The sequence below is a fragment of the Medicago sativa genome, chromosome 1 (genome assembly GCF_051527215.1).
Source record: "Medicago sativa cultivar Bolivia chromosome 1, Bolivia_mono, whole genome shotgun sequence".
NCBI lineage: Eukaryota > Viridiplantae > Streptophyta > Magnoliopsida > Fabales > Fabaceae > Medicago > Medicago sativa.
In genome coordinates this window covers 30,041,702-30,103,589 of record NC_140749.1, presented here as the reverse complement: position 1 = coordinate 30,103,589, position 61,888 = coordinate 30,041,702, and the positions used below count along the sequence as shown (strand labels likewise).

The 61,888-nt window shown below is 32.9% G+C and overlaps 3 protein-coding genes and 2 pseudogenes across 44 annotated transcripts; 4 read left to right on the top strand and 1 right to left on the bottom strand.

Moving 5' to 3' along the window:
• Positions 1–14,076: 14,076 nt before the first annotated feature.
• LOC146954160 (zinc finger protein 11-like) lies at positions 14,077–14,837 on the top strand. Its single transcript, XM_085752396.1, has one exon. It carries the CDS (start codon positions 14,183–14,185, stop codon positions 14,666–14,668), a length of 486 nt encoding a protein of 161 aa, XP_085608522.1. The 5' UTR covers positions 14,077–14,182; the 3' UTR covers positions 14,669–14,837.
• Positions 14,838–23,942: 9,105 nt separating this feature from the next.
• LOC146954159 (uncharacterized) lies at positions 23,943–29,589 on the bottom strand. Of its 40 annotated transcripts, none has more exons than XR_015012173.1 (12): positions 29,285–29,589; positions 28,612–28,828; positions 27,745–27,880; positions 27,445–27,561; positions 26,837–26,923; positions 26,626–26,738; positions 26,074–26,190; positions 25,897–25,993; positions 25,492–25,718; positions 25,044–25,208; positions 24,715–24,923; positions 23,943–24,442 (listed from the first exon to the last, which is right to left on the bottom strand). XR_015012173.1 is itself a non-coding variant. In XM_085714743.1 (12 exons), the coding sequence occupies exons 2-3, from the start codon at positions 28,832–28,834 to the stop codon at positions 27,750–27,752; spliced, it is 354 nt and encodes a 117-aa protein (XP_085570869.1). In that variant the 5' UTR covers positions 28,835–29,021; positions 29,285–29,589; the 3' UTR covers positions 23,943–24,442; positions 24,715–24,923; positions 25,044–25,208; positions 25,492–25,718; positions 25,897–26,008; positions 26,074–26,190; positions 26,626–26,738; positions 26,837–26,923; positions 27,445–27,561; positions 27,745–27,749. The 40 variants fall into 40 exon arrangements, 35 of the variants coding, with proteins under 35 accessions (XP_085570869.1, XP_085570929.1, XP_085570866.1 ...); XR_015012172.1 differs by having other exon boundaries at positions 25,897–26,008; positions 27,486–27,561; XR_015012167.1 differs by having other exon boundaries at positions 27,486–27,561.
• Positions 29,590–31,727: 2,138 nt separating this feature from the next.
• LOC146954158 (ethylene receptor 2-like) lies at positions 31,728–36,279 on the top strand. 3 transcript variants are annotated; one of them, XM_085714693.1, is made up of 4 exons: positions 31,728–31,789; positions 32,282–32,385; positions 33,305–35,077; positions 35,582–36,279. In XM_085714693.1, exons 3-4 carry the CDS (start codon positions 33,329–33,331, stop codon positions 36,113–36,115), a joined length of 2,283 nt encoding a protein of 760 aa, XP_085570819.1. In that variant the 5' UTR covers positions 31,728–31,789; positions 32,282–32,385; positions 33,305–33,328; the 3' UTR covers positions 36,116–36,279. The 3 variants fall into 3 exon arrangements, with proteins under 3 accessions (XP_085570819.1, XP_085570811.1, XP_085570827.1); XM_085714685.1 differs by having other exon boundaries at positions 31,779–32,111; XM_085714701.1 differs by lacking the exons at positions 31,728–31,789; positions 32,282–32,385 and adding an exon at positions 32,447–32,660.
• A 21,101-nt stretch (positions 36,280–57,380) lies between these two features.
• On the top strand, positions 57,381–58,710 carry LOC146954157 (glutathione S-transferase T2-like; annotated as a pseudogene).
• Positions 58,711–58,930: 220 nt separating this feature from the next.
• LOC146954156 (uncharacterized) lies at positions 58,931–60,989 on the top strand (annotated as a pseudogene).
• Positions 60,990–61,888: the final 899 nt, after the last annotated feature.

The window sequence follows — 61,888 nt, the reverse complement described above, 5'->3', positions numbered from 1 at the left end:
TTGATTATTTCATTGATTATGCTATTTGTAAACTCGATTATGAGTAGCTAAATCTCTTAGAGATTAGATCCGAGATGAATCTTTGTAACCCTAATTGACACATGTTGCTGTGAAACTCTATTTTGTTTATGAATTCAATTCTAGTTTATTCAATTCAATTGTTCTTAATGCTTTTTATATCTTGATCACATATAACTTGATTTTGTGAGAATGAATGACCACTGACCATGGCTTTCAACTTAGACCTAATTGAATTGTTCTAATAAACAGGGTTAGTCTAGGAATAGATAATCGTTTGTTAGTGATAATAGGTTAACGTTCGGTAAAACCTTCAAGAATTATTAGACCACCTAAGGAATTAGAGGCTGTAGTTTAAGAAGAGGGTCCTAACTCAAGGGATTGATTAGGGCTAATTTGTTAATCATCGTAAACTAGAAGAGGGTTCATAACAAATAGGTGCAGTAGACCAATTAGGGGAACTTAGAGGATTCGACGGATCTGATCTCATCTTTCTCTCATATTTTCTTAATCAAATCTAATTTCTTTTATTTGATTTCATAAAATCAAACCAAATCTTCTGCCTAGTGGCAAAACAAAATAAACTTTACACATCCTAATTATATAACGAAATTGAATTATTGAAGTTAAAAACAGTCCTCGTAGGATCGATATTTTTACTACTTCGATAGTATTTGGTGCACTTGCCAAACGTCTATCAAGTTTTTGGCGCCGTTGCCGGGGACTGTTGATTTATTTCAACAAGGCAATTACGTTATAATTTAGGATTTCTGTCATTTATATTTTTGTATATATATTTATAAAAAAAAAAGAAAAAAAAATATTATGCTCTTTGTTTTCTTCTCATTGTACTGTGCTACTGAAAAGTTTATCCAAGTTTTGCAGCTATGATAGACAGGGTACTCCTCTATGACACAGAAGAGATTGCTAAGTTGCAGTATGAAAAATATATGCTATCTTTTAAGATCAAAATTTTGGACAACAAAATCTCGAGTTGTGGTCATTATGAGGCGAATCAACCAGGTAGTGATGGTGAAGGGAAGAAAGAGGTGATCAACATCGATTACAATACTCAACTTCAGAATATTTTAGATGACTTCTTGGTGTCAAATCAAGTTTCATTTGAGAAGTTTGATGTTCAGTGCGGTGATCTTGTTGAGAAAGCACATGAGTCTCAGAGGAAGCTAGTTCAGATGGAGACTGAGTGTCACAAGGTTGTGGTGGAAGAAAATCCCAAAGTAAGGAGTGTTGATATTTTCTCAAAGTCTGAACCAACAGGTGTTAAAGAAATCACTCGTGTGCAAATGGATGTATGTCCTTCTCTAAGGTGGGAGAGCTTAAATTCCAAAGGTTTAACTGTGAGTGCATGGGAGCATCTACTTCTTTGTTACACATTCATGGAATTCCTACCAAACAAGAGGAAGAAGAAGGATGATGTGTTCTTTCTGACATATTTGCCACCCTAATAGTGGTTGAAGCGTCAAGCTCAATGACGTAAAAGAAAGCGCTTGGTGGGAGGCAACCCATTATTTATTTTTCAGGTATGATTTTATTGCTTTCAAATACAAAAACACAAAAATATTTTTCTTTTCTTTTTAATATGAGGCAGGAAAGTTTTAAAAAAATTGTTCAAGTATACCTCCTGCCAAGAAAATCATGCAAGGTACTGATGTCTTGCATGATTCTCTCCTCAAAAGTTTTTCAGAAATTAAAGGAACTCAGACATTTTTCAAGAAAACAAAAATTTTGGCCTGAGGAAGCAAAACATGCTCCCTGTTTGACCGAAATTGCGCCGCGCCTGTATATGGCCGCAGCGCGATTTTCACAAGCAAAGAACCAAACTCCCTGTTTTGAGGAAATCGCGGCACGCCTGATATTAGCCGCGGCGCGATTTTCCTCCTCAGCCTATAAAAACCTCACTGTTCATCATCATTTTTCATTCCATTCTTAGTACTTTTCTCTACCAAAACTTTCCCTAGACTTCCCATTCACGAATTTCTTCCATCTTCATCTACTTTATCACTTCCTAAACATTATCAAACCACAATCCAACCACAAATTCATCAATCTTAACCATTATCATTCACAGTCCTTCACAATTTTCCCAAACTTCACAAAACTTTCCTTTCACCATCTTCCTTAACCACAAATGGCCTCCAACCCACGAAACACCCGCTCAAAGAAAGCCACCAACCCCAAGCCATCCACAAGCAAATCCAAACGCCCTCATACCGCATCCGAACCACCCGAAAACGCCATTCATTTCATCAATGACCAAGCCCAAGAGTTCCACCAATCCATGAAAAGTTTTGAAGTTGTGGGGGAGAGAAAGTTTGACTTCACAAGGCTTGTTAAGTATCCGTTCTTTGAGGCTGAATTACGAAGGAGAGGGTGGACGAAGTTGAATGAGATGATCGGTGAAGCGAACAACAAAACCGTGATCGTCGAATTCTTTGCAAATGCACGGGTTTCCGATACACCCTTTCAATCTTTTGTTCGAGAAAAGATAATTGATTTCAGCCCTGAAGCCCTTAATGAATGGTTGAATGTTCAACCGCCGGAGGAGTGTTGGGTTGAGAAACTGATGAGGGAGAGATTTGGTATGACGGAGACTTCGGACCAGCTGTGGGTGAACCGTCCTAGGTTCTCAGCTGCGTTTGCTGCGGAGGCTCAATTGAATATGGGTCCGATTAGTGGGTCCTATGAGAGGTTTGGAGGCTCCCGTGAGCGCATGGAGCAATATTTTACACATCAGGAAGAGTATGGGCTGCGCATGAGGAGGGAAATCACTGATGATTTCAATATCACCGAGCAAGATCAAGGGGATGGCATCTTTGAAGGATTGAGGACACCGGGGGCTGGACACTCGGATGATGATGTGAACATGGGCTGATCTACTGATGGATTAGCATTTTCTGGTTTGTATTTTATTTTCAGTCATTTTTCTTTTGATGTATTTTCTTTATTTTCTTTTTAATGTAGAAGTCCATTGAACTTATTTCCCTATTGTAATTGCTCCTGCACTTGTTTAATTAATGAATTTGTTTTGTTTCATGTGACCTATTCCAGTTTAGTAACAGTTGTTTGATGAAACGGTATTCCAAAAGTTCTAAAGGAGGGGTGACTTGATTCAAAGGCGAAGTGTACGGCGTTGCGAGGTAGTCACATACTCCCAGAAATCTCAGCCATAAGGTTCATTGCCAAATTTTGTTTTTCAATTTACTTATATTTAGATTAGTTTTCCATGCAACTACATTTCTAGAACTTGCATTGTTTCTCTATTATTAATTGGTCTTTGTCAATTACACACTGAGGCAAAAGTGCTTGGTCCTGTGAGCCTTTGTGAAGCCTACCCTGTTTTAAATTGTTAAATTTATCCTTTCTTAACCAATTGTGAGCCGGTAGGATTAGAACTTTTTGTTCGGTGACAAACTACATTACAAGCCTAGAGACTTTTAGGACTTGTCCCTTAATGTATTTTCTGAGTTAAGGCATTGTAGAATGTTGCTAAAGATTAAGTTTGGGGTTGCTATTGGAATTTGCAACCAACTAAGTTTGGGGTGGGGGTACTAGAGAATAAGAGAACAAAAATGAAAGAAATATGAAATTGACATGCAAAATACACACAAAAATGGTGTATCAAAAAAAAAAAGAACATGAATGATGAAAAAGGGACAAAACATTTAAAATCCGAGTAACTTCAAACTCGATTATCCCTAAATGTTAAAAATGTTCTCTAGTACCTTTGCATTGATTGTATTTCCACAAGGTGAATGATTAGAGGATTGAATTTTGTGCTTTAACTTCCGTAGGAATGCCTAACTCAAGTTTTGTGTAGCCTACTTATCCAAATATATCCCACCTTTCACCTAAGCTCCGTTATAACCCTAAAGACCTCAAAAGTGTGTAATGATATTGACTTTGATTGATGTTTAGAAACTTTTCAAGCGTATGGTAATATGTAGACCTGCATGTCGACTGGTAGAACCCTATTTCATATTGATGCGTGGAGTTGTGAATTGGTGGATGCGAACAAGTCAAACTAGCTCATCTTTAGCTAGAAGGAGAATGAACTTTTGGGTACTATCGTTTTGTCAGGTAACTGTTATTTTACTGTCGTTTGTCACTGTTGCAAGCAAATTCCTTGAGGACAAGGAATGGTTTAAGTTTGGGGTTGTGATGACATCCTGTCATTACGTAATATTAGGGACTTATTGTGACATTTTGATAGAGTTCTCATGCAATTTATACTGTTCTGGAGTGCAAAAAGCTTAAAATTTGAAGTCTGTTCGAAGGAAATCGCGCCACGCCAATTTCAAGCCGTGCTGCGATTTTTGAAGCAAAATTACACACTTCCTGTAAAGAGGAAATCGCGGCACGCCATTATACAAGGCGCGGCGCGATTTTGATGGGTCAGGCCCATGACTTCTATAAATACTGCACTCAATCTGAAGAACAAGGGTTACGATTTTGGAGAGCAAAGTGCGATTTTGAGACATCGGAGACGGCTAGAAGGGCGATTTCTTCAACCTTTTACCAATTCATGTATGTTTTGATTATTTCATTGATTATGCTATTTGTAAACTCGATTATGAGTAGCTAAATCTCTTAGAGATTAGATCCGAGATGAATCTTTGTAACCCTAATTGACACATGTTGCTGTGAAACTCTATTTTGTTTATGAATTCAATTCTAGTTTATTCAATTCAATTGTTCTTAATGCTTTTTATATCTTGATCACATATAACTTGATTTTGTGAGAATGAATGACCACTGACCATGGCTTTCAACTTAGACCTAATTGAATTGTTCTAATAAACAGGGTTAGTCTAGGAATAGATAATCGTTTGTTAGTGATAATAGGTTAACGTTCGGTAAAACCTTCAAGAATTATTAGACCACCTAAGGAATTAGGGGCTGTAGTTTAAGAAGAGGGTCCTAACTCAAGGGATTGATTAGGGCTAATTTGTTAATCATCGTAAACTAGAAGAGGGTTCATAACAAATAGGTGCAGCAGACCAATTAGGGGAACTTAGAGGATTCGACGGATCTGATCTCATCTTTCTCTCATATTTTCTTAATCAAATCTAATTTCTTTTATTTGATTTCATAAAATCAAACCAAATCTTCTGCCTAGTGGCAAAACAAAATAAACTTTACACATCCTAATTATATAACGAAATTGAATTATTGAAGTTAAAAACAGTCCTCGTGGGATCGATATTTTTACTACTTCGATAGTATTTGGTGCACTTGCCAAACGTCTATCAATGGTAAATCCTCCGCTCCACCTACAACACTAGTCATTACATTGCGCAAGGTCCTATCAAAAGCCTCAAATTGGCCATCTATTGATCATGTGAGCTTCGTCCCATACAATCAAACTCGTCATAATCAACAAAAGTGTCTTTTTACCTTTTTTTATCAATCTGACAACATGACTCTTCAGATAAATCCAATGAAATGGAAAACTAAGAGTGAGCAGTTCTACCACAAGGAAGAAGTAACGATGCAATTACACTCTAAGCAACGCTAAGCACAACTTTACCCTCTGATCGAAAATGGAATGAAAGTGCATACCAAAAATAAGTTTTGTCAGTTCCACCATAACCATTGACAAAAGACAGAACCCAAATCACCATCAATCACACAAAGGATTTGTTGAAAAACAGGGAGTTGTTCTTGATTCAAAGTACTAAAATTGTGATCATGTTTGAGCAACATATCTACACAATCGTAAGATAATTCATTGATCAACAACAAATTATCATAAGAAACTGATGAGACAATCTAGGGCATACAATCAAAGTTAACTAAGCATTTTCCATTTGGAAGAAAAAATTCATCAATCTCCTTCAAGCAAATTTGCTTCAATTCTTGTGGGAAAATTATCAACTCGAAAAAAAAATCACAAAAACGTTCAAATATCAAAATCAAAATATCAAACAATTTAAAAACATAAAAAATACATAAACATTCATAACCGCCAACAAACCTGGAAAATTCATACATTGACGTCTAGCATACAAAATGCAATAAACCAATATTTCCCAAATATGTTCCCATACTCTCACGAGGTTACTCATGGACATATAAATTAACAAATTTGAAAAAACCTTACGAAGAGTACGACCAGAAGCAAAACATAAACTTCCTTGATAACATCAATAAGTTCACGATCATCAGCAAATAACCCTAAAGCACCACATGCCTTATGAAAGGTATCGAAGACACAACCATCAACAATTTGAATATCTGCATAGCTCGTACACCCAACTTTAACATTAAGCAACAATCTCATATAATACAATTCTCAGGCACTTGGAGGCACAAAGGTTTACCTCCCAACAGACTAAGCTCTCTGTTGTGGATGCCACCGACGTTCATTTAAATCATACATGAACATGCTTGGAAACTGAATATACGTAAAATAATGACCAAGATGAAAATTTCGGTTTTCTTCCATCCAAGAAAGAAACATAGTATTCTTCTCTCTATTCCAAAACAACACAGAGTGTAAATCTGCATCATCATTGAAAACCACCCGTTCATCACCCTCTAAATGAAAATTCAATCGCTGAACAAAAGGTTGGTGATGATGGATATCAATGGCAAAAATCCTCCAAACAGACACGGAAGGAGATAAATATTGACAATCATAATATTGTTGCATCTCATCAACACACTCATCATCTCTCTGCTGAAAATAGCAGTGACCCTGTCAACACCTTAATGATATACTTGAATAAATACTTAATGCAGATTGACATGTTGTAGCACTCACTATTCACATGAGCCTGATACTTCATGATTAAAGCAGGATAATACGGAACAACACTCCCGTTATCCAACTCAACGTCATTTTTCAAGACAGTAAACCCAAGATATTGACATCGATACACATGGTAGCCACTCTCATCAAAGGCAGTCTAATTAATAAATTTCTTATGGTAAAATTTGGAGAATCTCTGATCCTTCATGCATGGGGAAATAGGCCTCGCAAACCCACAAGGATTATGGATCATAAAACTTGTTACAATATAATATAGCTTCGAAAATATTCTCTTATCAGGTATTTCACAACATATTACATAATTTATAGACTTAGTTGTATCAAGCATATCATGTGGGTCCAACCAAAGAAGTATATGAGCATGCGACAAATCTCTTTTCTCAAATTTAATAGTATATAAACCTGATAAAACAAACATCAGTTTAGCAATAAACCTTAGATTACACAAAACAAACATCACATCAAGCAAACACTCAAATACTTTGAAACTAATATCTGGCCTATACGCAACATGATTCCCACTTATAGATAAATGACGTTGAATCTCATGCCAATTGGGATTATATGTAACAGTTAAAAAAAGATCAGGGTATCCATTTTTCTTACATATTGTCATTGCATGCTGACAATTATTAAACATATACCTCTTACCACCAGTTAACAAAGATGGAAGTACAACACATGCCCCATTAGTAAACAACGAGGACCTTGAGTGTTTGAAGAAATATAGAGAAATAAACATTTTCAAATGTGCCAAAACTCTGATAAAATTCTAGCGCAAAAAACACTTAATTTTTCTTTTACAAACTCTCATCTTAGAATTTCTTAAGTGTGGTAGGAAAAAAACTCCTTAGATACAAAATCATTTGTATTGTGCTTAAATTAGTTTACCACTCTTTGAGTTTAAAGTGTTAACAAACAACATATTATTGTAAGCACTTAATTCTGTTGGATTATAGGAAGTCCTCTAGGAGTGGCAGAATATCTTAAGATTTGGTGTCCTCTAGGTTTATTATAGTGGAATAATCTCTTAAGTGTGACGAAACTGGTAATCCCGGATTGTAGGGTGCACCAGGCTAAATATATGTGTTGATTTCTTCTTTCTCTTCTACTTATATTACTTATCCTCTGATTCTTTTTAACTTAGAAAATACTTTATGAAAAAGAAAACACAATCCAAACCCCTTTCTTATGTACCTTCAATAGATTTATCATCAGTCATCTGGAACTTTAGGGAGAGGATCACATCATACTTTTTTGCTCCAGCCTCTGCGGTATCATACTTTTCTTCAAAGCATCCCAATCTTGTTTAGCATTCTCGCAGTGACTTTAGTAATCATACAGATCGTCTACGCGTCCATTCGAAATAATATTTTTGCAGACACAATCATTGTCTTTCCACAGGGATAATTTAATAGAACCAACTTTGCTTTCTCTATCAACACGTTTTTCCTTTTCAACTTGCTTTTGCTTCTCAACAGGATCAAACATATATGTATCCATAGTTGTCTTACTGTTATTGTCTAATCCAGATGGAACCGAAATCATAGGCATCAATTGTCTTCCTTCAAGATGTTGGCAACCTTTTTCGTAGTTAAGTAAAATACATCTTTTGTTGCCATTTTTTAATTTGACTTCCTTGAAACCAAAACGACTTATTAAAGCCAGCAGCGACTAAACCAAAACAAGTAATTTCTTCGGTAGTCATTGTGATTTTTTTAAAACGTCCTAGAATTGTTGGATTTAGAATTCTAAAATAACATGAAACTAATACCACTGAAGAAATTACCAGGTTGAGTTACGACCATATTGATCTATTTAATATGTTTCCAGACACTATCCTAAGGTGTGTAAGGTAGATTATCAATTGTGACGCTTTCAGGATAAAACAACCCAATTCATTGTAATTAAGATTTATACACTGAAGAAAACCATTCTAAAATTATCACCACTCAAATATGGTATGAATATCACTTGAAACCAAAAGGACAAAAGAAAAGAAATGAATAGAAGAACAACTTGTTAACACAAGTCAAAGGTATAAGAGAAGAAAAAAATTGATAACCCATAAGCCTTTTTGAGTGTATGAAATGAACTATGTGAGCTTTCTATTTATAGAGATATCTATATGAAACTTTGGAAACAAGTAACTCACATATGATACCAAAATAACTCACATTTAAGAATCAAAATATTCCAGATCAAGTACCGATTATCTTAGATTACGCACTAAAATATTTCAAATTGTGTTTCAAAATATTTCACCAAAAATTAGGGATTACGAAAAAAATGCTTACTCCGTTCCCCCACTTAGAGGTACACTCTTACTATTTAAATACTATCAATGTGTATGATCCATCCAATATAAAACTCACATTTTTTTTTTGAATTCATACAACACTAATTCATCCCATGTAAAACTTAATATGTAGTCTTTCAATTTTTCAATTTCCACACTTGTTCCAATATATTTCCTACCATGTCCTTGAGTTGGCCGTGAATCTATTCAACTCCACCTCTCGACCCATTAAAGCACAATTCTTATTAACTAAGTTTTATCTCTAATACATAGTAAGTGAACTCTTTTCCTAAATCCAAGACTGTGTATAGTAAACGTGACATGCTCCAAATGATATCTTCAAATATAAAATTGTTACAGTTTCTTAGGAAAAATGGGCAGATATGTATTGAGATTAGGTTAATTACAAAACAAAACAAAAAAAGCAAGAAATGCAACAAATCAATGATTTATTTGCAAGGAGAATGATAACAAGTGCCAGATATTTGTTAAAGTATTAAAATAAGCAACTTTGTAACAAAAATTGTGTAACTATTACCAAAATAAAAGTAAAAACTTGTATTTTTAAGACAAAATTTCTATTAATAAATTCCTTAAACAATGCACTTGGTTAACAAAAACCCTATTTATAATGCGAGAATTTAAGATAGAAATGAAGTAGTACAGCACTTGAGTTATTGTCAAAATACACGTTCCATTACCTTCCATTTGTCTAATTTTAAGATGATTCATATCTTTGAAAACGTCACATGAATTTGAGCAAGTAAAAACTGATTAATATTGCCAATAATGTTAATGCAAGCTCATCCTAGGGTAAGCAAAGAGCACTAGTATCTTTTCAAAGACGTGTCCAAAAGCAAAATATTACTAGCTGGTATATGCATTTAAGCCGCCTGCAAATTAATCCAAGAAGTATCAGACACACAGAGACAGTAGAGAATAATAATCTTTTAAAAAAACCTAACTGGTTACCATCACAATCATTCCTTTTGAACTGCTCCCCCTTGTCTCCTATATACTTTTAGATAATTAAAATTAAAATCCGGTCAAAAAATAAAGATAATTCATGAAATTACAATGAAGGTATATATCAAATGGATGAAAGAACTTTAGTTGTAATATATTGTTAAGTTCTAAAAATTGCCCTAAGCACATTTTCTAAGGAACGAAAGATAGATATATTGAAATAAACATGAAAAATACAATGTTGTTTGATACCGGCCTTTGAAAGTAGAAAGTTCACAACCATGAATTTAGTTTTTACTTATTTCTCGTTTTAAAAGCAATGCAAGTGCCATTAAAAAAATAACAAAGCATTGTAAGTCGTCATTAGAATTTCAAGGATTTTCAAGTAAATCGCCTTTCAAAGTGATTCACTATCGAATTTTTTTAGGTGTAGATTGTCAACTTACATCAAACAGAGTAATTGTCTCCATGAACTTATCTTAGTTAATGAGAACATTGTGTAATATATGAAGGGCCCGAAGTTCAAACCCCGAACAACTCATTTATTCATCTTATAAGGGTGAATTTCTAACAAATTCAAGTAAAGTAATTGTTGGCATAGTTATTCAATTTAATAACTCGATGTAAATATCCAATTTCAAGTATTCTAGTAAAAAAACATAAAAGATCTTATAGACCATTCCCTTTGCATGCAGAAGTTCATGCCCTTATAATGGAGATTAAGCTTTTTTGGGAGGCTGGTTATAAGAATTTGGTTTGTTTTTTCTGACTCTTCATGTAGTGCATTTAGTATCAAAGGAAGTGTCGAGACTTCGTCACTATGCAAACCTCTTGCAGCCAGTGGTGGATATTGATTTTTTTTGTTGGGATGCTAAATATTTATGGAATAAACAATTTCAACAAATTAACAAAATTATTAACAGGTGTAGTGATTCATTTGCTTGAATATAACATGGGAGATGGTAGTTTAAGTCCTGGCAGGAACAATTTTTTTTTAATACATATTATTAAATGCAATCGAAATATATTTTTGAATAACGTATTATTAATTGCAATCGAAATATAAAAAAAAAATGGTATGGGGGGAGGGATTGAACCGACGCCCAATAGGAGATTAGAAAAATGACTATCCAAGGAGATCCGCCATTGCTTGGAGCTCATTCGGATGTATTTGGATAACGAGTGAGATATTTCCATTCATCATATTTTTCGAGAAGGAAACTCGCTTGCAAAACTAGGTGTTAATCATTCAGAGTCTCTTATGATGGTACATCAACCATTACCATGGCTATCCTCATCCTTACTAGCTGATTCTATGGGAGTGTCTTTTACTAGGACGTAGTTTTTCTTTGCTTTTTTTCTTTTATTTTTTTCCCTCATGTAAAAATATATATATATATATCAACTAAGCAAATTCTAATATTTTAAAAACTATTCCATACTTCAATTGAATATGTTATACTCTAGTATGAATCTCTTAAAAATAGTTCAAAGATGACCTTTACTGTTTTAGTCAAAAATATTTTTTTTAGATGAATAAAAAATAAATTTGATGATAACAACAATAATAAAACAAAAAATGGATAAGAATAATATTTAATTAAAATTTACATAAAATAGTAAGGTTCATCTTTCCTCTCAAAAAAGTAAGGTCCATCGTCCTCGTGAGCTTAGCTCAGTTGGTATGGACAATGCATAAAATATGCAAGGTCCGAAGTTATATTACATATATTACATATAATATATGTAATATAAGGTAAGGTCCATCTCTCAACGACCACCACCAAAAAAGTAAGGTCCATCTCTCAACGGATCCATGTTAGACACCTCGTACATATAATATGTTTTTCTTCAATAATATTACAAAATAAATATTGACTGTTATATTATTTTATTTTTTTGAACAAATCAAAATGGAAGATATTGCTCAAACGAAAAGTGATAATATATTGACTGTTATATTACATATATTACATATATAGAAACAATCAATATGATGTTGGGAGATTTTTTTCCTTTTTAAGGGAAGTCATGGGTGTCGATTTGATAACATGACTCTGCTTGAGAGAAATTATTTAGGTTCAATACTTGAAATCACTTATTTTAAAGGTAATTAAGCCCTAGTAACAAAATAAAAACATATGTTTAGCCACCTACTCGAGGATTAGTCTCCGTACGGATTCAAATAAACCATCTTGTGGGATATGGATATCAAATATCCTAATTTTAATCAAAGATTACATAGCAATGAATGTCCAATAAATATCCTAATTTTAATCAAAGATTACATAGCAATGAATGTCCAATTTTTGTAAATTCTCGTACTCGGTTGTTAAAATAATATATCAACTTTTGTCAAAAAAATAAAATAATATATCAACTGTTTTTTATACAATAGAGGGCCATAGGAAGCAAGTTACCGACACCAAACTATAAATGTGGGAAATTTCCTCTCCACCATACCCGTTCTTTAAGTGTCCTCCAATGTTTCAATTTGGTCTAGTTTGAATTATAGAATCCAAACCCAAAAATACAATTTATATTACATCATTCAAAAAATGTTTATATATAATAGCGATCAGAACCTCCTTCTATTTTTGCAGTTGCAAATTTTGCCATAAAAACCACCAATAAACAATGACAAAACCTATTAAATATAATAAAAAAGATAAAAATATCACTAATAAAAATATAAAAACCTTGTACCAAAAAAAAAAAATCTAAAATCCAAATAAAGGTAATGCTTTTTTTTTTTGGATTTTTCCAAGAATATAAAAAAATTAAGCAAATAAATAACTGAAAAATGAGTTTAAACCATGAGATTTCGGATTTTGAGGGCTGAGTCCCTCTAGGGGAGACTTTCTACTTGATTTTTATGTGTTTTTTCGGACAAATTTTGAAGGAGACAAACAAAGTTTCTCGAAAATTGATTTTTTTTTTCAACTAGGAATGTGCACTTTCAAGATCTAAAACACAAGAAACACATGTGAGTAGTGAGTTAATAAGGTTAGTATGATTCATGACCGATTATCCCTCTCACAAACAAGTTCAGTCTATGTGATGACACAATTCATATTATTTAAGTTGAACCTGTATTTTACGTACAAATTCGGATTATATAATCTCAAATGTGTGAACATATCGACTACAATTATTTTTTGAAATTAGTCAAATGAGACCAAAGTTTGGGTTATATAATATGAACTATTAATATTTATTTCGGATTATATTTTTAAAACTGTTTTGAAACAAGAATGGAAGGAACCAAGATAATTTGTTGGGTGTTTTATGAGTTTTTTGGGGATTCGAATCATATAATTCAAACATGGATAAAAATGAACATTCAAAAAGCGCGCGAGAAACAAATAAAGTGGGAAAATAAGCTCTCATAAGTAGGACACAAGTTTTGAAGTTTAAACCACGTAACCTGAGGTGTTCCCGACCATGGGTAGGAGGGGCGCTGGCTCAAGGCATTAATTTTTTAGGAACACCAAAATTATTATTTTATTTGATAGTTAGTACTATATACATATTTTTTTTAATTCACTTTGATTTATCCTATTAAATTTTGAGATACCGTTCCATATCCTTAGACACTGTTTAACCTATTCCTAGCACAATTATTTTTAAATAGGTGGCAGTTTTTCATGTTTTCAGTTGAGAACAAGACGATAAGGGCTTATGGCATCATATGCAAGTTTTTTCCCTATACCCTAAGTCCCTAAATAATATAATTACAAAATTAATAATTATAATTCAGATCATGAAAACTTAATTCTTTTTTAGAAAATCATGGAAGCTTTATTGATGAAAGCAACGTAACCAAGAGTTGTTACCAAATTAAAGTGGAATAGAATAAAATGGTATAATTATTGATTAATAAAATTACCTAAGGTTGGACCCACAACAGAGCCGGCATAAAGAACCAGCCCATTAATAGAAACAAAGTCAAATATTTCATCTTCCTTCCTATATCTCACACCTTTCCAAACCCTCTATATAAAACCCTTATCTTTCCCCCGTTTATATTCCATCATTACATAAAAACTACATTCTCAAATTAACACATAAAATTTACATTTTCTATATATATCACGGAATTAGAGATGATAACTTCTAGTGAGGAGAGTGATGAGCAAGAAGTTCAAGATGAATGTATAGTAACCAAGAGATCCTATGATTGCACATTTTGCAAAAGGGGTTTCACTAATGCTAGGGCATTAGGAGGCCACATGAATATTCATAGGAAAGAAAGAACAAACTATAAGGCCAAGCAAGGCACACCCAATTCCTCACCTTTTGTTCCGGCCGTTGTTTCAAGCCAACCCTCAACTTATTACTGCATTTTAGAGCCTCCTAGGAACTATGACATGTATCATCAAACATCAAAAACAAACCCTAGAAACCCTCCACCTACATTTCAATATGATTTCCTTAACACAAGCTCTCAATCTTTGTTGGGAACCAATTTGAGTCTCCAAATTGGTTCAAGCCATGAGGGTAATGATCAAGTTTGGAGAGGAATTGAGAAAGATGGTGAAGGGGTGGACCTAGAGCTTAGGCTTGGTCACGATTCATACTCAAATTACTAAGGTATATACCGATATATATTGTAATAGAGAGGTATCCCACGCATGCATAAATAAGTTTATCATTATGTATTAGGTAGTATATATTTAAGATGTAACTCACCGTTTAAATTTTATGGTTGTAAGCATATAGTAGCAGAATCAGTTAATAATATATAGCAGCAGTATTGTAACGTATAGGTTTATCCTTTCTCTTTTTCTAAGTTTTTTTTCTTTCCTAAGATCTTATTTGTTACCTTTACTATACTATTGATTAATGATAAATATTAAGGGAGCCTCTGGACCGACCCATTTAACCTACTATTTTAGACATGATGAGTTAAAGTTATGAGTTCGACCATTCAAGTTGGCCTTATCCCGTTTACCCCACTTAACAAGTGGAGCGGGGCAGGTTTGCCCGCTAGACCAATATAAGAAAAACTTTTAATATTTCCTTTATCTTTTGAGTTTAATTTTGGTATTAAAATTCTAATTTTTGATCATAACGTTATTCTGTACCCGACCTATGACCGACTAATTTAGGGGACGAATCTCACCGTCCCTAGCAGAGCTCAATTAAAGTCAGAGCAAAACTCTGTATAGTGGCCAAACACTGAAATTGTTGGCGTCTGAGGTTTTTGAGCCTGAGATCTAGATATGATCAGACTCTTACATCATAGGTCTTAATTAACCACTTTTCTCAAAACTAAAATAAAGTCTTAACTACTAGAGTGCGAAAACTTAATAGCAGTGCTCCAACTAATCTTGGAGGAGGATCTGATACCATCTTAAAAATCGTGGTTGTGTCTAACATAATCCACCAATACCGCCTTCTGAGGTGAGAATTACCTCCACTTATAAAAACTTATTCAAGCTATCTCTCGGCTAATTTGGAACTCTTTAACACAGCCTGTTATTGCTTTTGGGTTTTTTCTTCAAGTGTGGATGATATTGGCAACGAGGTTACAACATGGAATGGCGAACATAGATGAATGAGGATTAAGCTGGCATCAGGGATGTTGAGTTAGTTTAGGTGGTCGAGGAGTTGAGAGGAGAGTTGGAGATGAATGTGTTGTTGAAGGTCGTTCAATGGGAAATGGAAGTTGGTTTGAGGGAGAGAATGAAAAGTATTAGAATATATTTCAATGTGATTAAATCTAGAGCTGATAATATTGTTTATGAGCTTGATGATTTCTTTGATGAAATTGTATAAACTAGGGTTAAGCTTTTGGACTTTTTTAGTCATATGTAATTTAATTACCAAAGTTTAAAATTGTGATTGTATTTAAAAGTGATCAAGAAGAATCACAATCAAATAAAGCTGAAGCATATATATATATATATATATATATATATATATATATATATATATATATATATATATATATATATATAGGATCAAATGACACCATGGTGTCAAAATTAGTTTGACATCAAATTTCATTCATTCATTACATTTAATTTAAAGTTTTAAAGCTATCTCCTACACTATTTTCTCCCCCTTTAATCTAATTAAGAAAAAAAAACATTATTATGATCATAAATTCATTATCAATCATTCTTTTTTTTTTCTCACATTTTTTTATTACTTATTTTATTTTATTTAGCATTGTTATATTGAACGAAGAGATTGACACAAGAAAAGTAAGAATATAACATGTGCAGTTTTAACGAACTACATAAGCTCGTGCATTTCGTCTTTTTATTGTTCGTAGCAACAATCATTACCCTTTTTATTACTTCCACTATTGTTCGTAGCAACAATCGTAATAAGACGTTTTAATTTTTTTTTTTTTTACAGAAGACATTGAAGCTTACTGTTGTTGAGAGGTAGTTAAGCTTAAACATGATGAGTGATAAAATAATCTAATTAGCAGCAATTTTGTGAGAGGTAGCAACTATGGTGAAAGAAAAAGAGTCAGTTTGGTGTTTTGATTAAATGCGTGTCTTTTTTAATGCAATTTATTTAAGGAGAATGCTGACCATTGCCCTTGGAGCATTGGTTAAAGTACTAAAATAAGTAAATTTGCATCAAAAAGTGGTGTAATTATTGCTAAGAAGTTATCGTTCATCAAAAAGTGGTTTAATAATCTCACACCATCACCTTCTTTTGCCTTTCACATTGGGTGAAACAATATCTTACTTATTGCACCCCCAAGATGCTTTCATTCCTCAACTATAAGCCAACATTACTTATTGCACCCCAATGCTACTAAACAATCTACCACTAGCTCTCGCGCTATAATTTTCTAACAGTGGTATCAGAGTTGTGTCTGTTCATTCATTGGGGGTAGCAAAATATGACCTAATATCACCAACTATATATTTGTTAAACTATCTAATCTATAACATGAATTCTACTATCCTACTAAACTAGAAAATCCAGTCTACTTTGTACCAAAAAAAAAAAAAAAAAAAAAAAAAAAAGAAAATCCAGTCTACAAAAAAGAAGTACATGTAGCCACACGACACGACTCTGTTTGAGTACAAATCCAAAACTGAGAAGCAAGAGAGGAGTTCAGGTAGCCAAACAGTTTGACCTTCTTAAGTTCAAGTCCAAGTAATGTTGTAAACCTATGGCAAATAATACTCATGTTCAAATAGAGCAAAAGCCAAGGCAAATAAAAATGGTGACATGCGGCCTCTGATGCTCTAACTTGATTACAAGCATAGGAAGAAAAATGAAACTACTGGAGCACGAGTGAGTCCCTGTCAAGATTCTTCTACAAGAGTGGAAAAGAGAATCACAAGCAACTATGAAGTAAAAGTGGTCTCTATCAGAAATCTTCAACAAGATGAACAAGGAGATTCACATGCACTAAACGAAAAATCCTTGTTAGAAGTCTTTAACAAGACAAACAAGGAAAATAACAAGTGCAACTAAGAAGCAAGAATGGTCTTTCTGACATCTCCAACAAGGATGCTAATATCAAATATTTTTGGCAAGAGGTGTGACAAAAATAGTATCACGGTGGAGGTAATACATTTCAAACTCAAATATTATATCCTAAGAGTATCAATGCATGAGTAGATAGTTTCACTAATCATTTTATTTGAGAAATTATGGATTAAGCTTGGAGTTACCAAAATATGCATCAAGAAGGAGTGTTGTAAGCTGATGCACATTTATAGATATTTCTATAATACATTAGAAAGATATAGAATCACTCGTACTTGTTAAATGATAATGCACACTTGTAGATTGTAACAGCCCGTGTTTCGCTAGGATTATTTTAATTATTATTTATATGTATTTATATGTATTTGATTGCTTGCTTGAGTGTTTGATTTGGGATTAGCGGATTTTAAGGTGAGAAGGGTATTTTAGTCAATTTTTAGGCTAAGGGTATTTTGGTCATTTGTTGAGAGAGAGTGTTTTAGTAACTTTAGAATGTAGAATATTTTAGTATTTTAGAGTGAATAGTTATTTTTACTTAGTTAGTAGTAACTTGTGGTAATTATTTCGAGATTATTTGATGTTTTAGCGAGCTAGTAAGTAATAACTTTTTAGAATTTATTAGTAAGAGTTTTAGGTCCATTGTGAATATTAGTAACCTAGCCCATTGGAGAGTAGTATATATACTTAACTTATGAAGGAAAATTAGGGTTAGAAACATTTCACAATTCTCACAAGAATAGAGTGGCTAGAGAGAGAAAGTAGAATAATAGAAGAGGAAGAACTTAGAAAAGAAGAAAGCAAGAGCCGAGGAGTTAGAAGGGGAGAGTGAAGCCTAAACTAAAGATTTTGAAGGTTTAAGATAAGGGGGAAAGTTCTATTTCATCAAATAAGCTATAATCTTCCTTTTCTACTTACGGATCATAATTGCTTTTGAGTGTATTATGAATTTGATGATTTTTTATGTTAATTTTCGTGCTCCTATTTCATGTGTAATTATGGGTATGTTGAATTTCAAGGAATTGAAGTGTTTATGCGTTCAAGTTCATAGTTGGTGTTTGAAATAAATTGTTTTGATTATTTTTGCTTAATTGTGTGAAAACCATGAATTTTGTGGATGATTAATGTTTAAACATGTTTCAAATCACTTGATATATGATTGTATATGTTTGTATGTCATTGGGGTTTGAAGTGTTGGTGTAGTTTAAGGAAAAAATGGTGTGAGTTCTCGAGAGGAACCCAAAATTCTGGGTTCCTTTTGTTGTGCAACTCTCCTAGCGAGTAGGTACTCGCCGTGGCGAGTGACGCATGATAGAACCCACAATTTTGAAGGTTTCAGCAATTGGGATTGTTTCCGGACATCCCCAAGTGTTTCTTTTGAATTGTTTAAGTACTGTTTTTAACTCATAAACCTATTGGAACATCATTTGAATTGGATTGAATTGATTTTATGAGTTGTAAGGAATTTGGCTTTGAAAAATGGCATGAATATAGGATTTTTTCCGAAACTTGTTTTTTTTTAAAAAATAAAGTGATGAGGATATGACTTGATTTCTGTAATAATTATCTTAGAAAGATTATGGAAAGTATAGGTGAGCTTATAACTTGGTTTTATCTTGAAAATGATATGATTTTGAAGAATGAAGAAATGAGACGAACTTGGTGAATTTTTAGAAATAACCGGAATTATGAAATGATGATAACATGAATGCATTATTGTGATGTTATGTGTTATGTGAATATGATATGTTGATGTTTTGAACATGAATGTCTTCTTTGGTGAAATAAATTGAAAATAGATGATTTTTGGAAAATAGATGAACTTTACCAAAATTGAGTTTTATGATTCCATAACTTGTAAATGGATTGTATTCATGACAATATGATGAAAAGATGATGAATCAATATTTGATTGGTTTATAGTGTGTTGGTGATCATGATTGGTGAATGGCTGTCTATTTGTGAATGGTGTTATGTGAAACGATGATTGATTCCTTGTGGTGATCAATCTTGCTGATGACATTGCCGATGACTCTTTTGTTAATTATGACTTGTTGATTGTGTGGATGTAAATACTTGATGATGCAAATGGTGGTGAATTTATGAAGAATGTAAATAGAGATGTACTTTTACATTGCTTTGGTGAACATATTATATGATCATGAAAATTGTATAATATAGTTTGGTGATATGTGCATTGCCGAGTCTTTGCTTGAAGTCCATGCATTCATAGTCATATTGAGTCTTATGAAGAATGTAAAAGGAAGTGTACTTTTACATTGCTTTGGTGAAATACGTAAGTGGAGGTGTACTCTTACGTGGGTGTGGATTCATACGGTAGAATTATCTCTGAAATCCAGTTAGTACCACATGCATCTAGAAGTGTCTAGAACATTGCATGCATTCGAGATTGGTGAATTGTGTCATACTTGACTATGTGAATTGGTGATTATGTGCATTGGTGAAACTTGGTGAATTATATGGATTTGGTGAATTATGTTACTTGGTGATTTATGTAATTGGTGAAAAACGTGGATTTGTGTAGAGTTGTGTACATGATGATGTTTGCTATTTATTTTAGTGATAGTAATGAAGTGTGAATTATATGTGGGAGATTTGATGATTTCTTTGGTGACGATGATTTCCTAGCCTATACTTTTGAAATGATGAATTGTATTTGTTGAGTTGTTTAGGCAAGAGTTTATGTGATCTATATGATTGATGTGAATTAGATGAATTATATGTATTATGTGGAATATTTGCTTTATGTAAAATGAATGAGGTAGCATGTATGATTATATTTTCGAAATGACGAGGCTGGTGTAGTTTGATGATTAAGCTAAATAAATAATGAGGTGAGAAATTCTTGTATTGATTGATGTTGGTAAGGTGATAAGCTTTTGATGATGATTTTGATCAAGAATGAATATGTTTGATATGCTATGATAGAGGTATGATAATATTCATGTGGAGTTAGTATTCTAGAAAAGATGAATTTGTATGCATGTTATACTTTATATCCTTGAATTTTATTATTTGATTATATATTATTTGTGGAATATTATCTAACCTCCAGTGGTCGTTTGGTTGATCGCCTGCCTATTTGTATGAATGGGTAGGTGGCGTGCATGATTGATTTGTTTTTGCCTGTGAGTTGCTTGAAGATTAGCTTTGGAGCTACCACTCTTTCTTATGCTCGAGGTCTAGTTTAGGGCTCTGATTAGGGTGTCAGATTTATGTTATTATTTCTGGGGTTATTTGCGCTTTACCCCCTGTAATTAGGGGGTTCGCGGTACGGTTTGGATCAGTTTTGAGGCAAAATGCCATCCGATCCAAAATAAAAAATTACATGCGGTTCGGTTCAGTTTGGATGACTATTTTAAAAAAATCCGAACCGATCCGGTCCAAATATATACGTTTAATTTCAACCGGTTTTTGGATATCCAAAATGCAAATTATATATTTTTTATTTACTTTTTTTTTAAGAATATATTTTTTTATTAATATTAATATTACACAAACACGGTAAAATAATAGGTTTGATTCAAAACATAGTAAAAAATTATAATTATAGTATGAAAATTATCGATTATTTTTAAACATGTTTAATACTAACATATAAGATTAAATCAGTGCAATACACAAGATTAAAAACCAACTAGCAACATAATAATGCAATATACAATACAAATAAAATAATAAATATGTATTAATATTTACTTTTGAGGTTCGGTTCGGTTTGGTTCGGTTTTGAGAAAGTGATCTGAAATCCGATCCTATCCTAGCGGTTTTTACAAAACAACATCCAAACGCATCCAAAAATATTCAGTTTTTTGCGGTTTCGGTTTTTTGGATCGATTTACGGTTTACTCCCCTGTAATATAGGTCATTTCTGGTTTTCTCCCCTGTAAACTTTTTTTTTTTAGAATACCCCCTAATAGGTCAATCAAAAACCAACCTTTTTTTTTTGCAGAAATTTTCGTTTTTGAATGACCTATTAGAGGGGTATTCCAAAACAATTTTTTTTACAGGGGATAAATCCAAAAAAAAAAAAATCAGGGGGAAAATCAGAAATGACTTATATTACAGGGGGTAAAACACCATTAACCCTTATTTCCGTCTTGTTGAGACTTCTTGCTCATTTATATTTGAGATTTGAAATTTTATTTGGTGAGGAGTTATAAGACCGGTACCGGAGGCATGGTTATTGAGAATTTTTTATGTTGTTGAGATAAACTTGTATGATGATTTTCCGTTGCAAACTTTGAAAGCATAGTTATGCATGTTTTGAATTAATTGAAAATGTAGCATCTAAACTCTTTTGAATAATTGTATTATTTGCACGATTTATTGCGTTAAGGATTTATGGTGTTATATAGATAATTTTAGAATACTTGAAAAGTTATAGTAGAATAAACTAATACTATATTTATATAAGAAAATGTCATGAACATTTTAGAATATAGGTATCTAAAATCAGGGGCAGACCGCAGATCTAGGATTTGTGTTTAGGTGAGGCTAAAATTTATTTATATTTTATTTATATCATTTGATTTTATTATTTATATGGATCAATGTCCATTATAAATAACCCTAAATTTTTACTATATACTAGTTACAAACCCGTGCTTCGCACGGGGGTTAGCTACTTTTTTGACAAAATATTATATCGGATGGATAGATTGCGAAATGATAGATAATTATAAGTCATAACACAATATTTAGAGTACTCCTGCATCACGGCTTAGAAAATGAAATGTTCAAGGACTTTTTTTGTAGAGAGAGATACAAAGCAAGTTGCAGCGAAGACAACAATTGAGAAGGCTAAACGTGCATTGGAAAAGTAGTGGCTTTCAACAACTCAATAACTCTAAAGTTAATTTAGTAGAATAATTGTGAACTGTGTACTTGATCTGATCCACCACCCATGCACTATGCAGAGTCAATCTAACCTCGTGGGTACCCACTATACGGGTACTCGTGGGTATTCAGGTATCCATGGGTACCCATGAAGTTTTGAATTTATTTATTTTTTGGTACAAATAAAAACTTTTTTAATTACCAAAAAACATCAACTTTCAAAATTTCATAAATCATACATAATCCATAGGAAATTCATGATTCTTAGATAATCTATATGTTTTATGATGTGAATGAAGTGGAAACGGTGAACCTAATAAGATGAATTAAAAAAATTTAAAATAAAAATAGGCTATTATTGAGGATTTTTAGGTGGGCGGTAAAATTTTCTTCAATAAGGTAACAACTTTAAGTAATAAGATATGATATATAAAGATATTTCAGTAATTTACTTAATTTATTATCGGGTATGGGTACCCGCTCCATACCCGTGACGGATTTTACCCACGGGTACCCATGGGCATTTAGAATACTATGGTTTTGAAAATAATTTTGAATTACTCCCTTCAATCACATATCTCTAGCTCTCTCTCTAAAAATCACATATCATGCAGATTACACAGAGGTTTAAGTAGATTCCTTAGCAAAACAATGTAAGACAAAGCCACAGTCATTCCTCCTCCTGTTAAAGGATCACGCATATTGAAGGCATATCCCAATTTGCCGATTTTATAGAAATTTTGTTCTAAGGAAAAAGTGTATAATAGGATTATTGCACATATATGATGAAAATTAGGGAAGATGCAAACTTCATAAATGCAATTTTCATACCGCACAATTCCTAACTATATATTATAAATGAATTGTTGCATTGTAGAGCACTGTAAACCTTTGGTGCAGGAAAAGAGCATAGGAAAAGAGTGTTATAACTATCATGATACTAATTAGGACCAATGAAGGAACCACCAAAATGCAGAGTACTATTACGTTAGGCTTATAAGAGTTTGGCATTGTCATATACTAACCAAAACACTAAATCCTGAATAGGATTTTTGCATACATGAAATATGGTGGTTGTATAGAATAAACCAAATACATTCCCGCTACTTGTACATTAAAAAAATGCAATTTATCCTTTAATTGTACATACATAGTTTGTCCCGTCTAAACAACATAAAATTTAATGCAATGTGAAGCTAAAACAAAAAGAAGAATGTTCTTGTGGAGATTATTTGTAGTGTTGGTAAAATGTACTCAAATGTAGACACTATCGTTTTGTATGCTGCCCAAATGTGTGAAGTTGAAATCCTTGTTTGGGAAGATCAAGCAAAGTTTGTTTCATGTATGAATTAACCTATATAGCATTTTCTTTCTTTCTTTCTTTATTTCTTTCTGTGGTATCGTCCATGTTTGTTAGACTACAAATAACAAAGAATTAACCTATATAGTTTTCTTTCTTTCTGTCATTCCGTACATGTTTGTTAGATTTGCAAAAAACAAAAAGCAGTTATGTGGATATATTATTGAGCATTGCTTGTTGAATTTAGAACCAAAATAACCAACAATAATTGGAATGTAATAGAATTTCAGTGGCTGCATAGATAAACTGAACACAGTGAAAGGATGTGACTATATGTCAACAATTCTATACCATTCCCTCTACTTGCACATTCAAAAAGTGCAATTTATTTGTTAATTGTACATACACAGTTTGTCCTGTCTAAACCACATAGAAACTATTTCCTACTTTAATGAAATCAATGAGATCTGAATCAGGGTATTGTTTGTTGGTATAGTGCATAATAACCTCTATCTCTATTTACAATCCGAAAGAATGCAATGTGTAGCTAAAATAATATGTGAAAACAATGTGAATAGAATGAGAAGAAGCCAGGTTGAAGCTTGCAAGAAGTTAGGAGCTTATTCCTAATGTGAGGATGCTTGGCAGATTTTTCTTAGTCCACTTCATCTCTTGATGGTACTCTCAGGCATGATTTCATAGTATCATACACGGTGAAGCCGATGGCCGCAGATGGAACAACCTGAATTGCAAAAAAAAAAAATTAGTTATACATAACAGTTCTAGCATGTGAATTACTTTAATGTTCTATGATTCTTCTATCCAACTGATACTCAGCCCTAAAAACAGGGTCTTCCAGCCTTGCTTTTGAGCAATCAAAACCATGGATCTCATAGTCCCTTTCAATTCGGCTTCTTCAGATGCCGCAAGGTTTTGAACCTAGTCAGGTTAACTTTGTATCATGTTACTCAATATCCATCTATAATTTCCAGGAGACCAAATAAAGCATGTTACCTGCATTTGCCTCCTGACAGCTTCAAGAGGATGTGAATGTCTGGCCCAATAAACCTGCCACGGATCCACATGTGAGTTTCGCCACGATGCTTTTTTTGTAATCCTCAGGTACATGGCGCTTCATTTCCTCATAGAAGTAGAATTTCAAACCCGCGTATGGGAATATTCCAAAGAGTGTCGGAGCTGTGGCCATGATTAACATAAGAGTTCTACAATAACAACACAGGCTTAATTAACAGTTCCAAGTATCAAGGTGGGAAGCTATGTAACTTAGTCTATGCAATCTATGTTGAGAATATTTAAAAACATTTTAACTCGGAGTAAAGCACCTTCAATAAGGTTGCTGAAAGCCTGGCGCAGAGCAGGTTCTTCTACAGCAGCTAGCAAAGGTGATGAGAGCAGACTATGTTCTATTACACGTTTTTGATTCTGAGCAAGAGGTTTGATTGTATCAACCAAGTCTGCCAATACTTTGGAAAAATTGCACAGTCTTCCTGACATCAATAAAAAAGCATAAGAAATGCATAAATTATAAGAAATGCATAAATCATCTGAATGTTTATACTTTAAAGAAAAGAGAAAAACATGTCTAAAACTAAACCTCAAAAGGAAAATACCCTAAAGGTAATATTTTTTTTTTTATATATTTTTGATGCAAAATTGGAATTTATAGGACTTCAGAATTGACAGAATGGAACATATATACACATTGAAGGTGGTATTAGATCATGCCATTATCGAAAGAGATATTTTCACTAATCAACTAATCAAACCTACCTGATTCCATGTCATAGTGGAGTGAGAGCTAAAGGTGGAAGGGGCATCTCTATATCCTGGGCAGTAACACTAAGAGTATGTGGCTCACCAGATTTATGCATTTTATTAACAAAGCCATCTAACAGTTGAGAACTATCTAACAGTTGAGATTTCACTGACTAAGAAAATATGTGATTAGAACCATTCATTTTCTTGATTGATTCTTCATTGTAGCGCAGAATATTATCCTGCATATATTGGACAAATTTTTTACATAGGGAATGATTATATTCTTTGTAGCCATAAACAATTCAGCTAATGTGGGACCTCGTATTTATGCATAGAGTTAGACACACTGTACTAAGGTAACCAGTCAATATGAAGAGCAGGAAATAAGGCTATGAAATAAGAGATAGTTCTGCTTACCGTCAAATCGCAACCTTGGCCGTAAGAGCCACATTTTCCGCCATGAGCCGTCATATTTTGATTGAAGTATCTTATAGTTTTCAACCGCTCCAGAGAGCTTCATAAAAAGACTCTGTAGTCAAAAATTAGACTTATAAGCAGTAGAAGATCCATATTCAAAACCTCCAATGACATTACCTGCCAACCCTTCAAGCATGCATTGCGCCAAAATACAGGGTTACGAATTGTATACCGCCATTTTCAACACACACAAGAGGCTTTTCCCATATCATATGAAGTCATTCGAGCAAATACCTGCAAGGTGTATTCAATAAATTTCTCTGAGACATTGTTCTTGTATTTAATAATGATTTTTTAACCATAAACCTTTCTGTTTCTTATTTTAAGAACAGTTTCTGTTCTCAAAGCCGTTAGAATCAATGATAATGCACCAAATACCATCAATAAGTTGTGCAAGTGAGAGACAAAGATGATTTTTTAATTTAATATTGTAAAAATGATGCCTTCTTTTAAGTTTCAAGTGTACGAAGAGCTTTGTTTATGTCTTCTAGCGTTGTTTCATAAAATGACCAAACAGACCCACACCAAATATCGCACATGAGTTATCTAAAGTAGGAGCATACAACCGCAAACAAACCAACTACTCCCGCACATTGTAACTGGTCTCACACCATATCAAAAAGTCATGACCAAATAGTGTAGTTACATATATCATGTGAAATACAATACCTCAAAGAGCAGCTCATCTGATAAGCAACAGCGAAAAAGGGAAGAATCAACATGAGGCTTTCTACTTGCACTTCCAAATGGCACAACAGGTATCACATTAACCCCATAAAGATCTTTAACCAAAACACATAAAAACTATAAGTGAATCTGACTAAGCAAAAAATACAGCACAATAGTAAATAACCATGGTAGCTAGCAGCATTGTACATACCAAGCCATGGCCTCCTTGTAACAAAGTAGTTAACAATCTTCAACCTCAAAACCGATTCCAACTCAGAAGGAACCGTTAAAGAAAAATCTACAAACAATAAAACAACACAAGATGTTAATGAAGGAACCTAGGTATGATTCATGAATCAATCTTAATATGCATAGAACAATAATTCTTGAAAACCGCTTAAATAATCTGTGAAATATATATCTCCTTCAATTTAAGTATGCATAAAACATTTAATTTAGAATAAATAATCGTTTCTATAAAAGATACTACTGTTCCAAACAAAATTTAATATAAGGAGAGGGTCCGAGAATTTAATAGTTGGTGTTGAGTCAAGCTCAACCCCCCTTTTATAAAATTAGAACAGAACATGATCCAGACAACCATATATAGCTAAATGATCCATACCATAGATTGTAAGAAGTATCAAGAATGATAAGTGCAGTTAACAGACAAATCACAACCAAGAATTAGATAAATCATATTTCAAATCCTACTGAAAGTTGTATACTGTGTGTGTGTGTGCGCGCCCTATGCTTGCCAATAACTTTTGGCTTCTTTTCGAGTTAGAGTTTTCAAAATTTCTAACTAACATACAAAACCTAGAATGTTTGAAATATCATGCTATCCACAAGGATCTCACGGTAAGACACCAGCAAGGTTCCCTGCCAATCCAAAATAAAGGCCCTTCAATAATAGTTTTTCTCCTCCGCGAGCAGCTTAAAAAAACAAAAACAAACATAATCAACACTTTTTATGTAAAAAAAATGGGAGTCCTCTAAATTGCTATTAAGAAAAAGCCATGGAAATATAAAAAACTTAACACTGATACAGGAAAGTCCATTGTACTATGCAAATCAACTAAGCATTCTATAAATAACACAATAATGTGAGATTCTCACTGTTATTAGGCCAAATTCTCGTTGATTCCAAGTAATGTGCGAGCAGGAGCTGATCTCCTCCTTAGATTCGCCATTACTAAACCAGGATTACATGAATTTTGAGACACCGGAGGATACCACCCATCATTTGCATTATCTGAGCCAAAAACACAAACCCAGAAAAAGCTTTCAGAAACAACAATCAATGCAATAGATCACAAACAGACACATTAGAGGTCATAAATTTATTTAAGATCAAACATTTGTTAAAACATTCAACAACAATAATGTAGACTTGGATTTGCTCACATAACTATCATCTCTTGTAAACAATTCAAAACCCTTGGCAGAAACATCTTTCTCACGGGTTGAAAACATCTAAATATAAAAAAAATCAATTTATAAAATCAAATCACAATGAAAATGCGATCCTTACCATCCTGCAAAACACAAACTTCTGAAGTCAATTACAGATCTAAGCAAATCAATGCGCAAATAAGCCCTTAGGAAGTATTTGAAGACCAGAACATACAGCCAATAAAGATTTAACAGCTTAACAATATAGTGCAGATACTATTGCTACCATAGTATAAAGGGAACTCCAAACGCAACTATCAATTTTAGTCTGATTAACTGACATTTCAGCTGGTAAAAATAAGGTTAGGGATAAACTCTCATGTGTCTATTATAAATGAAAGATGAAAAAAGTTAAGTCAACAAACTTTATGAGTGTAGATCATGACAAAAATGATAGTTGCAACTTGCAAAGGAAGATCAATAAAAGAGAAAAGTAATAAAAACTGTGGGGGATGAAGCTTCAAATTCTACAGTGACAACTATATATTGATCGATTAACTCTTATATCTTTGTTCAATTACAATAACTCACCGAGAAGGCTTGGCTTGGATTCCTTAGAACTTTGACTGTGGGAGATTGTTGAACATACAGTGAGTGAAAGAAAAGGGTCAACAGCAAAACCACCAGGAATTGTAAGTGGGATGCTCAAATCAAAATCCTTCTGATCAACAACAGATGCATACTCAGCTAAATTCATAGAACCTGTTCCAACCACATGAATCTTGGTCTTTGGCCTCTGATTCAAACCCTGCATCACAAATCCATATTCAACCAACAAAACAAAAAAAATCCTAAATTTTAAAAATTTAATTTTTAATGAAATTAAAAACCCAAATTAATTTTTAGTGTCCCTTAAAACCCATTCTCAAATCCCACGCACAACCCCTTCAATCAATTTCTAGTTTTGCTTCTCCAGTTCCTCTCTCCCATGCCATCAAACCCTTCAATCGAAAAAAAAAAAGGAAATAAAATCAATGTATGTAATTCCATCACAAAACATTCAATTACACTAAATCAAAAAAGAAAACCCCAATTCAAAGGTTCGAAACCCTAATCCCACAAATTGGAGAAGAATCAAATATGTCCAACAAACACAGATAACAGATTCGGGATAGAAAACTAAAATTGAAAAAAGAATGATATAATACCCCTAATCTGTGAATGAAATGGGGAATTAGGGATTGAAAGAGAAGAAGAATGATACCTGGTCGGAGGGAAAGACTTATACATGCATGGCTTTAGATTGGATACAACCGTCTCTCTCTTACTCTTCCTCACCGGCGCCGCCGTTTTTCGCCGCAGCTGTGACGGAGGAGAATGGATTCTCCTCCCTTTCCCGTTCCTTTCCCGTTCCCCCTTCTTTCTCTTCTCCCGTTCCCGTTACCGTCTCTCTCTTACTCTTTCTCACCGGCGCCGCAGTTGTGACGGAGGAGAAACGATTCTCCTCCCTTTCCCTTTCCTGTTCCCGTTCCCCCTTCTTTCTCTTCTCCCGTTCCGTTTCTCTCTCCCTTTTTTTTTTTTTTTGCTTCTCACATATATATAGGCAGGGGAGGTCCAATTTACCGATTTACCAAAATGCCCCTCAGAAGGGCAAAATGGTAAAACACATGGACTATTATTTTCATATTTAGTTTATAGTAGATTTTTGGGGTGTGATGGAGCAATTTTTAATGTGAAAAGAGCAATTTTCTTTTATACTCAAATTCGTTGGGCTGAGGCAGCCTACTTATAAAATGAGTAAAAAACCAACTAATAATTCAATACTATTACTTTTCCCACCCTATGACATTCTCCCGCGCCCTACATAATTCCAAAAATACCCTTCGGATTATGAAATTCGAATTTGTTTTCCCAGAAATTTTTGGATTATATAATCCGAAAATCCCTTTTACCAGAATTTAAATACACTTTGCTTCATTTTTACATTATTTAGATGTCAAAATCATAAAATAAATGCAAATATAAAAAAAATAATACACATAAAATCTCATTTTATTAATATCATTGATACATTACAATAAGGTATGTTTCTTGTCTAGGGAAGGGGGATTGGGGTAAAACTAAATCTGCTTCAGAAGCAGATGAGGTAAAGCAAAATCTGTGTGTGGTGGGGGTGGGGGGGAGAAGGGGACTGTGGTAAATGTATGTTTCTTGTCTAAGGCAAAAGAGACCTTGATGGTCAACCTTGCACCCAGACAGATCAACCTGACACCCAGACAAACCGTGCTTCTTTGCATCGCGTTGCCTTCCTCGTTGACCGTTCATACAAACCGTGAGTTTCTAAAGTAGCATCTTTTTATGAAAGGCCAACGACGGAAACACGTTGTGCATAAAAGGAAGAGGATGAGAGGGTGTGATGGTGTGAGAAATGGTGGACTAGAAGATTAGGTTTCTCAAAGTAATAAAAAAAATAATTGTATTCTCTAAAATATGCTTAAAAGAATTTATTTTTTTGTCGGATAGTCTAGTAGATAGAATACTTTTTTATCAAGTAGCATAGTAATTAGAATTACCTCATAAGAGTTCGAACCATGTCCCCTTACATATTACATGCAATATCTTTACTAATAGAGTAGTTATGCTCACATGGACCCTCTGGAAAACTTATTCCATAGATATTATACTATAATAACATTACTAAATGAAATTTAAATTTATTAAATGATTTTTTTTTTAAAATGATAACATTAAATATTATGGAGATAGTTTGTTTTAGCTTAAATATTTTTCATATAAATTACTCTGTTCCAAATTATATGTCGCTTTGGAAAAAAATTGTCACAAATTATATATCGCTCTACAATAACAATGAAACATTAATGTTATTCTTCCTATTATATCCTTAACTATTTGTTACTCTCTCTTCTTTCTATTCTTTAATTTATCTTTCTAACACCATTTACAAATGACAATTTTGTAAATCAACTCATAATATCTCTTTCTCATACAAAATTAATTACATTTCCTAATACATGTGAAATGGTCAAAACGTCGTATTGTTTAAGAAGGAGGGAGTATAAAATTCATTTACAAACAAAAAAACTAAGGGACATAAATGAAGAAAAAAAGACAAGATTAGAGCAGCATACCAACTTAGTTGAGTGTTACTCTTTTCTTTTTGTTGTCAATTTGCTCTTGGCTTAAAAAAAAAAGACAAGAAAAGTAAATTGTTTGAGCTTATATTTAAGATACAAAAATGAAAATTGTATTCCTTATATTAATATTAATATTATTAGCATCATTAAAAATTAATTTGACCAAATAATTTCATGATAAAAACGATTATTTCTTAATTGTATAATTAATACTCCAAAATTCATATTTTAAGTAAAAAATATACTCTAAAATATTAATTTTGTCTTATAAAAATAACAGTCAATTAAGAATATGGAAATAATCAAATACTGCCTCCATTTGATATTATCAGTCTTATTTGAAATATTTAGAATTGGTATAATTATTAAAGTAATCTAGTCTATAGATTTCGAATGAGAGAAATACTATGAAACTGACGAAGTATTATTATTTAGGATGACAAAGACGTTTCAGGTCAAAAAAGCGTCCAAATTCTCTTCATGTAAGAAAGTGGACCCATCTTTCTCTCTCTAACACATTCTTTCTCTCATATTGTCTCACTTTATATATAAATAAACTCATTTTATGTCATTTCAAGTCTTCCTCATTGAAACAACGGCGCTATTGTTTCATGGTTTGTGGTTTGTTTTGCCAACTTTTCCATTCATTTTCAATCAAACATCACATCACTCACACCATAGTTTTAAATTGCAGTTGCAGTCGTGGATACATAAATAAAACATTTTTATTAGAGTACCACTATGCGATTGTAATGCGGTTGCTGCGACATCTAAATATTTTAGATTGTTGCTACAACTGCACTTGCAATCGCACAGAATAACAATTGTGGTTGTGTCTTAATTCTTATCTTATAGTATATATCTGCGATCAATATCAATTGAAGATTTTAGTTCAATTACACTTGATCGCAGATACACCATCTCACATATATCAGTGTGAGATACCTTTATCTAAAACCTTGTTTCACAATTTATACGTATGATCATGGCTACACATTTTTTCACCCAACACACACGCATAAATTTCTTAACTAATATAACTTGATTTTTATATTTTTTTCCATTCTGTTTCTGTGTCTCTAAATTTTTGTTGTTTTTTTTTGTAGATTATAAAACCTACCCTTTTTTCTGCATAAAAAGTTGAACACTCCACCTCCTGTTTCACCGGTTTCATTGCACGAGGTCGCTGATTTTCTGCTCATAAAGTCAGGTACTCTCTCTCTCTATATATGTATATGTATATATGTATATAGGCCAATGGAAAGATAGGTATATAGAGAAATAATAGATGTTGGGATTTGTTACATGCCAAAGTTGGTTTATATATGTTCTTTCCAATGAATGAGATGATGGTGGGTATGGTTGCACTTGTTTAATGTATATAAAGTAATGGGTGGGGGAGTGGCAGATGAGTGTTTGGTGCTACAAAAAGTTGGCTAGGTGGGGTTGATGTGCTAAGAATAATGTGTCTTTAACTAAGTTTTGGTACGTATAGGAATATTAAGATCTGATTAAGATTGGAATATATGTGATTTATATGTGATTGCAATCTGGGTTTGGTTTTATTCATTTATTATATATAAAAAAAAAATTGTGGGGTGTGTGTTTCTTTCTGAAATATATGTTTTTTAATTTGGTCTTCATTACTGGTATGGTACAGTGGTACATGATTTATTTATTTACTTATATAATTTTTATTAATTTATTTATTGATAGAGAATCTTGTTGGACTATATGGTCTTTTTTTTTTCAATGATGTGTTGGGATTGGAGGGTTTTCTTACCAAATGCTTTTTATTATATATATTCAATTTGGTTGATGAAAATGTGTCACTGTGTTATTCATTGATTCATGTCCAAAAGAGTGTGTGTGGATTGAAATAAGTTTAAAACTTAGATTACAAAAGAGGAATAATTTGGATCATTTTATTTGTTAGATTACAAAAGAGGAATAATTTGGATCATTTTATTTGGGTAAAGAATTATAGGTTTCATGTGCCTTTCTCTTTCAGGAAGTTTTTACATTTTTTATTATTATTTATCTATTTTGGGATCTCACACTGTTTTGTAATCTATTGCTTAGATCTTACTGAGTTTGAACTTTTTGTTTAACTGTTATGACAATGACAGGACCAAAAAATTGATGTTGGATCAATGTATAAAGCAACAGCATCTGGATTCTTAATTTTCCTGTTCTTGTTGTGTGTATCTGCAACTGTCAATGGATTTTCGAAATGCAACTGTGACGATGACACGAGCTGGTGGACGATTGAGAAGATTCTAGAATGGCAGAAAGTCGGCGATTTTCTGATTGCGGTGGCGTACTTCTCGATCCCTATTGAGCTTCTTTATTTCATCAGTTGTGCAAACATTCCATTCAAATGGGTACTTTTTCAGTTCATTGCTTTCATTGTACTTTGTGGAATGACACATTTGTTTAATAGCTGGACTTATGGACCCCACACGTTTCAAATCATGCTGACTCTGACTGTCTTGAAAGTCCTCACTGCATTGGTTTCATGTGCAACTACCATAACCCTCATCACTTTGATCCCTATGCTTCTTAAAGTAAAGGTTCGAGAGTTCTTGCTGAAGCGAAAGGCGAGGGAGCTTGGAATTGAGTATGGTATGATAATGAAACAGAATGAAGCTGGAATGCATGTAAGAATGCTTACTCAAGAGATTCGCAAGTCGCTCGATAGACATGAGATTTTGTATACTACCTTGGTTAAACTGTCGGAAACTTTAGGGTTGCAGAACTGTGCTGTGTGGATGCCTAATGTTGATAAAACGGCGATGAACCTCACTCATGAATTGAATGGGAGGAATGTTAATTCTTCTATACCGATCACTGATCCGGATGTTGTAAGAGTCAAGGGAGATAAGGTAGTGCATATGATTGATTCTGACTCGCTGCTTGCTGCTGCGAGTAGTGGAGTTTCTGTTGATGCAGGACCGGTTGCTGCGATCCGAATGCCAATGCTTAGTGTTGGCGATTTCAAAGGGGGGACGCCTGAGGTAACGGAGGCCTGTTACGCGATACTTGTTTTGGTACTTCCTAATGAAGAGGCTAGATCTTGGAGCAATCAAGAGCTTGAGATTATTAAAGTTGTTGCTGATCAGGTAGCCGTGGGTCTTTCTCATGCCGCAATTCTAGAAGAATCGCAACTTATGAGAGAGAAATTGGAGGAGCGAAATCGAGCATTGCAACAGGAGAAAAGGAACGCTATGATGGCGAGTGAGGCTAGAGCGGTTTTTCAGAAAGTCATGAGTAATGGAATGGGAAGGCCAATGCATTCAGTTATGGGATTGCTTTCAATGATGCAAGATGAGAATTTGAAGAATGAACAGAAACTTATTGTGGATTCGATGGTAAGGACAAGCGGTGTCGTATCGAACTTGATGAATGATGCTATGGACAATTCAGATAGGGACGGTGGAGGTGGAAGATTTCCTTTGGAGATGAAATGTTTTGGTTTACATAACATGTTAAAACAAGCAGCTTGCATCGCCAAGTCTATGGCTTTATGCAAGGGTTTTGGATTTAAGGTTGAGGTTGATAGGTCTTTGCCTAACTATATTATCGGTGACGAGAAGAGGGTTTTTCAGGTGATTTTGCACATGGTTAGGAACTTGATAGATGGTAACAATGGGGGAGGGATTCTTGTGTTTCAAGTTTTGGCGGAATCTGGAAGTCGAGGAAGGATTGAACATGGATATGCAACTTGGAGACCAAGCTCGTCTAACGGTGATGTGCATGTTAGATTTGACATAGGTATCAATAGCAGTAACTCTGAATCAGAGACCTCAGTTACTTCAGAGAGGCTTGCAGGAAGGATGTGTACGAGTGACCGGGCATTCGAGGAAAGTTTGAGCTTCAGCATATGCAAGAAGATAATCCAGGTAAGCTATATAACATTTGTTGTGTATGTCTCAAGAGTTCGTTTATACACCGATTTTCATCTTTATTGACATTATTCATTAAAGGATCTTTTTCTGCATTGTTTCACTATAAAATTGTGATAGAACATTTTGGAATCCAGTTCAAAATTTTCAAGTTCTGTCTGATAAAATTGAGATCTTTTAAGCATAGCATTTGCGATTTAATTTACGTTGTTATATTTTATTTTCTTACCTTCATTAGCCGCCGATACATGATTCAATACGTGTAACTTGTCGATTTAGAGTTATTAGATAGCTTTCATTCATAGATTTGTTGGCTTATTTGATTATTCAATTCATAATGTCTCTAGGGGGATATTTACCATATTTTTCAAATTTGTTCAAGTTCCATGAAATTCCAATGAATAATTGGTGTGCTATATTTGTAATTAGAACTATTAAATTAGGTGTTTCTTTGTTCAGTAAATTCTTTTTCTCTCCATTGATTTTGTATGTTATTGGCAGTCAATGAAAGGTAACATATGTTCAGTACCAAATGCTAGAGGCTTTCCTCAACTCATGACCCTTGCTCTTCGGTTTCAACTACGCTGTTCTACCGCGGTAACCATCCCCGAACCAGGGGAGAGTTCAGAGTCATCTGATCAAAATTCCTTGTTCAGAGGTCTGCAAGTCTTGTTGGCCGACAGCGACAATGTTAATAGAGCAGTAACACAGAAATTTCTCCAGAAACTAGGATGTATTGTTACATCTGTTTCTTCCGGATTCGAATGCCTTAATCTTGTTGGCCATGCTGGTGCATGCCCCTTTGAAGTTATTCTTTTGGACCTTAACTTGCCTGATTTAGATGGATTTGAAGTTACCGCAAGGATCCGGAAGTTCAAAAGCCGTAACTGGCCTATCGCTGTTGCTTTAACGGCAAGCTCAGAAGAAGAATTGCGGGAAAAATGTATGCATATTGGGTTTAATGGAGTTATCCGAAAGCCAATTCTGTTGCAAGGATTCGCCGGAGAACTCCAAAAAATCCTGAAGGGAAATTAGGTCCTATGAGGATCTTTAAGTCATTATTTTTCAGTCACATTCTAGATAGAAGTAGTTTATGAACACATCAATTTTTTACTTACTTTTTATAGAAATATTTCAGTTTATAGATTTTATACACAATATGAAAGTAAAATGGTATACAGATTAGTTCGTTTGTTCAATGTGTTTCCCTTTTGTTATTGTCATGTTATGTAGTTTTTGTTTTGATATATGCATCTTTTAATCACATCTCTTAAATCAGAAAATTGAAAACGAAAATTGAGTCAAATGGTTAAAGATTATAGGATATATAATGTCTTGGGCTAAGAGGATTAGACCATTGGCGAAATCAAAGTACTTTAATGAAAATCCTTCTAAATAGTAGGATTAAAATTTATATGAAATCATTACTTAGTCTCACAATTTGATTCTCTCAAATTTAAACTATGTGCAATTTTGGCTTCTTAATTTTTATTTTTTTTGAGAGATTCTGATTCTCTCAAATTTAAACTAAGTGCAATTTTGGCCTCTTTATTTTATTTTTGAGAGATTTTAGTCTATTAACTTTTCAATTGTTTAAATCTACGGGGAAAGGATATAGTTATGGGTTTAATTTTTTATTTTTATTTTTGAAAAGGCAAAATAGTTGAGTTTAATTTTCTGTTCTTTGTATTTGTGGGTTTCGTAGGTTTGTGGTTTTACTTTCATTGAATTCTGCTCTTTTCTCAAATGGTTCCGCTCATTCCCAAAATAAAAGTCCAAAATGCCCCTACGCAACTTAACATGCGCTAGTGCATTCTGTACTTATGTTAAGTCACGTTACGTGACTTAACATGCGCTAGTGTATTATGAGCGTGACTTAAGTCACGCACTAGCGCGAGTTAACTCACACTAGTTGCCGATGAAGAATAAACGTTTTTCCAACTTTGGTCAGGTTTTCAACATTCAATCTACACGTTTTTTTACCACTTTCACATGTTTTTTTGACCACATTTATGTTAGATACAACCTAGGTTCCCATTTCTACCTATAAATACCCTCACATACTTCCTATATTCCTCACATTATATCCTCCCACTCTCTCCCCCTCTTTCTCTTCTTCTTCTTTGCTTCTATAGTCTCTAGGCTCCTTATTCCCCTTTAGGTAAATACCAGTGCCTTTTGGGGGAAATAGTGGTCCGTTAGGTTGGAGAAAAAGACATCATCCCTTGAGGTAAAATTAGGTTTGGTTCCTTTTACTCCCAAAATCTTTTTACTGTGGGTAAAAAGAATCATCATAGGGGTATAAAAGGAACCAAATTTAAATTTAACTCAAGGGATCTTGATGTCGTTTTCCCCAACAGGACGGATCACTATTTTCCCCAAGAGCTATTGTCATATACCGAAGAGGGTAAAAATAAGTTTTACCTCGAGAGCGTAAAAAGATATTAAGTAGATTAGTGAATTGGAATAAAATATATGCATTGCTTATTGTAATCTTTGAATGATATTAATAAAATGAGAGTTATTTTTATTAATTTTGTTTTCTATTTGTATTTATTTTTGCATTTATTTTATGTTTATGCTTATGCATTGAATAAATAAATATTGAATAAATAAAATCGAATATATTTTCTAATTTTGTATTGAATGAATTAATAAATTAGAATAAAAATTGAATTAGTATAAAATCGAATTTATTTTATAATTTCGAATTTATTTCAAGTGCATAAATAAATTAGAATAAAGTAAACAAAATAATTTAGAATAAAGCAAATAAAAAAATTAGAATAAAGTTAATAACATAATTTGGAATAAAGTAAATAACATAATTTGGAATATAGTAAATAACATAAATTACAATAAAGTAAATAAAATAAATTAGAATAAAAAAGATTGAAAAAAGGACTAATTAAAAATAATTTAGTGCATAGGTTTTATATGCACTAAATGCAGTCAAAAACAGTAAAAAAAACGTGTAAAACTCAATAAACACTCCAAACAGCCGTGAGTTAACTCAAGCTAGTGTTAACATGGGCGTGAGTTTACTCACGCTAGTGTTAAACCTTGCATGTTTAAGCCACGCTACTATGGCCGGTTCTTCATGCATTTTAATGCATTGTAAATTGTTTTTTACACGTTTTTGTTAATTTTTTGCATTTATGTTTTTATTGCGTATTGAATTAAAATTTCGAATAAAGTCAATAAATAAATTAGAATAAATTCAGCGTGAATTCGAATAAAAATTGTGACAGCGTGAATTCGAATAAAAATTGCGACAATGTGAATTCGAATAAAAAGTCTAATTAAGGTTTCGTTACATTACATAAACGACATGTATGTCAACAATTACATTACATTACATGCACCTTCCAACTACAACAATTGTCTTGCCCCTGAATGGGGCAAATTCAAACTTGCTAAGTCGTAGGACTCCAACATACAATCAACATCTTGAATGATGGTATTCAAGTGTCAAACGAATGAGGTGCATTCATTGACACTTGAATACCAGCATTCAAGATGCTTATCGAATGTTGGAGTCCTGTCGATTAACAAGTTTGAATTGCCCCATCCAGAGTAAGACAATTGTTGTAGTTGGAATGTGCATTTGAACTACAACAATTGTCTTACCTTTGAATGGGGTAAATTCAAACTTGCCAAACAACAGGACTCAAGCATTTCGCCCGACATTCATGTTTTCCTTTGAAAAGAATAAATTTTTGTTAGGTTTGCTTTAGATGATGGTATTCAAGTGCCAACAAAATGAGGTTCATTCTTTGACACTTAATACCTTCATCTAAACCAGCCTAACAAGAATTTAATCTTTTCAAAGGAAAAACATGAATGTCGAGCGAAATGCTTGAGTTCTGGCCGTTTGGCAAGTTTGAATTACCCCATTTCAGAGGTAAGACAATTGTTGTAGTTGGAATGCACCTTACCCTAACTAATGACGATCTTCTGGCGAAATCAAGCTGTTGATGATATCTTCAGTTGATCTCAGCAACGTTACCCTCATATCAATCCACTGGAACATGTTGTGCTCCCAAAACATGCTCGTCACGTTTTCGTCGTTCTTTAATTCCACCCAAGTGAATGATACCCCCCCTAGTTGAGCGTTGGACGTTTATACCGAACGTGTTCCACCCTCCTTGTGTCTCTGGGGTTGACTCCTTGGCTGAATTCATTCAGTTGATCCTTGAGACCTCTTAACGTTACATCAAGGCACTAAACCTTCAACCTCTGAGGTTCTCTGCCGTAGAATTCTGCATGAACGTCGATCCACCAGACCATTGCTTCAAATCTACACAATAAGAAATTAAACACAATCAATGAAAAACTCATTCCAACATTTTATCAAACACTTGGAGTGCAAATTATACATAAACACTAAAAATGATAACCACAACATAAACATGCAAACATCTAAATAATTAAGCAATATTACTCATTTTCATGTAACATTGTATCATATCTTGTAAAAAAAAAATAATAATTTAAACAAACCCTAAATCTAAAAAAATCTAATCGAAGTGTAAAAAATCTAACATAGTCATGCAAACATCTAAACATCATAACAATTAAGCACTATAAGTCATTTGCATGTAACATTCTATCATTTCTTGCAAAAAAAATTAAAATTTTAACAAAACACTAAACATAAAAAATTCTAGATTAAGTGAAAAAATCTATCATACCAACATAGTTTAAGTGAAAGCTTACTTGTTCTTGTTGTTGGAGTGTTGTTTGATTTGAAGTTGAAGGAATTTTGGAGTTGGGTAATTTGAGAGAAAATTGAGATTTGTGTGTGTGTTGTTTGAAAATGAGGCAGAATGAGGTTCTGCCTGGGCTAATTACAGCACGTAGCGTGACTTAAGTTACGTTTCTCCTTTAACTAGCGCATGTTAACTCACGCTACGCATGTTAAGTTGCGTAGGGACATTTTGGACTTTTACTTTGGGAATGAGTGAAACCATTTGGGTAAAGAGATGAATTCACTTTCATTCACCTTTTTCTGTTGTTGTTAAGCCTTTGTTTTTTTAAGGGAAAGAAACATTGGTAAGCCGTAGTTTGGCCTAGACCTAAACAAAGTTTAATAAAGAATTATTTCACCCAAAAATTAAATTTAGATTCTTCATAATAATTTGTCCTTTAATGAAACATATGAAACACTTGAAATTAATTATGGTTTATCACTGCATGGTGTTTTAGTTTGTTTTTAACACATCTTGTGCTCAGAATACATTTGATTAATAAATCTTTTGGCATTTTTAGTAAAGAACAAATTTTCAATTGTCATCGTTTAAGGTCATGCCAAGTGCCAACTGATGTTTCTCAACACTAGTTAAAGAAACAAAAGGAAACAATCAGTATAATCAGAATTTTTTGAAACTTGTATAATTAAATAAATAAAAGCATAGAAAATGTTATTTTTAATACAAAACTTATATTTTATGTTTCCTTAACTAGTGTGTGGGGCACTAGTTAGCATGACTCGTAAATAATTTAATACATCTACTATAATAATAAAATAAAGTTCGATTCTTCTCAATGTCAATTTAGATGAACAAATTTAGCTTCTTCAAAAAAACTTAAAGTTTTTTTGAAAAGCCTCCAATACCGCAAAACTGAGAAGAATGAGTGCTAATATTACCATTAAAAACCGAATCAATTCCTAACCAATTTGAAACCAAGAGCCAAATGCGACCGTAAACATCACAACGAAAAAACAAGTGATCTCTGTCTTCGGTGTCACCACACAAGGCCGCACACATAAGTTGGGACTCATCAATTACATCACGCCGATACAAATTATCCTTAGTCGGAAGTCTATTCATGAATAGGTGCCAAACAAAGAGATTTACCTTGAGAGGAACCGCTCTGAGCCACAAGAAACTATCAAACCCTTCATTGAGGTTGGTATCAGATGCTGTCAAATAAGAATATGTTGATCTAACTGTGTAACACTGAGAAGTATGGAGCTTCCACACCCATCTGTCGATCGTGCCAACCTGCAAAACACAAGAAGACACCCGCCCCACACACTCCAAGACCAGCCCCTCCTCCCATGCATGTAACCTCCTCCGCCATTTCCACGCCTCACCTCCAACCCCCCACCCTAACTCAAACATCTCTGACACCGTAGCTAGTTTATTGTCTGCAAGGTAGTATAGCCTATCAAAGGATCTTGCAAGAGGACAATCATCCAGCCACGGGTCCACCCAAAACAAAGTATCTCGACCATCCCCCACCCTCCTAACAATGTTATCTGTCAACCAGCTAGTATCGACAAGACCCACTCCTCTCCTGATTTGGTTTAGGTTGCGCCACTAAACCGAACCTACTCCCTCCCCAAACCACACCCTGCCCCCTCCTCACCATACTTTGCTCGAAGAACAACATTCCACAAGCTCTCCCTCTCCTCCAAAAACCTCCACACCCATTTACCTAAAAGAGAAATATTAAATTCCTTCAACCTCTTCACCCTCAGTCCTCCATCCTCCAAAAAAACTTAAAGTTAATTGATAGTCATCGAAATTTCTTAATTAAGCACATAACATTAATAATGGAAGTGGTGCAAATATTTATCGATGTTTTACATATACAATAAAAAAATATTTAATCAAAAAACTACATTAATGTTTATATTTTTAAAATATTCTTGAGTTTTCAAAATATTATCATATCGATACATAAAAGCACATAGAATTTGCAACGGATGTAGTGCAAATATTTAACAGTGTTTTTCATATAAAATAAAATTTTATTTAATCGAAAAACTATATTAATGTTCACACTTTGAAAATAGTTACGAGTTTTCAAATTATTATCATATCAATTTTCTCATATCGATACATAAAATTTTCCTTCCACCTATATAAACACATAAAATTCACAACGATTGTGGTGAAAATATTTAACGGTGTTTTGAATCTATTTCTATACTATATATAAAGAAAAAGTCTCTTTCAGCTCTTTTGGGCTGTCTTTTTCTCTTTCCAAAAATGCCCTCAATTTTAAATACAAATAACAATGTAACGAATAGATAAGAATAAATTTAAATGGCTAAATTGCATTTTTGGTCCCTTAACTATTTTGCTAGTATCGCTTTGGTCCCTTAATTAAAATTTGATTTATTTTGGTATCTTAACTTTCTATCCGTTACATATTTTGGTCCTTTCCGTTAGTTTTAATTCAAAAACGTTAGGGTTTCTTCATTTTCTTCTGGATTTTTTCTGTGATTTGTGTTGTTGAAGGTTGATGGAGATGATATGAAGATGAAGAAGAGGGGAAGAAGATGAAAAAACCCTAACGTTTTTGAATTAAAACTAACTTAAAGGACCAAAATGTGTAACGGAGAGAAAATTAAGATACCAAAATAAATCAAATTTTAATTAACGGACCAAAGTGATACTAGCAAAATAGTTAAGGGACCAAAAATGCAATTTAGCCAATTTAAATATTAAAAAAAATGTAACAAACACAATATGACTATATACATGTCTATTTTTTCCCTTTATCATTTAAAAGTGTAACAAACTAGATGAGTATATTTATACTTACTTTTTAATTTTCCCAATTATACTCTTAAACAACTTTTTCTAGAATAACGATTGTTCTTGGTGTCATTAAAAAAATAGAATTTAGATTATATATTTTTGTTATATTGTTAGTGCCATTGAAATAGATAATCATGGTTAGTTTGGTTTGTTATAACTTAAAAAAAAATATTTACATTTTTAGTTTTAATCAAAATCAAAATTTCAAAAAAGAAACACCGTTCATAATTTTCAAACGTTAGTGTAATAAAAAGAGCGGAAAGATGGACACGTGAGTGACCGTCTTTTCGCTAGTTTATATAATGAAAATAACCTCCTTTCGGCCTTTTTGGGATGGCCTTTTCTCTTTCCCAAATTACTCTCAACTTTAAATACAAATAGCACATTTAAAAAATAGATAAGTGTAAATTTAAATATTAAAAAAAAGTGTAGCAAACTCAATATTTATTGTCCACGATATATAATTTTTTTCTTATCCTTTATACTTTAAAAAAGATGATTGATGGGAGTGAATTCAAAATTTTAAAAAAATGTAACAAACACAATATAAATATATGTTCAATTTTTTCCTTTATACTTTAAAAAGTGTAACAAACTAGACCGAGTATATCTATATTATATATCTATACTATATATATAAAGAAAATATAAGATTTTGAGCTGACTTTTCCATTATCTAAATTATACCCTAAAACCACTTTTTCTATAATAATGATTGTTGTTGGTGTCATTAAAATGATAAGAATTTAGATTGAATTTTTTCTACTATATTGTTGGTGTCATTGAAATAGATAAACAATATTAGTTTGGTTTGTTATAATTTTAAAGCAACTATTTTAAATGTATACTTTTAACCAAAATCAATATTAGTGTATTTATATGTTCTTGTGTGTGATTAATTGTCTCTATGTGTATTTTAATCGGGATTAGTGGATTTTAGCTTAAGAAGGGTGTTTTAGACTCATGCGTATTTTGGTCATTTGGTGAGCAAGGGTAAAATAGTCATTTGGTTAAGAGGGTTATTTTTGGTGTTTTAAGTGGGAATGACTATTTTTACTAAGTTACTAGTGAGTTGGGGTAATTATTTAAGAGACGGTAATTATTCGTTATTTTGACGGTTTAAGTGTGTAGTAACTGGTGAATTAATTGGCAAGAATTTTGAGCCCATTAAGACAACTAGAGACTAAACCCATTTATGTGGTGACTATATAAACACAACCCTTGTGAGAAAATTAGCTCATTACATTTATTCACTCATTTCGCAAACTTTTTGAGAAAGAGGTAGAGAGAAAGTAAATCAAGAGGAGAAAAGAGGAGCTAGACGAAGAGAGCTTGGGATTGATGGCTAGGAGCAAAAGTGAAGCTAGGGTTTGGATTCTTGAAGAACTAGAGCTAAGGGGGGTGGTGCTCTTTCATAATTAAGTCATAATCACTTATTTTCAATTATGAGTTTAAGTGCTATTGTGATAATTGTGACTTTTTATGTTTTTGTATGATGAAATTCGTGCTCCTAATTCATGTGAATTTACGGTCATGATAAACTATATGAAATTGATGTGTTATGTGCTTAAAACTCATAGTTGTTGTTGTTGATAAGTTACTTTGATGAGTTTTGCTTAAAGTAGTGAAAATGAAGTTGTTGTTGTTGATTGTTGGTGAATTCATGCTTATATGCTATGAATGTTGATTGGTTGTTGTTGATGGTGATAATTCATGAATTAGAATTGATGAATTGAGTTGTTGTTGTTGTTGTTTTGTGTTTGGATAAATCAAAGTGTTGTTGTTAAAAATTGGTATTTGTTTGAAAACTTAGTGAATGGTTTCATAAGCTATTTTGAGGGTTGTGAAACGAGCCTGTTTGATGTGTTTAAGCCTTGGGTAATGATTTAAATGGTTTTGGGAAATGAGGAAATCAAAATAAGCGCTTTTAGGGCGTTTTGGGTGAAAATCCGAGGCGAGAACACACCAAACGGCGCCGTTCGTAGCGATGGCGCCTGCACTGGGGCGCTATGCGCCCAGTCACAGAGAGCCAGCGCTGGGCGCTGCAGTCCTTGTGCCAGGCGCCTTGTTAGGGACAACAATCAATGTTGTCTCGCGTCGGGTGCTTGAGGGGCGACATTTATGGTCCCTAGGCGATCTTTGGAGGGCATTCTTTTGCTGTTTTCAATAATATATTTGCCGGAACACCATATGCTTATACTTTGGATTTCATAAATGAGAGGAAACTTGATTTTTGAGACGAACTTGTTTTGCCAAAATTGAACAATGACTTTTCTTAAGAACAATGTTGATGTTTTGACTTGTTTACTGTAATGATGGACTTAAAGGAAGTCTGTAGGCTTGTTATAGGACTATAATAACATGGAACTTGGCTTTTGGCAAAATCGATGTTATGTAATAAAATGAGATGAACTTAGGTAAATTTTAGAAATTATCGGAATTGGCCTATGAAACGTTTATGTATATGCTGTTGCACTCATTGTGAATTGTGTATATAGTCGGTTGAGGCGTTTAAACTTGCTTACCTGATTTTGGAGAATTTATCGAAAAGTGTTTTTTTTTCATAAAAATAGACGAACTTTGTCAAATTACTACCTTATGGTTGGATAACTTGTACGAAGTTCTAAATTCATGTTAGTATGATATGATGTGAATGAAAAGATGATGATTGGGTATTAATATGATGAATATCATAATGTGGATAGATGTCTGTCTTTTAGGTGAAATGTGAAATTGAAACATTATCCTTTCCTTGAGGTGTTAAATGTTGATGATGAATATGTTGATAATTTCTTTGGTGACTTTATTTTGATGAATTGATGATGACTTGTTGATTGTATGGATGTAAGTATTTGATAATGCAAATGTTGGTGAAAATCGTATTGGTGATGATTATTATGTTGATTTATACATGTTGGTGAGTATGCATTGTCGAGTCCTTACTTGAAGTCCATGCATTCATAGTCGTTTTAAGGTGAATTGAAGAATGTAATTGGTGATGTTTATTACATGGCTTCTGCAGAACATAATTGGTGATGTTTATTATGTTGATGGATTCTCTCAAAAAAAAAAAAAAATTATGTTGATGGATTCATTAACGGTAAAATTATCTCTGGAATCCTATCGTACCACATGCATCTAGATGAGTCTAGAACATTGCATGCATTTAATAATTGGTGAGTCAAATCTTATGTGAATTAGTGTATATGTGCACTTGTGGACTTTGTCGATGGTTGTGAATAATTGAACCAGACTCTAATTGTATACATTCTTTGATTGTGCTTGTATACTTGTTGGCTAACGATGATATTGAATTTTTTAATCATGTGAAATTGAATTATGTTAATTATTTCTTTTGATTATATTTAATCTGAAATGTAAACTAACTCCTAGTGGTCGTTTGATTGACCGCCTACCTTATTCTTATGGATGGGTAGACAGCGTGCATGACTAGTTTGCTTGGCTTTGGTGAGTTGCTTGAGGATAGCTTGGATGCTACCTCGTTTACTATTTTTGGCGTCTTAGACTTAGGGCACTGATTAGGGGTCAATCTTTGAATGTTATCTTTATTATGACTGTTGAGGATTTATTTGAGATTATGTAATGATAATGATATATGTAGTATGTGACATGGCTATTTAGAGACTTATTTTATTATGGATGACTGTTGAGACGAATTATTTAAATGTTGATGTATTGATGTTTTATTCTGCTGCGATGTTTTGAAAAAATTATATATGCATGTTTGGTGAATTATTGGTGAAGTAACATCTAAATTCTATATATGATTGTATCATTAGCGTAATTTATCTCTTTTAGAGTTTAGGGTGTCATAAAAAACATCGTTCATAATTTTTAAACTTTAGCTCAATAAAAAGAGCGAAAAGACGTTAAATAAAAAAATTTGATAGAAACACTACATTAATATTCATATTTTGAAAATAGTCATGAAATTTCAAAATTTTATCATATAGGTACATACAAATTTGATTTCGTAAATATAACCAAATAAAATTCGCAACAGACGCGGTGCACATATTTAACAGAAGCTTATAAATTTGCAACATGTATGGTGCAAATATTTAATGGTGTTTTTTATTTAAAATAAAGAAGTATATAATCGAAAAAACTACATTAATGTTCATATTTAGAAAATAATCATGAGTTTTTGAAATATTATCAATTTATTTTCTTCTATTAGTACGTAAAAAATTTCTTCCACGTATCTAAGTACATAAAACAAGTCAGGGAAGGTAGGTACCTTCATTAGCCAAACAATGTGTGCCTAGAAACTACTCAAAAAGTTTGACATGCATGATTGCAAGTCCATCTCTACACCTATGGCCTCAACTCTTTCAATCGATAAGGATGAACACGACATTGATGTTGATGTTAAGAGGTACATGTTGAAATAAGCCCTAATAGCCAACTTGTATTGATTAGGTTTATCTATGTATCATGACTTTAGTATATATTTTTAGGAATATATAAAATGAGGCATTTCTTTATTGATTTTTTTATTTTTCAAAATAATAAAGTCCCTATAATAATTAGTCCATTTAATGGAACATTAAGTGTGACTTATTCGTGAGACCTCATTAAACTAAAGGACATTATTCTTAAAGTATCTGTAGTCAAAAGCCTTACTATGAACTGGAATAGTTGTAAGACATAAAGACTATTATGTGGGTAGACTGATGATCACATCTCACGGATCATGGATAAAAAGTTATCAAGTCTTCACATATGTATAAAAATTAGAAGTAATATTTATACTAGATTGACCCACCACCAAGAGACTACTACATATTGAGTTATGTTAAGTGGCATAAGATATTCTCATTGTGATAATGGTGTTTCCCACCCTTCGACCTAAAACCATTGTGTACCCTAGATGTAGGAGTCACGTACTTTATCACCATTCAAACGTTGTCTGTAGCAGGATGACTATAAAGTCGGTTGATAGGTACTCCATGAATCATGTTGAGGGATATGAGTGACTTAGATGAAATTTCCCCCTCCTATGTAACAGGATAAATTACTATGGGGCCAATATTGAACTAGAAAAGGGTGACATGTTATGCCTTGTGTTCATTATAGACATTGATGCACGAAATTCACAATTGCACCAAATCATAACAAGTAATAAAGTAGTAAGTTTATCGTTCTCCACAGGGAATGTCGTTCAACTTAGCAAGTAGTAAAACTTAATTCAAAGAGTGACATTAAATGAGTAATTAATAGAGTTGTAGGGTTTAATTGCCCTGCCCAATGCAAGATTAGGTTTGTGATTCAGATTATTAACAACAATTAGAGAATCCTTGAATCCCCCCTTCGTCTTTGATGGAATTAACTTAGAAAACAATAAGTTATATGGTGTCTACTCATGACTTATTGAAACTAAGATTTAAAAACTTCATTAAAACATCTTACTGCACGTATGTTCCGAGTTAACCTAGTTATACTACGGTGTTCCCTAAAGAAGAGAGTTAGAAAACGTTAGATTTCAAGCTTAAGTTTCATTAACATAATTATGAAATAAGTAATTACAACAGCCATACAAGGATAAAGAATTTCAGGTTGTCAATTTTAATTCCCATATACGGATCAATTTTCAAGATTATGATACGGAGATCTCGTTTGAAAAAACATTAAGAACATACAAGAACTAATTTAAATCAGACACAAGAAAAGCATAACTGAATGAAAACATTATTAATTGAATCCATCAAATAAGGAGTTCATTTTAGAACCCTAATCAAGAGGTTTAGTTGCTCATGACAACATACATTATAAAAAAACAATAGAAAAACATATTGTAGAGAGAACAAGAGGAGGATGGAGATCTTGCCTTGAAACTCTGATATTTGATCCTTACCTTGAACCGCTAATTTTCTGAATGAAAAATAATGTGTCCAAGGGTCTCTATTTATAGCATATGATTACTTAGGGTTTAAGAGAAGAAAATAATATCAAATGATCGGTAAAATAATCAAATGAATGTCATTTTGGAACCCAAATATAGTTTTGAACTTGGCCTAAGACCATTGAATTGTGAAGACCATGTACTGCAATGTGTTGAGGATATCAAGGATTTTGAAATTATTGATATTTATGTGAAATATAATATTGACATCCCTAATCTGGAAGACAATGAAAACAATGTTGGAAAGAAGGTCATGATGAAACTATTCTTAAAGTTGGAAAGAAGGCCATAGAAATCAAATAGGATTTAAGTTACAATTTTCTTTCTTTTGCTACTACTGAGAATATGTTATGCTTGTAGGCTAAGAAGGAAGACAAGGGACGTGATGGTGAGGAGAACACAAATAGTGTTGAGCAAGAACCAATATAAAAGAACAGAAAGAACAATAAGGTTGTGATAAAGTCAATAATTTGGTGTTTATTAGAGTCTATATTATTTAGATTTTATGTGTTTTTATTTACTTTCTAGAACTTTAGTACTTCAAATTGCTTGTTATTTAATTTCAGGAACAAATATGTGAAAGATTGAGTCTTGGAGCAAAAGAAAGGGTTTTGGAGCATGATTAAGGAATGGAAGGATCTAGAGCATGATTTGAAGCTGATTGAGGCCAAAAATATGAAGATCCTGCGCAAAAATATCAGGCACGACCGTGCCTGACAACATCCAAATTGTGTCTCCAAAGTTGTGAAAATGTGCATACACCAGAGAGACAGGCACCGCCCATGCCTACAGGCGCACGGCCGTGCGCGATACTGCTTTTCCCTTTTTTGCTGTTTTGCCACAAGACTAGCACGACCCATGCTAAGCTGAGCACGCTCGTGCCAAGGTTTCATGCTGTTATTTTGTTACTTTTTCAGACCTAAAAGCTCATGGGTTGCTTGCTATGTAATTTTTATTCCTTTTCTTAGGGCTTAAGTTAGCTTTAGGCTATAAATAGAGCAGCAACCAGACATATCTTTCATCTTTTGTTCTTGGGAATTTTATGTGACAACTATTTCCATTAATAAAAGTTCTTACTTTTCTTGTTTTTTTTTATTATTCTTGTTATTTACTTTCATGTTCTTCTTCTTAATCTCTATGTCTACGATGAACATGAGTGAGTAGACTTCTTTGTCTTGGGATTGTTGGATGAGTCTAATTACCTAATCCTATTCAAACCATGCCTAGAACCATAATTTTATGTAAACCCTATTTTTCTAATCTAATCTCACCGTTCTTAATTCTTATTTCAAATACTAACCAAAGTATCGAAAGAAGAAGGTTAGTATTGGACATGTGAGATTAGACAAGGTTTTCAAAACATGAGAATGGTCTAGAAAATCTTGAGACCTTAAAGTTTCGCTCTTAATGGGTTTTAACAACGATTAACCATGAGAATAGGCGTGGTTGTTGTTGAAACACACTCATTGATTTCGAGAGAAACCTTGATAGGCCTTAAATAAATCAGTCTTTAGAAATAGGTCTAGCATAAAATTAGTATATAGGTTTGGATTGTGAAAGATTTGTCATTATGATGAACCAACGATCCCGAGGCTCCTTTTATTATTATTTTCAATCAATCAAAAATCCCAACTTTTAAAACCCTAATCTTTCAGCTAATCTTAATTAAAAAGAAAATCAATTTACACAACTCCCTGTCGGAACGATACTTTTTTACTACTCCGGTAAACCGTACACTTGCGGATTTACGACATTAGGTTGTAAAAGAAAGCAAAGGAAAGAAGGGAAATAATGGAAAGGCCGGAAATGCTAATAACGGATCAAAGGCAATATATGAGTTGTGTTTGTTACAAGTAGCCTTATTTTTTGAAATGAAATCTGAGTGGTTGATTTGGTAGTATTTGTTTCTGCATTATATTTGATTTGATAGTATATGTTTCTGCATTATAATTTTTAATGTGTTATGTCCTTGTATAATGAATTACTTATCTTCTATTTTGATGGTATTTTGTAATGTATGATATGCACCCTACTATTATATAACTCGTACTTTGTATTGACCAAATGCAATTATATCACAATTTCAAGTGACTAATTGTACCGACAATGTCGAACTATATCACAAATTTCATTGTCTATGCTATTTGTATTGATATTTAACACATTGTGTCGTATCCGAATTAATAAACTAAAACAAGTTTGTGTCTTCGTAGCATGTGACTTATTTTTATATAAAAAAAATCTTTAAATTAATGTGTACATACGTTTCTCAAAGAAGTAAAGTGATTATCATACACATTATCAAATGAAGATTTCTACTAATTTATTCATTCCTCCAACCTAAAATCAAAAGTTCATTGCTCTGATAAGAAAAGCCACATGCTACATTGATGTAGAAAGCGAACATTGTTTATTGAACAACCACAATAGGTTACATGCTATATTAACATATTCAACTAACATGTAGCATGCAATTTGTCTTGCTTCTCAAATAAACTCTTTAAAATTAATGCGTATACACGTTTCTCAAAGAAGTGAAATGATTATTATACACATTATCAAATGAAGTTTTCCAATAATTTATTAATTACTCCAATCCAAACTTAAAAGTTAATTACTCTGATAAAAAAAAAGTCATATGCTACATTGGTGTAGAAAGGGAGCATTGTTTTTTGAACAGCAACAATATGTCACATGTTATATTAACATATTCAATTAACATGTAGCATGTAATTTGTTTTGTTTTTCAAATAAACTCTTTAAAATTAATACATACACACGTTTTTCAAAGAAGTGAAATGATTATCATACATATTATCAAATACAATGCATGATTAGTAAATTATAACCGAGTTATTTTAAGAGGAAATTAAGTGACATCAAGTTACCAATTTGATAACATGTACTAAATTATTCTTCGTAAAATTAGTAAATTTGAAGCGAATAGTGTCACCGAATTTGTATCGTTCTCTCCAGCAAAATTTCCTATATCCACCTATAATTTTCTCTAGTCGATTTGTCTTGATAATTATACATTCTACAATTTCTCAATTTTAGCCACATAGATTAAGACTTGTGTACCATTTCGATCTAGCGTAATCCCCAAATTCTTGATCGAAAATCTGAATAAACAAACAAATAACGAAATATAGTTTGTTGAAATATTGTCTACAATTCTCAATAACTGTTTTTTTTATCACATATAGCTTAAAAAAAACAACTTACCAATTGTGAGCTTATAGAAATGTAGTCGGTCACAACTACATCAAAACATCTAGTCAACCTAGTCTTCACACTATGACTGTCAAATGAAGGGTATTGGGATGAATATGTAAAAGTTCTCTCCTTCAAGACCCAAAAGTTGTTATTCTCCAAGTATAATATATGTAGCTCATTTGTTTCTTGGATTCCAAAAGCTTCCCCAAAGATATCCAACAGTTAGTAATAATATGTTTCATTTCATTCTTCACCACTGCCTTGAGATATTGATTATCGTTATCATCCCTAAATAGTTATTCATCCCCCAGCTCGTTGTAATGCACCAGGACAAACTTTGGATCAATCTCTTTGTAAGGCTTGATAGTAATAAAAAGTTAAATCATATCAACGAGGAAGAGTAATATAAAACTTGTTAAAAAACCAAGTTTACAATTGTTGCATAAAACAAGAAAGGATTAAACTAACCTGATTTGGAAGATGTATTGTATCAAAACGGCATTGTGGCACAAAATTCATCATTCAGTCAAGTGTGATATTGTTAAGTATAATAATGAGTTATAGTGTAGTAATGTGGTATGTTGAATAAATGGATATTAATATAAGATGTTAAATACTCTAAAGATAATAAACCACCAACACCATACATCATCCAACATGCATAAAGTGGTAAGCTTCAAAACATAAGTCCTTCATTAAACACAGAAGTCTAACCCTTACGAACAACTAATTATGTGATTTACATGAACTACTAGTTATGTGACATACATGATCAAAATAGTAAGGCCAACATTACATCAATAAAATAAGCCTTACACAATATTGCATACCATTTCATCCAAACACATTCTACCTTGGTTGATAATAACAACAACATACTATGTTTGAATACAAGTCGGAAGTTATCATGAACTTCATTGAGATTTTGGGATACTTAATAGTTGTGTTGCTCAATCATGTCATATTTGTTGACTTATGATTCAGAGTCAGAGCTAATTATAATTGGGTTCTTACTGTTGTTGATATGTTTATCTACCCCATCATACTTCTCAACAACAATCATTTCGAAGGTGTTATCTTCAGCATTCAAGCAATGCATGAGTACTTGAATATGTTTTGTGAAGTGAAACAATTCACAGACACTTATACATGACGAGACAAAAACAGTTACATAAAAGTATCAAGAATTTTATAGTAAGTTAATCATATTATGAATTTGGATATGTTTTCTTAATCTTTTAAAAAAATTAATTGCATAATCAACTCCACGAGGTTAGTCTAGGGATGAAAAAAATAGATTTTGAATTCAAGAGGTCTTGAGTTCAAACTCATCCAGTATTTTGGAGGAAGGTATATAAATTCAAATAATTTGTAAATACAATTTAAATCCGAATGTCTTTTTTACTTTAGATAAGAGCACCGTTGCTTACCAAACGAAAGTACTATTACTAACTAGAATCATTTAATACCAAACTTGATTGATGAGCAGTTGGACACTGAAGAAAGCACGTGGAAGAGACATTCCATGAGTCAGCATAGCATGATAAAGCTTCGAACAAAAATTAGTTTGACCTCCCAAGTCAAGTGTTTGGGCGCTACAGTGGAATACAAATTGAAAAGTTTTGAGTTGAGGGGAACTCACAATTCTGGAAATATTAAAACATCATTAATCAAGTATTTTGTATCTCCTACCTAGTAATAGTATTGATGCTGTGTCATTTTTTGGCAAACATGGCAACGTGAAGTACCACGTCCTCCCTTACCACATTGTCTCTGTCAAAGGTGCATCATGTCAAAAAATTTAGGCAAATTTCCAAAATTAGTATTCTCCTTATAATTATTTTTTTTTTTGAATTGTTGCGACGATAAACATTTCGGGGATCTATATATTCCTTCATAATTGTATAGCAACAAGATTGAAAGTTTTGAAATTTTGTTTGTGGAAGTACAAAGGGAGTTTCACATTTTGAGTCCTTAGTAAAACTCGTATATGTATGTCTCAGTTATTTTAGAATTGATGTTAGTACTTATTAAATAGGTTTAATTTCACTTCCGGCCCCCAAGTTCTACTGTTATGTAAATGTCAACGTCCAAGTTTAAAATGAGCAATTTTGACCTCAACTTTACCTTCTTTTGTTGTTATTAGTCCTACATGTATATTTTGACCTGTTTTAACAAAAAAAAACACATATGGTTGATTTTAATGATATAACATCTCCATATATTTACCAGCATAGAAATTAACATATTTTTAAAAAGAAAGAAAGAAATCATGTGAGCATTATACTAGATCATCCTTCGTTGACATCAAACCTCATTCCTTTTCTTTTCACTCTCATACTCTTACCTTTACTCTCTAGTAACACAAAAATCACAACCAACACGAAAACCTACAAAGAAAAACAGCACACCACAAACCTGCAATCTTGGAATTGTGTGTCCCCCAGATTCTCTAGTAAATCTATGACAAATGGCAGATTCAAAGAGACTTTTGCATGATCAATATAAATTTACAACTCATAATTAAACCATGTACGTGCATATACGCCACGAGTTGTAGAAACGTATCCATAGTGGACCATTTGATCAAAGTTGTAACGCCCTATTTTATTATTTATTTATTTGATTGAGTTTAGAGTCTTTTTATAATTTAATTAATATATTTGATAAGTGATATTTTTGTTGTGTGTTAATATTTATTAGCAGCCCCTATTTTATTATTTAGTGGAGAAATATATTTAGTGGGATAAATATATTTAGTGGAAGAATATATTTAGTGGGAGAATATATATAGTGGAAGAATATATTTAGTGGAAGAATATATTTATTTATAATAATGAGGCTTTGGGGCAGAATTGGAAATAGGGGAAAATAAGTAGGTTAAGGATTTATATAAAAATAAGAGCTAGAGTTAGAAAATTATATTACGTGCAAAACTGTTTTGGAGAAAGAGGAGAAACCTAGAGAAAGAGGAGAAACCTAGAGAAGAGAAGAACCAGAGAAGAGAAGTCTGTAGAATCCTTGCAATCAATCAATCTAAGGTAAGGGTGGGACTATCATTCAATAATCTTGAGTCTATGATTCTGAAATTTCATTTAACATGTTGTAGGTTTAGTTTTTGAGAATTGGAGAATTAGGGTTAAGAGTAATAATTGATGATTTATGTTATGTTGTTGTTGATTTGTGATTGTTGATGATTGTTGTTGTTAATGTCATATTATGAATTCGGTATGAATTATGTTGAGTTGTTGTTGATTGTGATGATTTTGAATGAATGTGAAGTTTGAATAATATAAGTTGTTTTTCCTGATTTTTTTCTTATCTATTTCCCGAATTTTGAAATAGAAACTGGTATTGATCGGTACAAAATTAGTCTTAGGTGTAAACCCGAAAGTTGTAGGTATGGATATTAGTTTTCTAATGCCGTTGGTCTGACGTCAAAATGATTTATAGAACTTGAGTTATGGTCAAATTACTGCATGTAGGTCACAGTGAATTTTTATGGACTTTCTGCACAACTTTTTTGATTCGAAACGAAAACTGGTATTGATCGGTACAGAATTGGCCTTGGGTGTAAACATAAAAGTTTTAGATAATTTTGTTAGCTTTCCAGTGGGTTTGATTTGACGTGAAAATGACTTTTAGTTTTTGAGTTATGACGAAAATACTCTGAGGAGGTCTTAGGGAAATTGTACGGTGACAGCATTCTCCGTTACATGTTTTTGCATCTTTTTCACACGTCTCTGTTTTAAATTTGTCTTTGGTATAAACATGAAAGTTGTTGATAATTGTGATATCTTTCTAGTATTCTTAGTTTGACATGGAAATATGTTATGTATAAGTTATTATGAATTGTTGATGTTTGAATACGATGTTATATGATGAATTGTTGATGTTTGAATATAATATTAACGATGATCTGTGAAGTTGTTATAAGATGATTTAATGTTGTTACTGATGATATATATAATCGTATATGCATTATGTGAATTATAAGTGATGTTTTGAGACGATGTTTACATTTGATATTGTTATATCTTGAGATTATTGATGTGCTGCCATGTTGCTGTTTACTATTGATTAAAGCTGCATGTGTCGGTCTAAGATGTGAGATGTTGATCCAAATTATTGGAGACATATAAGATGTTCATGTTGTCTAAGTTGTAAGATGTTGAGTCCATGCATACTCATTTAAAGACAAGGGCTCATGCCCTAGGAGCTTTTGCTCAATAAAGACGAGGGCTCATGTCCTAGGAGCTTTTGCTCAATAGCGACTAGGGCTCATGCCCTAGGAGTATATTTACGCTCAAAAGCGACGAGGGCTTATGCCCTAGAATGGTACCACATGCATGAGTAAAATGATTGAGTTGCATAGTCGAGTTAAGTTGCATTGTCGAGTCAAGTTGTTAAGTTGATTTATGAAGTTGATATTGATGTTGATTATGAAGTTGATTATGATGATGATAATGATGCTACATGACCATTGTTATGATATGTTGATGATGTTTATGTTGTTAAATATAATTGTTGAATTATATGCTTAACATTATTGTTTGTGAATCTCACCCCTTCTGCTTGGAAATGTTGCTCTTCGTATGAGTAACTTGCAGGTGATCGAGAATAAGTAGCTGTTGATTGCTGTCGTGAGTGGCTATCTCTCACTGTGTCTTTAGGTGCTCTGATACGTAACTAGATGTGAACTTTTGTGACTATTTTCTATTCCTTAGGTACTGCTTATGATTGTACATGACTATGATTTAGTTTTTTGGATTATTACGAGATGTTTTGATGAGGCCTTCGTGCCAAGACTAATTATGTTGTCGAATTAAAATCCGCTGCGAAGTTTTTGAATATTTATGTTGACCAATTTATGAAGGATGAATTGTTATTTATTCCATTTATGATTTTTAAGAAGTGTAGCATTCCGTTTATGTTGAATGACTCTGATTTATAAGTGAATTTTTTTTTTTGAAAAAACGGGGTGTTACAAAAGTGATCCATATTAGAGTTCGTCACAAAGTACTACATAATCTAAGAGCATAATTATCAATGATGTTTTTTTCCTTTTTTTATCCACATGTCATACTCTATGTTAGAGAAGCATGGATATTTGCTCAACCATTGGTATCCTTGTTTTGCATCGATGCCAAACTAAACCACGATAGCTTTGGTTATATTTTAGAGAAATGATATTTGTACAAACGCTTTATGATAACTTTTTGACAAATTTCTCTCTCATACTCACATTATATTCTTATTCTCTCTCTATTTTTCTTGACCAATGAGAAGAGAGAAAATGAAAGTTGTCATCAAAGTTGTCACCAATGGTTGTACATATATCACTACTCTATTTTTTATTGTTTCACAAACACTTTTTGAAACAAAATGTCAATTACCTTTTCAAATTATTACCGTTAGCACTTCTCCTTCAATTTTTTTTGTTACGGTTGCATTTATAATAGTAATTATTGAACTATTTTACAATTAAAATAACTATTTTTGTTGTTGTTATAAAAGTTAGTTTTAACTATTCAATTTTTCATTCACATTTGTTCTATATTTGAACTATTTATTTTACCTCTTTTTAATTATTTCTTCTATACATTTTATTTGCAAAATGAACCCCAGTGACCATGATTTTTGGTTCAATTACATGCAAATTTTTTCTAATTCTCTATGTATCCCAAATCAACAAAATGCATGCTTTGAAAATGCACCCATTATCCCAAATCTAAATTATAACCCAAATTTTTAAAATTATATTTTTATCCCAAATCCACAAAGTAATCAATACTTTGGAAATTACCCATATCATACATCCCCTTACCCCCATCAACAATTTTCTTCTCAATCAAATAGTCCCAATATGTCTCATGGGTTTGAATGGGTAGTAGTGGTGTGCAATTAAATGATCAAGAGCTTGAAACACCACAAGTTTGCACTCAAGGTGGCTTGGAAACTATTAACCTTAATGAAGAAGTTGGAAATTACCCATATCATACATCACTTGTGAATACTTCGAAAGTAAAATTTCAGCCAAAGGAGGATGAAATTCTCATTCAATCATGGCTCAATATTTCAAAGGATCCAATTGTTGGGATTGATCAGAGAGGAGATAGTTTTTGGAAGAGGATTGATGAAGTTTATAACAACTACAGCGACAAGAATTTTCAAGAGAGGAAACTAATGACACTAAAAGGTCGATGACACAAAAAGATTAATCCATCTATTCAAAAGTTTGTTGGGTGCTACAAAGATGTTGTCACTCTAAAGAAAAGCGGTACCTCTAAGAGCGACATCATTTCAGCTGCAAACGATATTTACTACCAAGACGGACATGAAAATTTCAGATTTGAGAATGCATGGAGATTATTGAAAGATGAACCCAAGTAGCGTGCAGATTCATCAGAACCTTCTGAAAAAAGAACAACGAATTCAACTTCTGGAGCGTATTCGTCATCTTCTAACCCACCGACACCAACAAGCGAATACAATCCACGATTACGTCCACTCGGTCAAAAGGCACCCAAAAGGAAGGAAAAATAAAAGCTTGTGGAGAAGTCTACTCCTAAATTTGATGCTTTGAAAAAATGACTTGAACAAAAAATTTGAAATAATGTCAAGGTTTGCACATGATTTTGCACGTATTGAAAGTGAAAAAGTTGAGATAAAGAGGAAAATGGTTGATGCAGAGCTGTAGAAGGCTGGTAATGATAGCGAAAGGATGAAGATCAATGATTTAGAAATACTCTCGAAGGATACATCAAATATGAATCCAAGGGAACCAAAAGATTATGAACTAGAGGGATATTATAATTTTTAGTATATGACTAGCCATTTCTATGTATGTTGGACTTTATTATGGACTTAAGTGATATTATTATGTATGTAGGATTTAATTATTATTTATGTTGGACGTATGTTATATTTTATATTTTTCGCATATGAATCATAAAAGAGAAGCTTCAAGAAACATGAGCACCATATTGCATCCGGTGTGTAGTATTTGAGATGTGAATAATATTTGTTATACATGAGCACTATAAGCAGCAGAAACTAAATAAAATGAAATCTTGCAACCATATTATAGTATTTGAGACATGAATTATATATAAACCATATTACAATATTTAAAATCATCAATTTTAGTCAAACTAACAATTATTCAAACTCGATTTTAGTCAAACTAGCTGTTATTCAAACTCAATCTTAGTCAAACAAGTCGTTATTAAAACCAGTCGTTTCTAAAACTATTTGTTTTTCGTATCTCTATAAATGTTATAACATGTATAACAAACTTCACAATCATTTCCAACTTCTTCCCTTCACTAAAAAAAATAAAAAATCATTCTCAATTTCTCTCTTTATTCACATTCAGCATCAAACTTCTCTTCAAATGGATCCTTCCAATCCATCCCATATTGCAAAAATGTTCATGGATTATATGAATGACGACATGGATGAAGAACTTGTGAGGCTTTACTTTGAAAGTAATCTGCAAGAAGATTTTGCAAGCTCAAGTAGGCCTAGACACCAAAGAAGGAACATAGAGAGGAATCGTGAAGACGGACATAAGCGGTTATTCAATGATTATTTTTCAGAAGCTTTAGTTTATACGGATGAGCAGTTCCGTCGAAGGTATCGAATGCGTAAACATGTCTTCCTTCACATAGTTGAAGCTCTTAGTCAACATGATGAATATTTTCAGCCGAGGGTTGACGCAACTAGTAGATCAAGTATTTCACCCCTACAAAAATGCATTGATGTTATTCGTATGTTGGCGTATGGAACAATTGCGGATAATGTGGATGAATATTTGAGAATTGGTGAAACCACACCACTAAAATGTGTTGATAAGTTTGCAAAGGGTGTGATAAGTGTATTCAGGCCACAATATTTGTGAAAGCCAACCACTGAAGACATCGAACACTTGCTGCAAATGGGGGAGGCACGTGGTTTTCCAGGTATTTTAGGGAGTATTGATTGTATGCATTGTGAATGGAAAAATATTCCCAGTTGCATTGAAAGGGCAGTATGTTCGAGGTGATCATGGTAAAGCCATTGTTATGCTTGAAGCAGTTGCTTCACAAGACTTATGGATTTGGCACACATTCTGTGGGGTAGCCAGTTCAAACAACGATATCAATGTACTGAACCAATATGATGTCTTCAACGATGTTATGCAAGGGCGAGCTCCTAAGGTCCATTATATAGTCAATCATACTGAATACAACATGGGTTATTATCTATCAGATGTCATTTATATTGAATGGGCCACATTTGTGAAAAGCGTCTCAATGCCACAAGGAGATAAGAGAAAATTGTTTGCCCAACATCAAGAAGGCGCAAGGAAGGATATAGAACGAGCATTTGAAGTTCTCCAATCGCGATTTGCGATCATACGTAATCCGGCCGATCTTGGTACCTCGACTCACGGAAGTATATAATGGATACGTGCATCATATTGCACAACATGATTGTTGAAGATGAACGTGCCACATATGGTGACAACTTTGATTATTCTAATGATCATCTAGGCAATGATCCAACTGCACCACCAGACGATTGTAATAGTGATTTTCAAGAGTTTCTACATGGAAGACACCATGTTCGCGATAAGCAAATTCATTGACACCTTCAACAAGACTTAATAGAACATATATGGAAACATTTTGGGCATGAGAATAACCACAACTAAAAATTATTTTAAACGTTTATTATATTTTGTGCTAGTAGTTTATTTTAACGTCAATGATTTTTTATTGTATTTTCTTATAACTTATTTGTGTCATGTAGTGTTTTTTTTTTTTTTTTTACAAAATGTCGTGTACTGTGCTATTTAATATTTTTTCTTATATTTTTAGTTTTCTTTTAAATATATGTTGTTTTCTTTTTAACGTGTTCTGATATAATTAAATTAATTTGTTTGAATTATACATATTAATGTAAAATATAAATTTATAGTATATTTTGAATTTAGTGGGACGCATTTTAGAGTTTTGGATGAGTGGTATGAATATTTGAAATATGTAATTGAGTGGTTTAAATAATTAAGAAGTATGAAGTTATATAATATATTGGGTGGGGTCCATTTATACCACCCATATGAGTGGCATGGATGTGGATCATGGCCGTTCCTATGAATTTGGAGGCTCAGTTCTGTTAGCAAAGATAAGCCCCCTAATAAAAAACACTAAATTTTTTTTAAAAGAGAAAAAAGTCTATAATTAGAGTTTTGCTATTTTACATAATAATTGTGAGCCAAAAGTTACAAGTGTTTTTAAGGGAGAAGAGAGTATTGAGGATATTTAGAACTCAGGAAGTTATACACCACACCCCTACATCTATACCTTCACCCCAACATTTAACATAAACTACCACATTTACCCTTTATATAAAAAAAAACACATTATCCTTTCACTTTTCACTCCCACCTTTTTCTGGAAACAACGTAGCTGCACATAAAACGCTTCCTAGAAAAAACGTTAGAAGTTCACCCCTCCTTTCCCAACGCTTCACGTGCTTCTGCTCCCAACCATCATTAATCCTTTTTCCTGTGTTCTTTTAATCGTTGTTGTGCTATTTCTCTTAATCTTTTCTTATGTTTGTTCTCTTAATTGTTCACCGTCATTGATTGATGTTTCAATGTTTGAGGTTTTCTAGGTTTGCCAAGGTTTTATGGGTTAGTGGATTACCGGAATTGTTCACGAAATCGTGTTTTGGGTTACCGGAATTGATCTCCGAAACATTGATTTTCAGAAAATTCATGCAAAGCGTTTCATGAAGATTTCCGGTTCAGACACATTTTTTCAAGTTCTTACTTTTTTTTTTGACTCAAACATTTTCAATAAAATCCAAAATTATGAGATAAATTTTGTTGTTCTTTATTCAGATGGAATTCCCTCCAATAAAAGAAACCGAGATGAATTATGAGAGGAATTCCCATCTCTCTTCCGAAATTCCATGATTTTGTTAATTTTTGTTTCTTTATTCATATGGGAATTTCCTTCAATAAAACATAGTCTCTTAAATAAAAGAATCTGGGATGGAAATTATTGCAGTGTTAAAACTGAGATGGGAATTGGAAATTATTGTTGTTCTTTATGATTG

Bases quoted from the DNA above. Each gene is read 5' to 3' on its own strand.
- LOC146954160 (XM_085752396.1), top strand. From the start codon at position 14,183: ATGATAACTTCTAGTGAGGAGAGTGATGAGCAAGAAGTTCAAGATGAA.
- LOC146954159 (XM_085714726.1), bottom strand. From the start codon at position 28,834: ATGCAGGGTTTGAATCAGAGGCCAAAGACCAAGATTCATGTGGTTGGA. The intron at 27,881-28,611 runs GTGAGTTATTGT...TTTTTGGCTCAG, and splicing joins ATCCAAGCCAAGCCTTCTCG to ATAATGCAAATGATGGGTGG.
- LOC146954158 (XM_085714693.1), top strand. From the start codon at position 33,329: ATGTATAAAGCAACAGCATCTGGATTCTTAATTTTCCTGTTCTTGTTG. The intron at 35,078-35,581 runs GTAAGCTATATA...TGTTATTGGCAG, and splicing joins TATGCAAGAAGATAATCCAG to TCAATGAAAGGTAACATATG.